The sequence below is a fragment of the Zosterops lateralis genome (assembly GCF_965231275.1).
Source record: "Zosterops lateralis genome assembly, chromosome: 3".
Taxonomy (NCBI): Eukaryota; Metazoa; Chordata; class Aves; order Passeriformes; family Zosteropidae; genus Zosterops; species Zosterops lateralis.
Window position 1 is genome coordinate 72,474,132 of NC_139764.1, and position 72,089 is coordinate 72,546,220.

Below are 72,089 nucleotides of genomic sequence, written 5' to 3' on the forward strand. Positions count from 1 at the left end.
TGAAGCCAAAATTAAAACCTGACTCCAGTACATCTTAAGGCTTTGACACATTTCAAAAATGTTTCATTAACATCACTAAGCTATTGCCAGACCAAAGAAATGCTAATTCCTTTTTCATCTACTAGCTAAGTCTTGCAGTAATTACACAGAGCAAGCAAGTGCTATAACTTCCTCCAGCTGCAAGTAGTGAACACTTCTCAGGAGAGGTGTTGTGAGGAAACTGTCCTTTGAATAGGCTCTAGCTTCAGCTGGGCACATCCAGCCATCACATGTAAATGGAGTCCCACTATCAGTGAATAATCAATAGTCAGAAATCAGGGTTTAGACAAAACATTTCAATAGTGAGACAAAACCTAAATAAAAAAAAAAATATATTAATCACAAGTATATGCCAAGCCTTGGGAAATATCCTTATCCATCCCTATGTTACAGATTTAGCATAGTCCAAAACAGTCTGTAAGCTGGACTCATGCTTAGAAATCTGTTGCTGTTTCTCTATGCCCTCACTCAATATGAGCAACTGATCCCACAGTGTTTTACTTGAAGACATCATCTCCTCCACATCATTTCTGAAGGCATCTATTCACCACGTGGGGAATGCAGAGGAGAGTAGTGACAGGCTTGTAGAATGACCAAATAACTCAGAAGAGAGGTTGCTCCCAGCTTAGCATGCAATGCTCATAAAAACCATTAAACTTGCAACCACAAATGGGTATGAGACAAAAACAAGAACAGATCCTGTTAAAACCCATGCAGGGAACACTCCCCACCTTGCCTTTCAACAAAGCTATATGCACCACGATGACTAGGATATACACCAAGCGGAACGGGCACCAGCTCCAGAGCTGTCAGGCAGCCTCACACTCTGCGTCCCTCCTTTTTTGGTCTGATCAAGCCTATTCTCTGAGGCAATAGGAGGCTGAAGACAAGAGTTTCAGAACAACAGAGGGGGGTGGTTCCTCTTTCTATTGATTTCATCTGAAAAGGGCATGTGTTATTTCAAAGCGAAGTGTGTCCTCAAGGCGGGTTAAGCTGCTCTCCTCCACTGAAACAAAGCAGTGATACAAGTCTATTTGTGACCTGTTAATTATCAGGTTGATAGTAAGAACAGACTGTGGAACGGATCCCACTATTTTAAGCATTATTCTTTGGGGTGCTGAAATTTAAACAGGCTTCTGCTGACAGATTTCCCCCTGGCTAATGAAATAACTTCTTTACTAATCAAAGCCAGGCCTTGGGAAAGGAGGTTTCAGTGATAGCCAGGGTGCAGAGGAAGGCTGACACAGCTCCACCAGGCTACAGGAACAAGTGCAGGTCTCAGGCCGTACCCAGGCCTGGGCAGGCCTCCCTCCCGAGGAGCGCTCCCCCCGCCATGGGGCGGCTCCCCCGGCCTGCACTCGGCCCCTACCTGGGCAAAGCCCCCACGGGGACGCTCCTGACTGCGCCTGGCACCGTGAAATGCAACACGGCACACCAAAACAGACAAAACAGCGTGAAAAGAACATTTCCTCCCCATCGCCCCCCGCAAAACTCAGACTCCCTCTCCTTTAGAGGTGAGGAGGGCTGATTCCGCTGTAGCCAGGTGGAACCACAAACTGAGGGAGGGGTGACAAGCACCGGTGGTGGGCACCGTGCGGGCCCCTCTCGCGGCCCGGTGGGGCTCCCTCGCAGGTGAGGGCGCAGTGAGCGGGGCGGCGGGACAGGGCCGGGACGGCACAGTGAGCGGGCCGCGGGCTGAGGCGGGACAGGGCCGGGACGGCACACTGAACGGGCTGAGGCGGGACAGGGCCGGGACAGCACACTGAGCGGGCCGCGGGCTGAGGCGGGAGGCGCGGAGGGGAGCGCGCTGGTGCCGGGGCTGGCGGGGGGCGGAGGGGAGGGAAAGGGAAGGGAGGGAAGCGGAGCGCCAGGAGGCCGCAGCCGAGCTCCCTGAGAGCCCGCAGCCGAACAAAGCCCCGGGCCGCCGGGAAGCCTCCCCAGGCACTCTGCAGGGGCTCTGAGGGGCGGGAGCGCACCGGCAGCCCCGGCCCTGCCCTCCTCCCCCGAGCCGGGGCCCTGCTGCCTGCCTCCCTCCCCGGCTGCTGCCGACACCGGGCCCCGGGCCCCCGCCCAGAGCAGGGAGAGGAACAGCGCCGTGACGACCCGCAGGGAGAGGGATCTCACGGGAGGGAGCCCTGCGGGGTGGGCTCCGGGCGGCAGCCCCGAGGGGCCCTGAGGAGCCGGGCGCGGGTCTCGGCCCCGCCCCGCCCTGGGGAGCGCGGGGCAGGTGAGGAGGAGCCGCCACCGCCGGCACCGCCCGGCAAAGGGGGGAAACAGCGCACACCGGGGCAGCAGCAGGCACTAGCAAAGCTAGGCAGGGTGTCTGTGAAGGCACAGGGAGGGCAGGAAGCACTTTACGAAGTTTGCGATTTCATCAAAGTTCCAGTCCCGTGTCGTTACCGAACCTCTCATCCCTGGCATTTCAGCTCGGTCCGGGTGTTCCGTGTACCAGGCTCCTTTGGAAATGAAGAAAATAAGAAAAAAATGTCCCTTGGGATAACTGTTACTAGCCATGAAGTAGATTTTTTTTTTTTTTTTTTTTTTTTTTTTTTTTTTTTTTTTGCGTTTCTGTATATTTAGTTTATGTTTTCATTCGCTGCTCCGTGTCGCAGTAAGACAGCTTGACTTCCGATCATTAGCAGGAGTGTTCAATAAGATAAGGGCTAAAAGGTACTGACCTCTGCCTCCCCTGGAAAACTGAATATAAATCATCTCGTTACGTTTATGCCAAAAACAATAAAATGGAAAGGAGTGCGTAGTCAAGAGAAGTGTCTCTCCTCCCTGCAAAGTATCTCTTAACACGGATATATCGCCAAAAATTGTTTGAAAGAGTTGCCTAAAATAACTAACAATCATACTAGTGGTCGATTACTCAAATTTGGCAATGTTACCGTAATTATTTTTAAGAAATCCATTCAGAAACGCTTATATCTGAGAACTGGTATCCAAGGGTCTATTAACTGTTTCCTATGCTAGAGAATCGGCTTTCTCCTTGTCCTGCTGCCCTGAACATCCTAATAACATTAGCAAAAGAGCAGGAATAAAGTACCTAGAGCATGGCTTGAATCTTGAAGGTTAAGATCTAGATCAGTTAAAACATATTAATTACTTCTGAATGGTCTCAAAGAGCATTTGCCGTGTATATTTATGTCAATAAAGCCTTGATGAGGGGCATGGATGAAAATTCACATCACACTCCAATTCACCAGGGTACCCAAGTGCGTGTATCTGAAGTTAGTGGGTTCTGAAGAAACAGTGTCGGTCTCTAAACGCCCGCAGTCCCTGAGGCGCCCCCGGGGCTGGGCGAGGGAACCGCAGCTCAGGGACAGACGTCGGTGCCAGGGCTAATACCAGGCCGAATTTTTTTTTTTTTTTTTTTTTTATATTTTATTTTTATTTTTTTATTATTATTATTTTTATTTTTTTTTTTAAGAAATCGTGAGAGCGACCCTCATCGTTAATTCACCTAATTCACCAACAAAAGCGGTGTTTAAGTAACGGCTTACATTCGAAGAGATTTTTCTCTCTGCACAAGAAATGGCCACCTTATTCTATAGGGGAGATTAATAAACGCATCCAAATGTATAAACTAATAAATACATCAGAGTACGTCCGAATGTGCTGAAAAAAGAAACTGGATCTGATCTGTCCTATAGGGAAATGGTCTGGTAGGGTTTTTCTATTTTTTTTTCCCCCTCTTGGAATTGTACAGTTTCCCCCCCTCCCCCTCTGCACACACATACACACGCTCACGCACACATGCTGCAAGATACTCTGTATAGTGTGTCTGTCTACACAAGTTTTCTACTATAGTTGGAAACCTGTCTGTGAAACTCTTTGTTTTCTCTCGGCCTTTCTTTAGATGCACCATTTTATTATGCACCTTTTAAAATGAAATGGCACTGCAGTACCTGTTTATTCAATTTTCCAGTGTTATCTGTTTTCCAGGAGATTCTCGCCCGAGAATAACCGCATCTGAACTGAGCACGGCTGTCCATCTGCTTCAGGCGGCCGGAGCGCCTCTCTCCCGCCTGGAGGGGCCGGGGCCGCCGTGCGCTGCCGGGCGCGGCCCCTGGGCCCGCAGGTGTCCGCTCGCTGCTCCCGCTCCGGGCATCCCGCAGGAGCGCCTTCGCTGCCTTTATGCAACAGCATCGCGCACTCTTCTTTCAGGGTAGACGGGCTTCACCGGGCTCGGTGACAGCGGGCTCTCGGCTGATACGAAAACCGCGAATTTCGCTACTGCGAGCTGCCTTTGCCGGTACACCTGGAACGGGGCAGTGCCGAGTCTGATCTCCGCTTGCAGAAATCACTTGTGTTGATGAAGGAAAACAAAGTTAATGTCTCTGAAACGGCCAAATTCTCCCATCATTCGGGAACCGCCTCTTGAAATCTGCTGGACGCTCAGTCCCCAGCGTACCCACCCCGCGGTGGCGGTTCGGTGGAGAGGTGACTTTGTCTACGATTGCTGTAACTTCCAGAGCTGAATAACTGCCCTTCGGCCTCTGGTCCTTTCATATCTTGTACTTTATCTACCGTAGCATTTATACATTCAAAATCTACACAGGGGCTGGTCGAGCTCTGGACCTTCGGGCCCGGGCACGGGGAGAGCGGTGCGGACGCTGCCGCCCCCGCGGGCTGCAGGGAGGGAACCGAGTCCCGGTACACCGGGAAAGGGAATCCTCGGTGAGCCGCGGGCTTCCATGGGGCTCTGTGGGCTTGGTAAGGTGGATGCTCATGTTACCCGGTACAAATTAGCAGAAGTGTATCCTACTGATTTATTTATTTTTCCCAGACCAAGAGTGTTATAAAAGACACTCTCTCTGGCTCTTGTTGACAAATAAGTCGTGAGCTACCTGACAGTGTTGGTCCAGTTGTTGCCCATATGTCTAAATACCCTCCTAGAGACGTCAGTGCCGTTTAGGAAGAGAATTACCTCAAATGAAAACCAGAAGGAAGACCTTTTTTTTTTTTTTTTTTTTTTTTTAATCCTTTTCTTATCCCTCAAACCCACGTAACACCTGAGGGCAGTAGGGCAGTAACATACAGGGAAGATTTTTTGTAAATTCAGCATCACCTTCCCCCACAGCGCCGATCGCTTTACAACATGACAAGGTGGGGAGGGGGTGCTTTTTTTTTTTTTTTTTTTTTTTTTTTTTTTTTTTTTTTTTTTTTACCTTCACTAAATGTCTTGCATTCGTGTTTGTTTAACAACGAGTCGCTTCGGTAAACAAGACAATCAAAAGAACATTTGAGACTACGTGGAAACATTTCTCTGATGCTTGTAGACGCCTGGACACCCAGAGGAGTTGTTGAATGCCTCTCTTTCCGTCTATCCTTTATTTACTCAAATGAACTCAGAGAAAGCTTTTAACCGAGGGGAGATTTAAGGTGATAAGCGGCGAACAGGCGCTCTGCACTGCTCGCGTTTCGAACTGCAGCCGGCCGCGGAGCAAAAGGGATGAGGTGCTTTAAAGGCTATTTTTTTTTTTCTGTTTTTCTTCTTTAGAAAACCGAGACCGTTTCTTCTTGCTCGAGATACTCCGACTCTTGCCTGCCAGTGCAATCTCATTTTAAACAGCTATTGTAGCCGAAGCCTCGCACCGAGTGGTTTGGCAATTATGTCAGGCTTTTGAGAGTCCGCTATGGTTTTAGGAAAGACTCTCCAACTCTTCTCCCACCACTCCAGGCGCTCTCTCACTGCTCTATCTACTCTTTAGAGGAGCCAGCAGTTCTAGGAGCAGCGTCATCTTTTTAGGGTTATTTTCCCCAGGGGACAAACGAGATTAGGAATAGTCAAGCTTCCCGAGAAAAAAGAACCCCCACATCCACTTTGAGGGCAGTTTTAAAGAAGCTCTGTCTTCTAATGCAGGAGGATTTGGGTTTGGTTTTGGGTTGGTTTTTTTGTTTGTTTTTTTTGGTGGTTTTTTTTTTTTTTTTTTTTTCCTTCTGGTAGTGCGATCGTTTATTGTTTTGTTTCGATGTTTTTCCAGCGTGTATCAAGAAAATGAATTAGAATATTTCTGCATCCTTCTCCCCCTCCGCCGCGGGACACGATTCACGCTGTCCCGCAGCGCATCAGCCCAGGGGCAAACTGTACATGGTTAGAGTTGGGGATGTCAGGGAGGGGGGGCAGCAGGGGACGTGACCGCAGCTTATTTCTCCCAGGCGCGACCACTTGCTCGGTGGGCTTTGGGTGGGGAAGTGTGCGTGGGTCGGTAAAAACATCCCCACTACTCGCAGTCCTGCGGGACCTCGGCGCTCACCCCCCTGCCCAGCAGAGAGGCGATGCCCAAAATCCAGCCACCTCAACTCGAATAAAGCCCCACCAGGTACGCGGGGGGAAGATGTGTGTGCCCGTGGGTGTCCGTGTGTCCCCACTCCCACCCCGGCCGCGCCTCCAGGTCAGAGGGCGGACACGGGGAAAGAGGGGAGGCGGGAGCAGGGTGGGAACGTGTCCCCGTGACGCCACCGCCCCCTCCGCCACTGGGAGGCCGCGCGGGGTGGCGGCGGCCAACGGGAACCAAGGCGGGACCGTGAGTGGCATTAAGGGAGGGCTCGGCTGGGGGGGAGGGAGGGGGACCGAGGGGGGAGTTGGAGAGAAATGAAGTTGTGCTAAAAGGCTTTTAGCCATCAAGAAGTTATTAGGCATTTCTCAGCCGCAAATTAGGGATTCTTCATTAATACCAACCTCGCCCCCCCACCCCACCCCACCCCTCGTTGTGTGAGACGGAGAGCCCGGGAGCTGATAAAGGGGATGGGGAGGCGGCCAATGTCTGTCTGCCCATCGGTGCGAGGAGCAGTGACAGGCGCAAACTTTTCCCCGTGCCATTAATGAGCCAATTAAAGAGTTGGGCTCCTCACCCCAGGAGAGCTCTCTGCAGGCTGCTGGGCTCAGGGATTCAAGGTAGGTGAAAAGAAGATCACAACCCACTACAATCTGCCAGCCTCAGCGAAGAACCGCAGTCAAATGCGGTGCTAGGTTGTGTGGGTCGCTTCCCCACGGTGGAAAATGAGGAAAAAAAAAAAAAAAAAAAAAGGAAAAAAAAAAAAAAGAGGATAACTTGGTTGGAAAAATGTGATGTTTGGGTGGATTCCGGCTCGGGGCAGGGCTGGGCAGAGCGTGCCTCCCCTGGCTGGGGTGCAGCTGAGGTAGACATCCCCGACCCTAGCCGAGGAATGAGGACAGTAGCCGAGAAGAAATTCAAAAGAATGAAAGAAAGAAAAAAAAAAAAAAAAAAAAAAAAAAAAAAAGGGAAAGAAAAAACAATCAGAAATACTCCTTGACTGGAAATGTATCCCTCCCTGACTGAGGGTCTGGCAGCGCGAAGCGCGGGGAGGTCTGGCCGCCGCGGTGCCGGCCCGAGGGAGCGCGGAGGGGACGGCGCAGCCCCGGCAGCAGCAAAGGCGGTAACTCCGGGAGCGGGGGCTGCTTTCTGCTGCGCTTTCCTTCTGCTCGTGCACTGCACACCTGGGCTGGGAAGTGAGAGGGCTGTGGGAGGAGAGTGCGGGGCAGGCTTCTCCGCGGGCGCGCTAGATGGGAAAATACACTCTTTTTTTTTTTTTTTTCTTTCCCCTCTGGTGGGAGAAAATACTACACCCGCCGGAGGCTGGTTGTTGATTATTATTTCTCGCGGCTCCGCTGCGGCGCCGTGTACTGGCTCTCTCACTCCAGGACTGCTGTTGTCTTCACAGAGAGAGGCTCCGGGAAAGTCACCGAGCGCCCTGGGAGGCAGCCCGCGGCCGTGCCTTTCGGCCCTCGGATTGACAACGGACCACGGGAAAAAACGGGATTACTATGACCCTCTTCCGAGGAGCTATGCTGCCCGCCATGAGTAGGAAAAAAGGCCAGAAATACATCGTTTGGTTGCTGTCTGGTGCATCAATCTTCTAGCTCTTTTTTTTTTTTTTTTTTTTTTTTTTTTTTTTTTTAATTATTTTTAATGCTGTTGCTTGGAGTGCTGAGCTGCATTGGAGAAATGCCTTTCCCATCTAATTGACTCTGCTTTTCAGAGTATATATACTTTTTTTTTTTTTTTTTTTTTTTTTTTTTTTTTTTTTTTTTAAGAACACCTTTACTCTTCAATAGTTGTTTGCATTTACATAACAGAACGGTTTTTTCTGAGAATCACCGCCTGATGCTCCGGAGAGATGAATTGCAGATGAGTTTCTCTTCCACCTTTGGATGAATCTCTGGAGTTTAAACTGTAGCAAGGAAGCGGGAAAAAAACACGATGAAAGAGAAGTCCAAAAATGCTGCCCGGACTAGACGGGAGAAAGAAAACAGTGAATTTTATGAACTGGCTAAATTACTACCCCTGCCCTCCGCTATCACCTCTCAGCTGGACAAAGCATCCATAATCAGACTCACCACCAGCTATTTAAAAATGAGAGTGGTTTTTCCAGAAGGTAGGTGGGAATGTCTATTTGCCTCTATTTTCATTCTGATCCAGGTGTCATTTATCACTTTTACCAAAAAAAAAAAAAAAAAAAAAAAAAAAAAAAAAAAAGGAGGTCAGTCCTTTGGGGTGTGCTCGGAGACAGGGTGCCCTCCGCTGTCACTTTCTTCTGCGGTAAATACTTTTCCTGTAGCTCCTATGACAAGTTTGGTTGGAGACTTAGGTGCTTTTGTCAACACTTGAAGGCACGGAGCTCTGCTGTGTGCTCTGCTAAAGCAAACCGGGGTTTTCTTTTCCCCCAGTCTCCCAGTCAAATGTGCATCTCCTACCAAGCACACGCGAGGCCTAAGAGGGCATGATTCACCCCTATTTATAGTCATTCTGTGAGGGCGAGTTAGTATATGGGTAAATATTTACATAAGTCTATGCAAAGTCCTAAAGGCTTAGTTCAGCTCTCCAGGAAAGGTGCAGTGTGCAGGTACAGGACACGCGTGCAGGCGTGCTCACACCCAGGCTAAATAAATAAGTCGAGCATACTGAATCACATCATCAGTGTGCTGTGGCTCGTTCTGAGGGTCACTAGGGCAGTTTGAGGGCGTTAATCGACCTCGGAAAATTTTAGCAAGAGTTTTGCACTCAGACATATTCAATCCCCCTGACCACCCAGTGCTGCAAAACCAGTGGCCCAGCCTAGACACGATTCTCCTCGACAGGCAACAGTAAACTTCACATTGACTTCCACGGCAGCAACAACCCGCCTGTCTAGCGACACAAAACTTAAGCGTCCTGAATTGTCTTATGCTTTTAAATAGAATTAGGTCTTTGGTCTTCTAGACCGGCTGCCAAGAAAAACAAACAACACAAAGTTGAGAGAGTCAGAATGAAGTTTTTCCGTGTTCTCACTCTATTGATTTTATAAGATGTGTGTGCGGGGGGGAAATTAAAATTTCACGAACCTTATATTTTGATCAACTCGATGGAGTTGTGATCTGTATGAAAAAAAAAGTATCGAAATTTTTTTTCTTCCCTGCCGTAATACAAAATTCGCTGCATCTTTTGTTGAAAAGTAAGTGTACATAAGAAACAACGCAATACAGCTACGTAGCCATGAATTTTCTGTAGCTGTATCTCGACTCGATTCGTCTGTATTTTTTTACAAAGTAAGAGAGTATATATGGCTCTAGTTTTGTCTGATTTAGGGGTTTGAGGGGTTTTTAAATTTTTTTTCCCGGTTAAATTTGTGGACTAGTGGTACTAATTCTACTTTTTAAAATAAATATGCAACGTGGCAGTCATTTGGACGGGAGAGATAATCCCCCTCTCCCACCCTAGGTTATGGATGAACATTTATATCTAAAGTCCACAGCAGTAATTTCCAATCCAGTGCATTTTACAATAATTTCTTGAAACAACTTTCCATATCATCGAGTCGCTTGTAACCAAAGAAGGGGTTAAATGAAACCTTTACAAATAATAATTAAATTCTTCATCAAGCCACTTTCCTCTTCTATTTGCTCTGCCACCTTGAAGATCATTATGCGGGACAGTCCTCTGTTTCAAAAAAGACGGAGTTGTCCTTTATGCTGTCAGCGCATACTTTATAAAACTAAAGCTATTGCAAATCCTGGTGCCCATGATGTTCCTAAAAGGATTATTAGCAATGATTTGTCAACTCCTGCGGTCTCAGTAGGCTACCTTTCTGCGTGATTTCGAGCAGGTCTCGTCAATTACTGGTGCCTATGTAGCGGGTTGTTTGATCAGAAGAAGCATATGGTGTTGCTTGTAGGCTGTGAGTAATCACGGCGAGAGAAGAATAGCTGCTCTCGGTCCCTCGGTGGCAGCGCAGGATGCCTGAATGCCCTGGGGAGCCGTGCGGGGAAGCGCGCCGGGCCCGGGGCCGGGCCGGCCGCAGCAGATGCTGATCTGAGTGCGGGGGAGCGGGGGCGCTGAGCGGGGCTCGGGGGCAGCGCAGCCTTCGCGGCCTCATTAAAGGCAAACTGTGCACTAGAAAGAAAGGCAGGGAGCGGGCTGGGGAGGGCTGGCCCCTCCGAGGCGCTGCCGAGGGAGCCAGAGCCGAGCGGGCCGCGGCCCCACGCGGGAGCGCGCCCCCGCAGCCCCGGGGTCGCGCGTTCCCGGGGGGGTCGCGGCCGGGGCGCGCTGCCAGCGGGGCACCAAGGCCCGAGAGCGGAGCTGGCAACGTGGCGAGGAGCCGGGCGGCTTCCCCGCGGTCCCGCTCGGGCTCCCTCTCCCTCCCACGTACTTCCCAGGAGGCGGGAGCGGGCCCGGCTCGGCCCCGGCCCCGCGGGTTCCCTGCGCTCGCCCGTGCAGCGATTACACACGAGCGGGGCGCACAGAGCGGCTCCCGGCGCTGCCCCTGGGCCCGGCCCTTGGGGAGCCGGGCACGGGTGACTTTCCCCGGGACCCCCGGGGACACCGTGGGCTTCGCGAACGCGGCGGAGCAGCTTGGGCTTCTGTCGCCGGTGTGTTTGTGCTTGTCCGGCTGCGTGTGAGTGTAGGGAGGCAAGGAACAGGGGGACTATCCTGGTTTTCCAGTGCTCCCATCCAGGAAAGAAAAAAAAAAAATCATCGCTTCTCTGGGAAGGGAGAACAGGTAGTAGCAGCAGGGGAAATGACGGATGGAAAGGACAACGGAGAAGGCGGTGTAGGGATGTTGGATGGATGGATGTAATGGGGTTCCTTTCGTTTGTATTTCCCTGGGGAGGAAAGCGATACAAGCATTGGGATGGACCCTAGGAGTTGGTCAAAACACTGGAGATAAGTAGCAGGAGGCTCGGGAGCACGGCAGAATGTCATGTCGTACATCAAAAGAGATCTTGGAGGAGTCAGGGTAGAGAAACGTCTCCGTAAGAGCGAGCTGCACTGCCAGAGTAACTCATATCCCCTCTCCCCGGTACAAGAGCAAATTTCCATCTGCCCAGAGAGCGTTTGCATAGAGTTGGTTGTAAATAATCACGTACAGAAAGATATACACTCCTCATGGCCGCGCACACGGGGGGCTGGGGACAGGGCGGAGAGAATCGGTGTGCGCTTGTCCGCATATTTTTGTGGCTGAAAGGTCCCTATAGAGAAAGAAGGTGGGTAGATTTCGGATTCGTTTTGGAAACAAGAGTTTTCTGGGAGTGAAATGCCAGGAGAGTCGTGCACAAAATAAGCACGTGGGGTTTCCTCCTTAGCCCCAGACATCTAAAGGCAGTGGCACTGGACAAACTTGACCAACCGGGCAGAGATTTTTCTACCAGCTCTCTTTAGTAATGGTTGTGCAATTGCCACAAGTTATTGAAACGCCTCTTCTTTCTACCCCTAATTCCACTTTACTCGGTCTTCAGCAGATTAAAACTGTCAAGGACGAAAAGTGCAAGACGTAGGTTTCTTGCATCGTTTCAGTGCTAAAACACTTCTTTCCAGGAGGAGAAAGCGTCTAAGACCTGTGTTGCTTTTCCGTGATCAGACAGCATTGGAAAGAGTGAATATCTGCTAATGTCCTGAGGACATTAAGGAAGAGTTTTAAGGGTTGTTTGTTTGTTTGTTTGTTTTTTCAAGCAGGATTTCTTAATAAATTAATTCTTGATTTAACGTTCATTATAAATAAATACTAATATTTCAATTTAGCATTAAATCACTAACGCTAAATAATCGTTGTGGGTGCAAAAATAGGTAAAAAAAATCTTCAGGGTGTCAAAGGACTAAAGAATTTTCCGCCAAAACCGATGTGATCACTATTACTGTTGCGGGGTAATTCTTCACTGACCTTCGGCAGTATCCAGAAGAGAAGGGAGAAAAAAAATTAATAAAACCCAAACAAAAAACCCAGGTGGTACAATAAATAATTTTTGTTTGGGTTTTTGTTTTATTTTTTAGTTAGGAATATTTTAAAGGTCCTATTTTCTACCCGCGACCAGAGATGCAAAAGGAGGGTTTGCAGCCTGTCCTAGTGGGAAGGGATGGTTCTGGCGCAGAGAGGCGTTTGCTTTTCGAGACAAAAGCAGAGACTCCGTTTACATAAACTTTCGCGGAATCAGGATGGTTAACATTTCAATATTGAAACCCTTAACCTTGTTTTATTTTAAAGGGGGAAGAGATCAACAGAAAAAAAAAAAAAATCCGTTTCCCACGTGGATAGGTGATTTAATGCTGTTTTTCTTGCTGCAAAGGGAAATGATTGAGCATTAGGTTTCAATGTTTATTTTCTTACAGAAGTTTTTCTCATTTAAGCTGCAGTTTACTCTTCACGCTGAATCTCTGTTTAATTCCAGTTTTGATGTGAACTTAAAATGTGAAGAGCAGAACTAAACTACTAGCCGGATCGTTGAAAAAACCGCTCAGATTTATGATTTAGAAGGAATACTTAATGAGAAGGGGGAAAAAAATCATATTTCCTTTGGAAACGTACGACCGTTTTTACGTTGGAGAATATTTTTCAACTTGTGTATAAACATCGCGTGCGTTGGCGCAAATCCTTCCTTCCCCTATTTCTTCGAAATAAGGGCTACTTGAATTTGAGTCTTCGAGAAAGGAATAAGTAGTTGGTGCTCGAAAATGCCCTGATTTTTTCCCCCTCTCTGCAATTTGGACATGGTTCCGTTTGTTTGCATTTCAAAGCGCGATTCCGCTACCCCGTGTGTGCCAAAATCCTGGTATTTCTTTCTATAGGGGAACAGCCTCGGCATTATTTCCATTACCATTTTCTTAACAGGGATGTTTGTTTAGTCAACGGGGCTTTTCCTCCCTGTTATTATTATTTTTATAAAGAAAGAGGGATGCTAATTTATCTCGGCTTCAAATGAATACGTGTGATTTACCGAGATAATAAATCTTTACAAAACCTTGCTAATGGCATCCGCAGGCAGTGGAAATGAGCAGCTTTTTTTTTTTTTTTTTTTTTTTTTTTTTTTTTTTTTTTTTTTAGCATAGCTTATCCTATTCCATCTGAGCCCTCCGACGGCGACTCAGTTCTTCACAGAAGCCTCAATTGGCCGAGATTTTGAGTTATCATTAACCACTGCCTGTTAAATTAGCTGGGAAGGAAATCAGCTCTGTCTGGCGTTAGGCGATGGTAGAACGGAGCGCTGGCGGCAGACGATTTAATTAAATGGTTAATCGAATCAAGCTAATTCCTCCATACAACATCCAGTTGCCTTTTGGCTTGCCGGTGACTGGGACGTGCAGCTTCTGCTCCCGCCACTCCCGGAACTGTTGTTTGTCATTTTCCCCGGACAGAGAGGGAGAATGACGGCGTGGGAGATGGAGACTGGGGTGTCCTCCCTCCCTCCCTCCCTTCCTCTTCCCAAACACCCCCCGTGCTCCGATTGCCCCTCGGTATTAAGGCGGCGGCCAGGGGCAGTGGGAGGCAGGGAAGGTGCTGCTTGAAGAGCGGCTCACGAAGGTGACATTTTCGTCCTCCCTGTAGAGAGGCTTTGCTGGGCAGGTGGAAGGAAGGCGGTGCCCGTGGCCGGCCTGCCCAGCACGGCAGGTTTGGTTTGCGGGGCCGTGGAGAAGGGGCGAGCCCCCGGCGGAGTGACCGGGGTGTCGCATCCCGCGCCCTCCGTGGGCTCAGCATCCCCTCGGCGCTGGCGGGCGAGGAGCGAGCTGCCGCTCCTCCTTTTTTAATAACCATGGAGCGGCTCTTGAAAGAAAGAAAGAAAACGCAGCGAAACCAAAGCATAAGGAGACGTCCCCGGGCCGCGGCCCCCGGGAGGCGGCGGGGAGATCTGGGCAAGCGGCGGCGGGGCCGCTGCCCGGACAGGGAGTTTTGAGGAACTCCTGGAAGAGAAACGTGGGATGGACCTGCTGAGACCCGGCTTAGGAAGACTCCCTGCGCTTGCCGCCTCGGGCAGGCTCCCAGCCTTGTCCCACAGCAGCGGCCTGCCTCCGGGAGAGCCCCCATCCTCTCCCTCTGCCCGTGCACAGCAACAGGAAACCTTCCGTGCCTACGGGGCTTCTTCTCCAAGCCAGTCTCCCTGGGCCTCGCCCTGCCGTGCGGGGCGGTGCGCCAGACAGGGGCAAGCCCCACGAGGGGCAGCCAAGGGTTCCCGGCCCCGGAGGGAGCTGCCCTCAATGTCTGGCCCCCAAAGCAGCGAGTCTGGAGCTCAGGATGGGCTCTCCACTGAGTGTTTGCAAAAGGGGGCGTCAAGTCGCCCGCTACAGTGAATCCGGATTGCACTGGGGTTTCATGACGGAGAGTCCGCTGGGGAAATCGCCGTAACTGCTCTTAAAAGCCGGCAAATCAGCGCAAAGCAGACAGGGTCCTGCATCTTCTGGCCACCCTACCCCCACCGCCACCCCCGCCCCCTGTGCTATCGCCAGACAAAGGACGGGGTCGAGATGGGCTCTGCGCTGCAGATGCTCACAGAGGGACAAGTAACCCGGAGATCAACCAGGGCCAAGGAGCTGCCCTGGCTTCTCGGAGTCTCATTTCCCTGCGCCTGCCTTCCTCCGTTTTTGCCTAGATCAAATTAGAAACGATTCAGGAACCTCTTCCCCCTTCCGTGGGACATAGGAGCTCCTTGAAATAGTATCGCCACCGGATGGGGACGGTGCCCACCCAGCCCCTGGTTCCATTGGCTGTCGACGTCAAGGCTGGCATCAATCAAAAGATGAGGAGAAGGAAGGACAGGAGCAGGGCAGTGCAGCCCGGACAGGCTGGAGCTCTCAGGGCCGGGGGTGGGCACGGCTGGGTGGGAGAAGGCATTTCCCAGGGGCCCGCCGGTGTACGGAGGCCATGGAACCGATGGACGTGCCTTTTGGTGTGGAAGGCACAGTGGCTTTCCACTGGAGAATTCTGAGAGAAACCATGAGTCAGCAGCACGCTCGCTCCGCGCCATGTAGGTGAAGGCTGTTGGGTAACGATGAGCCATAGGCTGGATTAAATGCTTTTCTTTTCTTCTCCTTTTAATTCTTTTTTTTTTTTTTTTTTTTTTTTTTTTTTTTTTTTTTTTTTTTTTTTTTTTTTCCTTTCCCTTCCCACCTCCCAACAGGAGACACTTTCTCGTGACACACACAGTTTATCTTCTCAGGAAAAAAGGTTCATCGGGTGAAAGAGATTGTTAGACAGGAGGAAGAGTTTGTAAGGCAGGAGCATATAATCTATGTTTTGGCAAGAGCATCAAATTCATTCTGAAATAAAAGCTCGATCCATTTTTTTTTTAAATTTTCTTTTTCTGCTTGAATAACACAGCTGGGTGATGCCTTCAGCTTATGTTAGGCGGTTGCTCATCATTCATTCGTCAAGAACTGACCTAAATAGTGCCTGTGGGATTAGGTCAATTTTAGTGGATCTACCTCGCCTCATTTGGTTACTAATTGGTTTCTTGTTTTATAAATCGAAATCTCATTTTCAGGAAATTGCAAAACCCATGCAGCCAGTCCATGGAGGTAATCCGTGGGTCGGGGGTATTTAAATGGAAATGGTTCTACAATGCATCAAGTATTAAGCAACAGTAAAACTTCCCCTCTATTTCCAAATGAAATGTGAGCTCGCTAACTCCTTAGATCCCTAATAGATACATCCCTTCTAAGGCTACTTATGTAAATATGATAAACCAGACCGCGGTGGGGGAGGGGCCGCAGGGAAGAAAGCAAATTTTATCTGCTAAGGTTAATGTGGCATAACTTGGAAATCTTCCAAAATAGATTATGTTTTGCTTTGTCTTCGGCCACTTTAGCTGGGAAAATCCTTCGCCTAAAAACGATTTAGTTATCCTTCTCCTCACAAAGCTGCTTGTTTCTATTCCAAAGCTATTATGCTGTTGGCTCTCCAAATTACAAGAGAATCTTTAGATCTTGTTTCCAAGCGTAATCCTGGAGCAAAAGGGAGAGCTGATTTCCTTGTTTTGTTTTAAATAGACAATCAAAGGATTTGCAGAATTTTCTGCGGTAGGTCAAGTGCAAGAAATCACAGTTTGCCCCCTCGATAAAAGGAAATTGGATGTTAAAGCGAATAGACGGGGGAGTGAGGGGGGGAGGGAAAATTAGTGGAGGGGACTTTCTCTTATAATCTTTAAAAACAGTATTTAAGGGGCATCAGGAGAGGCCGTCGATTTGGGAGAGGCTGGGATTGGCAACCATTAGAAATAGTCTCCGACTTGAAAGTGCTGAAAACATCTGGGCAGCACAAAGGATCGTCTCATGTGACAGGATTTCAAAAAGCCGGTTCAGGTAGACAAGCGAAAACGTTTAATTATAAACCACGAACAGACAGAGCCCGGCAGCGCGGGCTTTCCACCTGAAACATCCAGAGGAGCTCACCGCGCCGTGAAGAACCGCCTTCCCCAGGGAAGTTAACCTGCAATGCCCGTGAGCTGTTCATTAACCCGCTGGGCTCGGCTTATTCTCCCTTTTCGGAGAAGAATAATTAGAGCCGTAAACTTAGATTAATAAGCAACTTAAATCATAGACGGGCAGTGCAGATTTAGTGTTGAATTAAGAAACCTGCCACTCAGATTTCCCTCCGGGTGGGCGGACGTGGCCAGGAGCCGCCTGAGCGCTGACGGGCCATCCTGGGTCTGTCTATCCATCTATCCCCCAGCAGAGGAACCTCCGAGGAGCTCCGGAAAAGCAAATATACCGTGGCTTTTTCTCTCTTCCCCTGGAAGCTGTGTAAGATTTGCCAGCTCCTTCCTGAATACAGGGGGTGGAGGTGATCCTCCATCCTGGCGCCCGTTAATTGGCGTGTTGGACTTAATGGGAAGGAGCTTATTTCTCACTGGCGACCTGCTGCACCCTGAGGCGGCGGGATGAGGAACGGGCCGGAGAGTGTCTCCTGCCTCTGTAGGGCTACCAAGTAAAGGAGAAAGGAGGAAAGTGTAGGAGTGGTGAAGAGACAAGTTGTTGCGAGGGGGTGGGGGAGGAAGAGGAGAGAAGGAAGCGAAAGGCGGGGACGAGAAGGGCGCAGGGCTCCGGCGGCGGGGGGAGCGCAGGGATGCCCCGCTCGCCCTGTGCGCACCGGCAAACACCGGGGTGAGGCCGGTCAATAGCGAGGGATGCCCGCGGCTGCCTGCTGTCAGCACCTCGTCTGCTTGTCTCGAAATAACTGGAAAACCAGGTCTCGCCTTTCCCCAACCCGCACTGCGGGGGTGAGCGCACCCCGCCGGCTCGAGTCCCCCTGCGACCTGCCATCCCAGCCATCGATCAGGATTTGTAGCTTCCCCGTCCGTTTTACTTTGTCTTACTGCCTGTGCGTGTGGAAGTGAGACTTATTTCATGGTACAAGCTTCAAAGGTTTTAATTTACCCGCTTAAATTATTTCAGCAACAACACCGTGGAAAGGCATCGTTCATGAATAGCTTTACTCTGGTAAAGTAACCTCCACGTGGCTTTTATTACTACTCACTTTGCATAGGAGAAAACAAGACGGGTTTAAAACATTAGACAAATCCGAAAAGACTCATTTCTGGAAGGGGCTCTATGGAGGCACATCACCCCTCCCTGCAGAGGGAACCATCCCGCCCATCGGAGCAGCAGGAGGAAAGATGGAAGGGATAGAGGTGAATCCCGGAGACAGACTCCGTGGGGCAGGAGGGAGGGCAGTCGGTGTGGTTGGGCAGTGATTTGTCTGAGAAATCGTGAGGTTAGGATGCTTTCCCTGAAGTTCAAGGGGGACAGTTCCCAGTAGCCGGAAGCAGCACTGAAAAGCACTTTGACCTGGCATGCTGTTTCACTTAGGTCTTAAAAATTACCTTCACCGTTAACTCAAAATAAGTATTCGTGTATTTTTCTCTCTGAGGAATTAGATGCCGGGGGAAAATGCACAGAAGAGGCTTTTATCTGGAGGCTTTCCAAAGATTGCACGTATATATGTTTTAGTGTATATAAGGAAAAAAATGCTTCCCCCCATCAGGCCCACACGAGTCAATTTTACGTCTCCTGACCTTACTTTTCTTTTTTGTTTGTCTTAAATAACAGGACTTGGAGAAGCTTGGGGCCACTCCAGCCGAACCAGCCCACTGGATAATGTTGGACGGGAACTGGGATCCCACCTTTTGCAGGTACTGCTCTGGAAACGACAGGCATATAGTATTAATCATTAAAGAAATGATTCCCTCTTCTGAGCTTTCTATTGCCACCTTGACTAATTTTTAACTGTTCAAGTGTTTAATAGAAAGGTAGGCAGAAGGGGAACCACTTCAGAAATGTGAACCACTGAGATTCAATGTCATGTGTTTTATTTGGGCTGTGGCTTGGTCCCTCTGGGTCCTTTGCCTCAGAATCATCTAACACTGTGAGGGATTCACAGTGTGTCCCAGGGTGCCAGAGATACAGGAGCACGACTTTTTCATGTATCATGGATGTTCTGAAGCTCAGAGTGCTGTGGCAGAGAGAGGCTCTAGGGACAGGTTAGGGAATGCTGTCCAGGGCAGAAGGGCTCAGCGGGCACGGACATCAGCAGAGACACAAATCTCTGAGGACAGGCCTGAAAACTCACAGTGCTCTGAAATACTAAAGAATATTGGCGATGACCATCACCACGTGTGTCTGGTGGAATCGTGTGGCCTTTAGAGGGCCTACACTGCTCCTGGTACACCCAGAAGTCCCATCTGTGCCTGCTGAAATGTACCTGCCAAGTTGTCTTATTTACACTGTGGAGAGTTTTAGATTCTCTTTGATTCTCTTAAATTCTTCTTTTAAAATACGCAAGCACTAAACCCTCTGTGACATTTGAAACAGGATAGAAGTATTCAGGTTTTCTGAGACTCACATATTAATCACCAGGTAGCCAGGATCTCTTCTTAAATACTTCTAAGGCACTTTGCATTACTTTTGAGCTCGGCCCCTCTGAGAAGTGAGTTGTATCTCAGGGGTCCAGGAGCTTTAGAGGGATTCCTGTCCAAGATTTGCCCACTTCCTTCCAACTTTTTGAATAATCAGAGCCTGAGCATCAACAGGCTCTTGTTTGCTAAAACATAATTTTGTTTGCTAAAATAAATCAGAGGGACAGGTATTTAATGGGTCTGTCTATCTATTGATTTATTTACATTCTCAACCCTTTTCTGTAGACGTTGGACGGTTTCATATTTGTCGTGGCTCCGGATGGCAAGATCATGTACATCTCGGAGACGGCCTCTGTGCACCTGGGCCTGTCGCAGGTAAGGCTGGGGGGCTCTGCTGGCCCCTGTGCTCGCCCGCTCCACCCCCGCCACTGAGAGGAGAGGGTGCGCCGTGCCGGCCATGAGCCCCCTCTTCCTCCTCCTCTCTCACAGGTAGAGCTGACCGGCAACAGCATTTACGAGTACATCCACCCCGCGGACCATGACGAGATGACGGCGGTGCTGACGGCGCACCAGCCTTACCACTCGCACTTCGTGCAGGGTAAAGTACAGCCCCCGCCCCCGCGGCCGCGCAGGGAACCGCGCAGAGCCAGCGGAGCCTGTGGCTCAGTCCACTCTGCCTCTCCCCCTTCCCAGAGTACGAGATCGAGAGATCCTTTTTCCTGAGGATGAAGTGCGTCCTGGCCAAGAGGAACGCGGGCCTCACCTGCGGGGGCTACAAGGTGCGTGCCCGCGGCCAGACTCCCCTTTTCCTAACCCCCTCCCAGCCTTCCCGTGTGCCCGTGCCAGCAAGGCTGTGGGAATGGGGACACAAGAGGGGGTGACACCTCTTCTCGCGGGGGTTTTCCCAGCCCAGGACTCTTTCATGTGGTTCATTTCTCTCAGAGTTTCAGGTTGAAGAGCTCAAACCACAAAACCAAGAAATCGAGCTCCCATTCATATTTGTTTGTGGGCCTTTTATTGTTATGATTATTATTATTTTATTTTACACTTTGAACTGAACCTCGCACCACCACTGAGGTGCCCTGTGACAGCTTTCAGGTGATATAGGGGAACCCTGGGTTAATTTATTTCTTTATTAGGTAATTAGGTGGCTGCAGAGGTAGCTCTCCCAGTCAAGGGTTTTGACCAGGTGCTTCACATGGTTCTGCTGGGGGCTCCTCAGTGAGGAGAGCCCTGAACTCTCTCCTCCCTCCTCGCTGCCACACAATGTGGCGTCAGCCACACAATGCCAAGGGGCGAGCTGGCTCCCGGGATGTTGTGTCACGACGTACCGTAGACCAAGAACACCTGCTGAACGCCAAGAGGAAACTTAATAATAGAGAAGTAAGAGTGGAAGTAGGCAGCAGTCGCCTGCAAGGATACCTTTAGGAGATATACTTAAATCCAAGGTACTTTTTGGCAACCGATTGCGCCTGCTCCATCTATATAAGAGGCGTATCTTGCACGTGAGAAAACCCTTTCTCACACTCTTCACTACAAAGTCCTAACTGGATTGGCAGTTCCGCGTTCTTTCCTCTGGATTGGCAGTTCTTTCCTTTGCAGAATAATAATAAAAGCGCAGTTAGGAGGTGGGCCAAAACCCACTTAAGCCAGTGGGGGAAAAAAAAAAAAAATCATTGACTTGGGCCTTAGATCAACCCTGAACTCTAGTATGGGAAAAAACCCCTTCAACCCCGCTAGAACCGCAGAAAACTCCCAGACGGCGCCGCTTTGCCAGGGCGGAGAGGCAGGTCAGCGGCTCCCGCGGGCCCGGCAGGGCTATGGGCGGGAATTTCCCGGGCCCTCTTTGTGGGGAGGGACGCCTGTCTCAGCACAGCCTTCCCCCTTCCTGGGTGGCCGCCGAGCTTTCCTGTGTCTCCGGCAGGTCATTCACTGCAGCGGGTACCTGAAGATCCGCCAGTACAGCCTGGACATGTCCCCCTTCGACGGCTGCTACCAAAATGTTGGCCTGGTCGCCGTGGGCCACTCTCTGCCGCCCAGCGCCGTGACGGAGATCAAGCTCCACAGCAATATGTTCATGTTCCGTGCCAGCCTAGACATGAAGCTCATATTCTTAGATTCCAGGTAGAGCTGCGGTTATTTCCAAACCTATTCCCCTAGCCCGTCCCTTCTTCTCCAGGCCTCCTCTCCTGTCCTCTCGCCCACTTATATTTGCTGCTTGTGTCTCTTGCAGGGTGGCTGAGCTAACAGGTTACGAGCCTCAGGACTTGATAGAGAAGACCCTTTACCACCACGTCCATGGCTGTGACACCTTTCACCTGCGTTGTGCACATCATTTGTGTAAGGAGACCGTCTTCTTGTTTAAAACCCCGCCCCCATCTTCTCCCCGGGCAAAAGGACTTTGGGGTTGCTGGGATTTACCTCTAGGTCGGAACGTGAAAAGCCACCTGTCTGGAGGGCAGAATAACCAAAATCTTCTTCAGGTTTTAGTGAAACACGGTTAGATAGAGACTGAACTCCGAGCTGGACGCAGCTGGCCAGCGGAGAGGATTTGCAGTGAAAGGCTATTTTTCCATCCTCTTCTTTTGGTTATAGGACAAGAACTGCCCTGGACAAATGTCAGGCTCTCTTGTCTCTTTAAATTTTGGTTAGGAAAACTCTTTTTCTCCTGCTCCAAAAAGCCATGCCAGTGAAATTTAAATACTTTTGTATCATTTCCACCAAGTCTCACAAACCTTATCTGTGTATCTAATTTCCTAATCTAAATACTGCAGTAGTGAGCCCGATTTGGCGAGATGTACTTTATTCTATTTTGATATCACGATGACACTAAGACACGGATAGATAACTAAAAAGGATATTAATTCCCGGTAAGTTTCCTTACAGAGAATCTAACGAGAAGAGAAAAAAACCCAAAGACAGATTTATAGAACAAAATCTCGATGATGATGACACTTCGGGATGGGGGCGTGTGGGGTTCGGTTGCTGTAGCCGATCACACACACACACACACACACACACACACACACCAGCCCTATCAATCTCTCCTATTAGCCTTTGATAACGACCTCAGGTACTGAGATGAGCCCTGCCTGGGGGCTCCACCACCCCTGTCCCCGCCGCCTCTTCTCATGTGCCGCTTAGAGGTTCACAACCCCACAGGGCTCTGGGGGGAGCGTGCGCCCCTTCCCGGGGCTGCTCAAACCAGAGGCGGGAGCCCCGCTGAGGCTCTGCTCGCTTTGTCCCCGCAGTGCTGGTGAAAGGACAAGTGACCACCAAGTACTACCGATTCCTGGCCAAGCACGGCGGCTGGGTGTGGGTGCAGAGCTACGCCACCATCGTGCACAACAGCCGCTCCTCCCGCCCGCACTGCATCGTCAGCGTCAACTACGTGCTCACGTAAGTCAGTCAGCCCGGGGCCGCTCCGAGCCGGGGGGCCGGGGGGACCGAGCGCCGGGCGGGCACCTGCGGGAGCGCCCCGCTCTGCTCTGCCCTGCTCTGCTCTGCCGGGGCCGCGCCTCCCGCCCTTCGCCTCCTCTCCCCGCTCCCCGCGCCGCCGCACTGACCAGGGCAGGCTCGCCAGGTCTGCTAGGAAACACATTGAGCGCTTTCATCCACATGAAGGGTTTCCCGTCTACCTCTTTCTTTCTCTTGCGAGAGAGGAAAAGATTTAGAGGTTTGTCACCCGCATATTTTGCTGCCCCCTCCTTTTTTTTTTTTTTTTTTTTTTTTTTTTTTTAAGTTTAAATGCACCCAGCATTAAATAAAATTTAATGCGGCGTAAAAGAAAAGGCTTCCACGTACGGAGTTATTTATACTCAACAAACAGGACATCTGTTTTTCTTTTCAAAAATCTGGGGTTTGAAGTTCTTAATTTCATCCAGAGTCCCTATCAAAGCTCGGAGATTTCTTTTTTGTTCTTGGAGAGCGATCCTTAGAGTGAACCACAAAGAAAGTTGGTGACCAGAAGGGTCAGTTGAACTTTAAAAAATTAAAATTAAATAGAAAAAAAAATCAGAGTAAGTGCTGAGATACCACATATCTCAATACATCTCCCTGCATTTTGGAATGCCTGGGTTGTGCCCTGAAACGCAGAGGCTGAGAGACTGAGAGAAGTGAAGCTCGGCTGGACTATTTTTAAGTGTTTTCTTGGTAGTTATTAGTATCCCTTCCGGACACGGCAGTAGCTGTTGCCGACAGCACTGATGCTTCATTAGGATAGTAGGATCAGTCAGGCCGGCGGTCCATTGTTGATCCTTGGGACCGTGTATCTGGATGTTCCTCTGCTCCGCTGCCTTTTTTTTTTTTTTTTTTTTTTTTTTTTTTTTTTTTTTTTTTTCCATGGAAACAAATGTAGGTATTGGAAGCCCCCCTCCCTTTCCTAAAACTGTGGTCATGGCAGCATCATGATCTTGCCATCAAGGCTGTGGTGCGTGCACAGGTGGTGAGTGGTTTGGTAGCCCAGTTTAAGAAGTGCTTCCCAAAATGATGTGGCTCGACACGGAGGCCACGGCTCTGGTCATATGTGGAGGGGCTGCTGGTGGAACGGGAAAGGAGCTGCAGGTCACGGCGCCTGCACTCCTTGGGCGTAATCCCTTTGATATGTGAGGTGATAATGGGCAGTCGTGCTCTAAGATGGGTCATCGCGCCTACATGAAAGAATAGACATTTTGGTCAGCACTCTGCTGCAGTGAGTAAACTGTGATTCCCCTTTAAAGAAAATTTATTTTATTTTATTTGGTATGGGGCATAATACTCTGTCATTTTCTCAGTAAGGATGGGTATCAGCAGAGACGTTATCACTTCTGCCCTAGCTATTCTCTGCATTTCTATGTCCATTCCCCTATACCAGTTAAGTCCAAGCACCTGCTGTGGGTCAATGGGGAACCGCAAAGACAGAACTCAGTGCACTGTAACGCTAAGAAACAAGGAACCTGAAAGCAACTAGCATATCGGAGTGGTTTTATCCCTAGAAACGTTACAATTTCTACAATCATTTGAGATTGTTGGTTGTTTCCCTCTGCTTTAATCCCCAAAGCGTGAATGTCAATTACAGAATTCTACCTCAAATGATCCGAGTGGAAATGAAGCACCTTACGGGACCGGCTGACAGCCCAGCTGGGCATCTGGCAGGATCCCTCGCTGGCCATGGCGCGAGCATTTCGGGCTGGCACGGCAAGCAGGGAGTACCCTGGCAGCCTGTGGGGCCGGTCAGAGCTGTGCCCCAGCAGCCCGAGTGGCTGTCCCGTGTGCCTGTGTCCTGCCAGCCCCCGGGGCCGGGGCGGGCCGCTGTTCGCGGGCCACTCGCACCTTGGCGGCCACCGGGCAGCCCCCGAGTGTCCCCGGCTCCGAGCCCCGGCAGGAACCCCCGGCCGTCTGGGCTCTGGGTGCCTCAACACTCTCCTGCCCGCCTCCCAAAACGGCGCTGCAGGAAAGACGATTCCCCCCTCAGGAGAGGTACCCTAACAGGGCGACTCCTCCTCTTCAGCTGATTTATCGTTGGAGGCAGAGTCTTTGTACTTTGATGCATATATATGGATTGTCAGAACCTGCTTGCAGCCAAATTGACATGTAGGAGGACTATAGCTGCTTGAAATCTTTCAAGATTTCCCTTAGAGAATGAAGGTACACCACAGGGCAACTTTATTATGCCTTGGTGTGAGACTTGGTCTCCAAGTCTCTCCTTGCACTCTTTGGATTAATTGCCTCAAGTGTGAAGGATGGTGGGAGGGCAGAGAGGGAGCCAGGCTGGCTAAAGTAGGAATTCTGAAAGTTAGGAGGTTCAGCACTGGTTGCAGCAACTGCCACTGCATAAAACTAGTTTTGATATGCTCAGGTCCTGGAGGTGCCATCGAGCCTGGCTGGCTTTTCATTAGGGCACTGCAGAAGAGATCACATTCTGCTTGCTTCTGCAGCAGGGCTGCCACTCCTGAAACTGCTGCTCTGTCTCCAAGAGATGGGTGTAGCTTCCGCTGAATAATTAGATAATTATTATCATCATCATCATTATTATCATTACTCTTCTCGGACTAGCTGGCCAGTCAGAAAATATACGGGAAGAATAGGGCCTGGGATTTGCCAGGTGACTGTAAGCAGAGAAAGCTCTGGTTTTAAAAAAATGAGATGAAGTCAGCCTCTGAAATGAGTAACTTGAGGTGCAGGACACTGTTAGGGAAAGGCTCATGGGGTTGGCTAGGGGGATGCTGAACTCCTACCTAGAGCAGGCTTAATTGTCTTAATGAGCTGTTCAGAGTCAGCATGTTATCACTCAAATGAGGAAGGCAGGTGGGGAAAATATAGAAGAAAATGTAAGGTTACAGGGACCTGTGGTTTTCCTCTGGTATGAGGTAGGCTCTACTGCAGGAGGGCTGAGCAGAGATCCTGTAGTGCTCAAAATCTGCAAGTGTTTGATATATTTTATGCCATTATAAATCTCATAAAAACTGCTGTTCTTTAAGGATGACATTGGATTTTTCCAGTAAACCAAGAGAGGCTGAGATGAGCAGTATGTGTGTGCCCTCCTATTCTTTTCCCATCTGGCAGCGGGTGTGTGGCAGAGCCCTTGGTGCAGCTCCTGGCAGAGGGACAGGTGTGGATATATCCGTTGCAGCCAGGCCATGTTATAAACTGAGCAGAGAACAACATGATTACAAAAGAGAAATACAAACTGTTCATATTGACTCTTGCATGTTTAAGATGAGGAGAAAGCAAAAAGATGTGCAAATTAGTGCCTTTGTGTTTTGAAATAACAGAATTGCAACCCTACATATTTTGGGTTGCTGGGTAGAACTTGAAAGGTGGTATGTCTCCTGCTGAAAAATCATTTGAATATGAGAATTTTTTGTCTTTTTGGAGGGTAAATCACAAAAGGGGTCTTATGTTTTGGAAGATGTAGTGCAGGGTTTTGACCTGCTGAGTCCCTGAATGTCTCACACAGTAATTCTTCACTCAGGTAAAACCCCAGGGTTTTTCTTGGTTTGGTCATGGGACAAGGAACTTTTTCTAACTATTGAGAGGAACCTGAGTTCTCTGTTTTGGAAAAGAGCAGATACTGAGTGCTGTAAGAGCCAAAATGGTCTGGAGCAGTTTCAGTGCAGGCTGTGCAGGAAGAACAACAATCTCTACCTTGCAGCTTCCCAGCTCCCCTGGGTAAGAGTGATGATGAAAAAGAAAAGAATGAGAAAGAGTTTATGCAAAAAGGACCATGCACACCCCAGTCAGGAAAATTAAAAAGAGGTGACTTTAATTTCCCATAAATCCCAAGTTTTGAGAACATGAATGCTAGGCATGAGAACAAATGTTTGTAATAAGTATACATTCTGAAATAAGTAAGGACGGTGGCAATGGCATTTCAGCAACAGGAGGAAAGGTGATTTTTTGGTGTAATAGCAGTGTATCAAAAATTAATATAAATGACCTTTAAGGACTCAGTCCTTAAAGCACACATATTTGGTCTTCATTGTATTCTGCTTTGGATATGTGAATATAGACACGGAATATTTGTTTCTTCTCTTATTTGTTCTGTACACACAGCCACCATATCATTGATTATTAGCTGTGCATGTTTTTCACATAAATGGACTCGAGTATGAGTCAATTAATAGAGAAGGAAAGTGCTGAAGTTTATATTTAGATTGCAAACAACCTTCCTTTAAATAAATGGATAATGCAAAGTCCAAATCCTTTGATTTTCTGAGCATGAGCAAATATTATAATATTTTTTCCCCAGAGAAAGCTAGAGAAGTTTTCCTGTATACTTTTTGTTGTCCTCTAGCGTTTAAAAGAATAGCAATAGTGGTGTCATATACAGATAACATGGATTAGGTACATAATTGTGACTAATCTCTGTCCTAATGATATAGCATGTATTTGATATGGTTCCAGTTGACCTCTTCATGTTACATTGTGTAACTGGCTGATTAGAAACACAAATTGAATGCAATTTATTTGAAAGATTATTTCACAAATAACTGCCATATTGACAAATGTTTTACCAAACAATGTGATAAAAGCAATTTAGAATAAATTAACCATTAATTGTATATAGACACTTAATCTTTAAGGTGTTATTATTACTGTTCATAGCTTTGCGTACTACCAGATATGAAAGGATGGTATAAGAAAGGTGCTATCTTTATGTGTGATGGCTCAGACTTCAAAAACGTCTTGGCATATGTCCTTCCTGGCATATGTCCTTCCTGGCATATTAAGTGGGCTTTAGGGAATTTTGTGTTTCACATGAAAACACTCTCCCCATATTTGTGGGCAGTTACAGTTATATATTTTCATCACTTTTCATAGAAATCCTCTTTTTGTCCTGTGTCTGGTACATCAGGTGTCACCTCTGTCTCTTCCTTGTTTATGGGAGAATCCACAAACTGTGTTTCCACACCCACAGGCCTCCCTTTCTTCAACATTTCTCTTGAACTGACCAATTAGGCATTGCCCCAGAGTTCTTCCCTTAGTCATAGGTACATACTTGTTCTCTTGCATCAGTGTGTGATGGAATAGGTAGGACAGGGAATACCCTGGGAAAGTTACCCTTCCTCATATCATTAGTGTAATAAGTTGTATGAGTAAGCTTAGTCATCCAACTTAAATATCAGAGATGGCTTAATGACTTTACTTAGATAATGTTTGGGGTTTTTTTCTTAAATAGTTGTAAATAATAACAAATTTGATCTGCTGCTTTTCCTTTGTATTTCTCTGTATTAATGGGAACTTCTGCCACTTGCTTAGTAATGCACAGAACTGGGACCTATTTTTTCTGTTCAACCTGTAATGTGCTTTTTCCTAAGACTGGAAATTCCCATGATTTGATAAGCAATGTAAATATATAAATGAATTGTTTTAATAAATCAAAATGCTTGGGAAGCATGTCTCAAAGAAAAAAAGAAAGGACTCCTCTTGAAGTATTCAGTGCAGTATTCTGTTTGTTCACCATTAGTTTTTATTACAGACTTGTCTCCCTGGAACATTGTTTATATATTTCTTGCAAATAGGAGACAGGCTTTTCCAGGTGTCCACAATACGTTTCTGCAGTTCTTCTTTGTTCATGTAGGGGCTTTCTCAGCTACCATTTGTTTAATTCACTCCAAATTTCTATGCCTGTATTTAAACCAGGTGACTGTAATGGCCAAGGCACTAAAACCGTGGGCCAGAGCTGAGAGTCACTGTTCATATGAAGAGTTTTATTTGCTAGAGTAAGGATTAAAGGATTGCAGCTCAGACCTATGGAAAAAAATCCTCCTAGTTGTTAGTTTAAACGCATGCATGCTGAGAGTCTCACATGGCATGAAATTCAAGGTTGCAAAAAAGTGTCTTTATTTCAAGGAAGAAGAGTGACTTCAAATGCTTTCCACTTCATCATTTTCCCATTCAGTATGTGGCTGCTCCAGGCCTTTGGAAACACCCTCCTCTCAAATACTGACTTACAGATCTTGTAAAATGTTTGTCTAGGACTGAGACACATTCAGCAGGGGCAATAGCTGAAACAATTACTATCTCCAGCTGTCTGCCTCACTTCACTGATGAAAGGTACAGGGCCTGCTCCAGGGACTCTTTTTCCTAAAATGCCATGGTTTATGGTTTAAGGTAAACTGCCACAGATTTTACTTTATGTGGAAGCATTGGACTGTACACTGTAGCACAGCTGTTCTTACTAGAGAGGTTGTTCACACTTTATCCTCATTCTGCCTTTTCACAACATGAATGGCATGACCATGGCTTGTGAACATCATGCCAGCATCTGAGTGCTCCAATGCCTTTTGGGGGTCAGCCTCAGTGGTCCTTCTATGTGCAGAGCAGGAGACACTCTGAACCATGGAGTTTAGGGTTATATTCACTGCTCTATGATAGTTAAGAAAACTGAAGAGGCAGCTGGAAGAGTGTCAGCTGGTTTTAGTACACCACATTTGTATCTTGTCTGTGAACTGTGTTAGTGGCTGTGCAGAAGAGACATGCCAAGCAGTCCACTGCTATCAAAGGATTCCCCTTCATGCTCCCACCCTCTTAATACTCTGCATAAAACCGGATGCAGAACTGGCTCCTGCTCTCGTAACAACAGAAGTATGTTCCTTAAGTAGGCTTACAATTTTACTAGCTCTGCTTCTGTTTCCTTAATCCATTGCATGCTTGCTCTTGTTGCTCTGTGCTGCATCTTAGTACTGCTGCCATTCCCGTGTTGTTTCACTGTAATTATCATGAGGTACACCAGGTGTGATAAGTTACTAAACTGTTTCTGAAGCAAGATCTTCCTGCTACATTATGTTGTTCTTGCTAGTTTTTATTCGTACACAAGTGTGGCATTTTGACACAGCCTAAATTAAGTGTTAACAAATAAATCTCCTTTGTCCATTCAACAGTGGCAAGTATCTGTTTGAAATCTAATTCTCCTTCCCTCACCTCTCTTTTGTACTTTACAGTGTGGGCCAGGCTCCAGCACATATGTTCGTACTCAGTGGGTTACTTCAGAGGCAGCTCCTTTCACTTTGATGACACTATTTATGGAGGCAGGCACTGCTCTGTGTGAACAAGGGTAGAGTGTCTGACCCTTAGGAAGGCTTGGGATGGCTGAAGTCTGGAGTCAATCTCATGATCTTTAACACAGTTAGATGATTTATTCCTGTTGTTGTCTTTTGTTATCATCCACTTAGTGCAATTAAATTGCAGAAGTCCTGATTTACTAAGGCATTTTAGCACATGTCAGGCTCTAAAAGTTCTTAGACATAACTTTCAGTACACGATTATATCCTGGTGAATTCAGTTTTGAAATAAAAAAACCCCATGGCACACGCATGGAAATAAGAATATTCCTTGCCTTTGCCAAATAGAGATGGCTTGAAGGACGCATTTTGTTACTGTGTTGAATTGGGGCCTAATAGAGAGCAGTTGTAGTTTTTCAGCTACAAACCACTGTGTATAAATCTTGGGGACAGCAATGTTGAAAATAACAGCTATTATCTGTAGAAGCTTCAGTGCAGCTATGGAAACTCAAATGTCTGGCTAACTAAAGTTTGGCTACACCCAGAGCATTGTGCAGATATTTTGACATAACCTAGAGTGAAGACCTTTAAACCCATCCAGCATTCAATGCTCTTACATCTGTGCTGACAGTGACGAAGCAAACATGCCCTGAAGGCACACTGTTCCCAAGAAGTCCGTAGCTTTGATTGTCTCTGTACTATGTTTGGCAGCTGGGAGCCTGGGCTGCTGCTATAGGAAACTCTCTGATTTAGGCCCTGAATTGCTAAAATCAATCCAAAGGCATTGCATGCTATTTTTCTCTTGCTGTTTCCAAAGACTGTTTTGTACACAGAACAAAATAATAACTTAATGACTGCTTTGTGAGGCCTATCTCAGTGGAGTATTTGCTCACAAAAAGGCTGGATCTGGGGGCAAATAGCCTGATAGCATCATCCCTGTTGCAGCCAAACTTCTGAATGATGTTTCGCTGCAAGATAATTCTGTTGATCCTAAGCTTCTGGTAGGATAGTTAAACTGTCATTTTTCAAAAGATAATCAGCCTCCTCAGAGCTCTCTGGTGTTTGCAAAACAGCAGTGAGGGTGTGGGTGTGGCTTTACTCCAAAGAAAACTGCCTGTCTGTGTGACTGCAATGGTGTAACATGGGAACATGCAGCTGGGGCTCCCATGGTGCTGTCTAGTGAGTTCAAGAAAGCAGTGGGAGAGAAGGTGCACAGTGCTGTTTGCACTGGTGTGGCACTCTTGTGTTGCTCTGTATGTGCTGCAGCAGTGGCCACCACAAGTATAGCAAATCTCATACAATTCAATATACTGGACTCTGCACAAACAAAATCAAGCCTTCAGTTCCTTCAGCTGCAGATTAGCTGTAGTGTTGGTTGGAGGACAATTGTAGGTTGGCTGTTTAGTTGATCTGCACGAATGCTGTGGACAGTTTTCTGGAAACAATAAGAGTGTCTCTGCTTAGTCAGAGACAGTCCTAAGCATCCAGAAACCCTTGATGAATGTGGATGCAGTGAGAACAGAATGACAAAAGCCAACTAGGGCCCTGACTGTTCTATATATATATATATATATATATATATATATATAGGGCCCTGACTACAGATATAGTCAAAGCTATGACCAAGAGGACAAAGGTACTAGGCAGATTAGGGTTTCTAAAGAAGACCATAGCTAGATATTATTGTGTTTTTATTAGATTATTTTCATTTATTTTTGAGAATTTTTAGATATGCTATTAAGTATTTGACTACCTATAAACACTCAATCCACCGGAGACTTACATGAGCTGGGTTTTCACATGGACATGCATTTCTTGAATTGTGCCACTAACTGAATGTTAACGTAGAGAATTTGTTATCCTAACATTGTCAGAAAGAAAAAATTGCCATTAAAAAAGCCTTCTGGATTTGCTCAGCAGTTGTGCAAGAGATGGTGGTATAACTTATTCTGTGGTCTGGAGAGTCTATGGAATCAAACAGGTTATCCGATATAAATTTAAATGTTTAATGGACCCACTGAGGAGGCAGGCTTAGTGATTATTAGGAAATTATCAAATAAAATGGAGACCTATGTATTACATTATAATCTCATGATATTTTCTTTTCTTGTTATTTGTCTCCTGTTTTATCAGCACAACACTCTGCGTTGTATGTCTGTCAAAGCTGGATGACCAAGCTGAGTCCAATAAGAACAGAAACTTAGACCCAAGTGGCAAGTAATGTGAGTGGGATCTGGCTGCAGTAGAGGATTGGCTGTGGATAGGAAGGAGTTAAAAATCGATCTGATTCTGGTACAAAAAATGAAATGAGGAAATAGGTGTATTAATTAAAAAGAAAAACCCAAAAGCCAAAATTCCAGTGCAAGTCCTTGCTTCTCTTCCTCCCCTTACCTACGCTGAAATTTTAGCAAAAGAAGGGAAAGAAAATTTGAAAAGTGGTTATTAAGTATTATAGCATGGTTTTTCTCTTAATGGCAAGTGGCAGCCCTCAGAGGCAAAGTACCCTCCCTTGGCCAAACCTGAGGAACTCTGGACTAGTGAAACAGAAAGATTTTTGTTGTAGAAAAATATTACTTTTTCTAAAGAATGTAAAAGTCTTACAACAAGAAAGGACTAAACTGATGAAAGAGAAAGGGATGTATTGTAAATGGGACACCCTACCAGATGGAGTGCACGAATCCTTTTGCACTCAACAGGCCTCTTCATTGTGGGGTGAACATGATCAGAAAAAGCAAGATGGAATTGTGGGGAAGTTCATTATGCTGCATGCAGATAGAAAATTTCCCAAACAAGAACAAATAGAATGAACAGTAAATAATTTCTCAAGAGTTTTTTTTTTTCCTTTTTTTTTCCTCAGATAATTTATTCTCAGATCACAGAAGCTTATCCAGAATGTCATCACAGAAAAACTAGCTAATTTTTCAAGTGTTCACCATAGGATCTTAGGAAGTTGTCACAACAAAAGCTTTAATTATGGGGAATACAGAGGAGTTGAAAAAACCTGAAACATTACAAAATTTTACAATAAATTAGTAAAAGTAATGATAGCAACTTTTCAGGACCTCTCTTTACAGTTTTGGAGAAACTGAAGTATGAAACTGCTTAACTGCTGTGGTATAGAGTGTAACATAAGAACAGCAATACAGAATCAGACACATGCTGATAGTGACCATAGGAAATACTTTGGAAAGAGGTTAAAAATAGGACAAGCATGCAGGCCATGCATCTGTGTTTCCCTAGCAGTTTTTCCCAGTCTCCAAGAAATTCAAATGTCTTCCTAGAAAGATGTCAGATCTTTGAATGTATTAGTTGTCCATGTTTCGTGGGGATTTTTTCCTCCGCAAATTCACCTGTTTACTTTCTGACACCATGTTGACTTTTGCTAAGATTAAGTAAATGGGGTAATAAAAGCCTCTTTTTCCTTAATTCATTTCATAGCCTGTTTCTTGCATTAGAAGAAGTGAAAATCTGCTTCCTACTCATGTCTTCATTCTCTGTGCCACTCACAATTTACTGATCTTATTTGTTCTTATTTTGTTCTCCCAGTCACCTCTTTTTCAGCCTGAGGAACTCCTTACTTTTTTCTCATAGAAAGGCTGCTCCTAGCCTATCATCTTTGCTGTCTCGTTCTGTGCTTTTTCAAGTTTTCATATAAGATGACCAGAGTATACAATGTTTGAAGTGTCAGTGCATGAGGGGTTTATGTATGGTATGAGGTATAATCCTTATGTTTATAGTCCTCATTTACTGAATAATTATGCCATGATGTGCATTTTCTTACACACAGGGCACTCTGTGTTGTATCAGTGACCTTTCTGCAATGTGATGCTTCTTATTTTTATGAAACTTCTCAGTTTATGTGGTGAATCATATATATCAGAGGATTCTTCACTAAAATGGAGGTCAAGATTACTAGTTTTAGAAAGAAAAATCTGAAAGTGGGGTTTTAAGACCATACTTAAGCCCTATAGTTAGGGCTTAGTGTTATATATGCCCCTAATAACTCATAGTCTGTATCTACATTATTGTATTTTGTGGCTGCTAAACACCCAGATATAGGACTTTTATCCATTTTTGTGCCAGCTCTTCAGTTACTGTTACAAAACATAGAGCAGTCAATCTTGAAAGCATCTTAGCTGGTTTATCTGGTCTCCCTTGCCATGAGGGGACAGGACTGCTAGAAAGCGCTTATCTCTGAAAAAGTTCTTGGATTGAAAATGACAACATGCAACAACCTTCATAAAAATCAAGAGGAGCTCCTGTTGTTTTTCCTTATTACATCCCTTAATGTGCTGTAGAAATTCTTAGTGCTTGAAAATTGTTAATGTATAATCTCTGCCAAAAAATCATCAGCATCCTCTAAAATCCTTCTGCCCAAGCATATCATATAGCAATGTAATGTGCTATTTCCAATAATTTCTGCTTAGTTAGGTACACAATAACAATGGTATTACATGTATTCAGTCAAGTATTTTTATTCATAGAATACATATCAAATTTATTTTAGCAGTTTAAATAAGTGAGTTTAATGTCTATTTAGTCAAGCATTACTATAGTGAGAACTTCAGTAGATTAGAAATAAATGAATCCAATTAAAGAACACGTCTGTGAAATTTGATATGTGATAGGCATGAATGAGTTGTTTGCACAGCAACTGTAAAGAAATCATTAATGATTAACTATCTAGAAGAGGTTTAATCAAGGATAAATGGTATAAGACATAGTTAAAAACATTTGCATTGAATACATGGAGATTCTGAAATAATAAAAGAATGTTTTGCATCAACAGTGACATGGATACTGTCAGGAAATGTATTTTCTGTTATCTGTGGTGATGAGTCATAAGCTGAGAGTTAGCTTAGTAATGTTAGCTATTGTGCATTGATCTTTCCAACAAAAAGATGAAATTTAACAATTGAGACAGAAAATATTTTTCCAAATATGAGCTATTTACAATAGCATGTAGTTATCTTCAGAGCTAATATTCAGCAAAGTTAAGGTAGTGATACTCAGAAGCAATCAGTGCTGGGCTAAATTTGGCTATCAAAACAAAGTCCCCTTGGCAGCCTTGATGGTAAACTCAGGGAAGTACCAAGTGCTTGCTAAAGTCTCAGGATATGTGATTCATCCAGTGTGGCACCAGCAGCCTGTGAGAGGGTTGAGAATTGATCCAGATCATTTGGCTACTGGATCAGTGTCTGATGGGTGTCACTGGTATTCAAGGTATATTTTTTTAACACATAAAAATATTAAGAATTCTGAGATGTGAAAATCTAGTCTGGATAAGAGCAGTCTGTTGCACTGGTTTTGGTCTGGCTTTCTGCAAAATAGAAATCATTATACAGGCATATGAGAGATCTTAGGTTTATGTGACAGTAAGTCCTAAAGACATGCTGCCTAATTGCACTTGCTGATACACTGGGGTGGCATTGATTTTGATGGGCTAAGAAGTCTAGTAAATAAAGGCAAATACAGGTCTCCTTTTTGGAACCAAAAGTGGTGAGGCATGTAGTTTGGAATGACAAACTCTACCTTCACACTGCTGAAAAATCTGCCTTATCATGCTTGTCTACAAGCCAGGATGTTTTATTTAAATTCAACTGGCAGTGAGTGCCTTCTGAGATGAGAAACCAAACATAAAATATGTAAAATTTCTCTCACAGTAGTTGTCTAGAGGAAATCATCAGACATTTGTGTTAAGTGACCCATGCAGGAAAATTTGTGCTTCAATTTTTCTGAATGTATTGAATAATTGAATTAAACTTCCTGGGTTGGATTGCTTCGTCTTTAAAGGCAAATATGGAAATATGATATCATGTAAGTGAATCTCATAACTGGACAAGCTGTAAACTTTGACTCAACAAGATGTAAACAGCCACTGCTGTTTGTGCTATTTATGGAGATAAATGGGTGCCTGGAACTTAATGAAGGGATCTGATACACAGAACCCCTACTTCTCTGAGTAGACATGTAACTTAGCCATTTGGTGTACTAATAATAAGCAACCACTTGAAAGATTTCTGGAGGGTTTTTTCAGTTGCTTTGGTGAGCTGTAGGACTGGCTTATATGGGACTATTCTCTCAAGAAGTTTTAGAAAGGAGGTTTGCTAAGATTATCCTAATTACTGACAGAAGAACTGAGGCAGGGAGTAACTCTGCGGTTGCGTAACTGAATGTCTGCTTAGTTTCATAACAAGCAGTGAGGTTCAATAGCTTTTTCCTCACTTTGTCCTGAAGTTTGGATTTCTGTACAACCTCAATGAAACCTTATTCTGACTGGTTCTGAAGGATGCTAAAGGGATTGCATATGCTCCTCCTCACAAATTGCGTGAGCAGACCGAGGCCTTTGTAAACATTTCTGAGACACATTGTACATGAACTGAGGACACAGCAGATGAGGAAACTGTCTGTTTTGTTGTGCCATCTGCTGATTTAGGAAGCCATGAAGACAACAAACTGCCAAAATCTGTTCTCTTTTCACTCATCTGCTGAATGATGCTCTGTTAGCATTGCATGAGGTGGAGTGTTGAAATGTTAAAAGTCACAGGCATTGTTTAGAAGTAGAAGAATGATATATTGCAGTGTTGTGGTCAAGACATGCATGAGAAAGTGCCTGATTTTTACCACCTTCATGTCTGATTTTCAGCCAAATTGCAATAACTCAGAAAAATAGACTGAACATTAATGACATTAACACCTTTAGTTTAATTTCACAGTTTCTATTGCTAGACTGGCAGCAAATCTGACAAATATAATTTTTTTGATTTTTAACTAAAAGAAATGAAGAGTGTATATGACCCTATCCATAGATTTTTCAAGCAAAACTAGAGGATATTAAGAACATACATCATGTGTTCACTAGAAATAATGGTGCAATCAATTGTAATTGAACCTTGTTTTCATTGTCATGAACAGTATTTTCTGCTTTGCTTCAGTCAGGTGAATGATTATATCCATGTTGTAGGAATCTGCTGCTCTAAGATCTAATGCTTTTACTCTCAGCTTGTACTTCATGAGTTATGTGTAAGGAATGATGTGGGTGTAGGTTTTCCAGTGTTTGCCAAGTTTTGATGCTCCCATGGTACCTCTTTATCCAATGCTGTAACTCAACATATGAAAACTGAATTCCTGTTAATCCTCTTTAAGGTGTCTAAATTTAGTGTCTTTTGAAAGAGTTAAATGCACAGTAAATGTTTTTCTCTTTGTTGGTTATCTGTGTATTCTCAGTTACTGCACCTGTACCTTATTTTTTCTTTCTGGCATGTAGTGCTATTAATGTAAAAATATGGTTTTCCTTACAGTTTTGCAGCATTTTCCTTGGATTGAGCATTTTCTCTTCTTTTCTGAAGGTCATGTTGCTTATATCTCTGGATATATACGATCTGTATTCTTGAGTCCGGTTGCCCTTCTTAGTACTTTTGGATGAATCTGGATATTTATTCTAATGGGTGTCATTCTTTTACTTCTTCCTCTGGGCACATCCTGTTTACCTGCTCTTTCTGTTCGAGAACATTTTTTAAGGTCTTAAGTTCTCTTCTGTTCCATAGCCAACACTGTCTTTAGGTAGATGGCATTAATATCTTGAAAACTATTTGTGCCTTTAGCAATCTAATGTTAATGTCTAGTCTCACTTCTATAGTGAGCTACAGTAGTCCCGAACATCACCCTATTAACTGAAGAAACACAATTACAATGAAAGCCCAGCTTGTCTGTACTGTTTTAATTTTTCTTGAGCCATTTTGGACTTGTCTTCCCAATGTTATTTCTATGAGTGTTGACTCACCCTTTCCTCATATTTTTTCCTTCAAAAAGTCCATATAAAAAAACCCTCTCATTTTGTTTTCATTTTGATGGTGAGCTCTAACCACATGCTTAGTCACCATATTTGTGCAAACTCTCCTCTTTGCTGAAATTTCAAGTTTTGTGGTGCTCTAATACTACCTTACTGGCTTTTTGGGCGGGCCAGCTGCTAGTGATTCATTATCTCTTCCTCAAGCTTTGATTAGCTAGACTGTTGCTACCTTGTTTCATATAGTACATATTGGACATGGTAGTAGGCAGAAAGTGTATTCTAAAGCTGAATTTTGAGAAGATTCCACATAAGGGTTGCAGATTAACCTGGCATCCAAGTCATGTACAAACAAATTGGCTTCCTCTTCCAAACATTCTGCTCCTTCAGCCCTTGTCTTTGACCATCTTTGGAGCTTGCTATAGCTAGATGTCTTTAGTAAGGAATGTTTTGTACTCAACTTTGTGATGTTTCATTGCAGGGAAATGCAGTTAGTACAGTCATCGATCCTTGGGTTTTCATGGTGTAAATGTAGTATACCTATAAATGCTTTCAAGATTAGGTTCAAGGTTTATAAAGAGCATTGAGAGAGCCAGAGGCATGGCATGGAGTGGAAATACTTCTGGGAGTTAAATCTGAAAAGGAAATGGGAAGCAGCATATTGTAGCAAGGGGATTTTATGCTTTGTCTTCTGAACTAGCTTACAGTGAAGCCTGGTAATCCAGTCTGTAGGTGCCTGATACACTGACCATACCAGCCAGATTCTCATATGGGGAGGAACAATGAGATAGAGGAAAAATAACACAGTTTTTGAACCATGTGCTACCAAAAGCATATGCATTCACGTTCTCTGAGGAGTCAAAGAGGACCTAGAATTTCCATCCAACTGTGGAAAGAATGGCTGTTTCCCATCATGAAAAGGTGGAGGTCTTCAATGTGTTTCTCTTTGCAAAGAAGCATCACTTTGGTCTTGTCTGGATTCAGTTTGATCCATCTGTTCTCCATTTAAGAGCTAATTTCCTGTAGTTATTCTGATGTTTTATAGTGATGATAGTTGCATCAGAAAATGAGATAAATAGTAGATTGTCAGCAACATACTGTTAGCAATTGAACACATGCCATATCACTCTCTCTCTCTCAGCAGTCCCGTGTAGATAGATGTAGATCGTATGGATCCCTGTGGGATCCTGAAGGTAAGGACCTTGGAGGAAGAGGCTCGTATCCACCACCTTTTTTTATAATTATACATGGAACACAAGATGCTGTACTGGTGTGTGGCTGTTACTGTGTAATAGAGGATTCAGGTGTTTGAAAATAAGAATGTGGAGATTATAGCTCCATGTTGGTGAAAGTTTTATAAATTCCTGTAGGAAGTTGTCAGAATTTCCAGCTGTAGTTTGTATATCACTAGGAGTCCTGCTTTCTCTAGTCTTTTGTCTCACAGTGCATATGGATATACTCAAAAATGTTTTCATTTCTTCATGGAATATCTTTTGCATCTGATATTGAGGCCACTGGACCCTTTCTCCATGTTTTCATTCCTTTTTCTTTTTTAACTTCTGGTATTTATCTTGGGCAGTTGCTGATGGTGTTCTGGTATCTCTCTTGGTTGTTCTGAAGGGCAACTCTTCTAGGACAGGGTTGAGATGGTATTGAATCATGACTCAGTGATGAAAAAAGTCTGGTATTTCATCTGCAAAGAGAGCACAGGAGACTTCTTTTTCTAAGGGAAAACTTTGCATCTGGCAGCAAGAACTTCAGGTAGTTTTTTTATTATATTTTTAATGAAGTTACTGTCTAAGCAACTAGCTGTAAATACAAGCTTGTGTTGATTATTCTAAGATATGGTGAGCCCTCACCATAATAATACCAAGGATGTAGAAAAGTAACACAGAATGGCATGCAAGGTTTTAGTAAGTCTGGTCTGAGTCTTTTATTGGGTATTGTTTCCTGGTTCCCATGACCTAGAAACATTGTAGAAAGTGGTCTTTAGATTATTGAATGCTTGGCCCTTACACTTATGATAGCAGACACACAGTGTTGGAATGACAAGGTGGTCTGAAAACCAGGGTGGTATTTCTCCCAGTGGTTTAAATTTTTTTCACTGACACAAGAAAGCAGCAGATGGTCACAGGGTGACAAAAAACAGAGATGGGGACTTAATGGCAGGAGCACAGAGCTGTGGGTTCTCCAGCAAAACCAGAGGTAAAAGGGTTGGTAGGCTCAAAACCAAAATACAACCTCCTCATACCCTCAAGGCTCAGAGAACTTACCTACTTAGTTTTGATTAACTTTAGTGTCTGGTGGTAATATTTTCTCCATCTGACACTGAGAACACAGGACCCTTCCTCTTCTTATAATCAAATAGTCAGGGGGAGTGTGTATATCAGGATGAGACTAATAGTTTTTTCAGGGCTATTGATAGAATCTCATGCATTGTAGCAGTTAAGTATGAAGACTGTTTGACATCTTTTGTGTTTCATATAAGATGGAGATAATTTCCTAGGAATCAGTTATGGAAACAGATGCTTTGCATGTCAATTCAAGGTGTCTGGATGAAAATTTTGAGGGTAACCACAGGAAAGATTAATGTTTTCAAAATATGTGGATGGCCATACCTGTCAAAGAGACCAAAACAAATCCCCATACGCAGACACTTTCACTGCAGACAGGATATTTCAAATGCAGATATTCTAGCAGAGATCTACTTCTATTAAAACCAAGATTTGAAGAAATTACTGCATTAAGAACTAATTTTGCATTACAAAGCACTATTTATACTTGACAAATCTCTGTTTGCTATGGACTGGAAACAGCATAGGCAGTGCAGTGCTAATATCAGGGATTTGCTTTCATGTGTTCTATATACACAGACACATATACATTGTCTGCATTGCCACAAACCCTGAGCCTCTTCAACCAACAAGTTTATGTTTTATCACACAAATAAACGAAAAAGAATATTATAGAACCGTGATGAATTAATCTGTTGGTTATGCAGGTTTATCTGTGGCTGCTGTGAAATAAGATTCATCCTATTTCAGTGATTTATCAAGTGACTTTTTTCAGTGACTTATCAAGTTGATTCTTCTACTCCTGACTTTTATGTGAAAACATTTCAATATACTAAGCTGCAATATGCTTAGGTTGTGATGCAGTCTCTTTCTAAAAAAAGTTAAACTACCATAGCTTACACATCACTATTTGTGTGATTATAGGCCAAGATATTGTTGCTAAAGCTAGGTAAACAATTTATTATAAATATAATTCATTAAGTGTTAATCTTTAGGTTTAGATGAGGGCATGGGATAATGTGTGAAAGAATATGTTGCCTCCTTGACTGCTTAAGAGAAACATTATTCTTCCCTTATCCCTAACTTCTCTATTGATAACACAAAAGACAAAAAAAAAAGAATCCTTCCTCTTTTCCTCCAGGTAGGTAGGTCAGGAAGAAGCTCTTGGTTTGCTCTCTTTTAATAAATCATTGTCAGGATAGGTTCCGTATGACTACATGAAAGCTGGAGAGCTCATTTGTTACTCCCTTGAGTATCAGCAGACATGCAGATGTGTGCAGTCCAATGCATGTGCCCTCATTATGCTTAGTAAGACATTGTGAACAGTGCCAGTTTTCCTTACTTTTATGTATTCTTTCGTTTGAAGAGACTAATGCCAACTTCAAAAACTGACATTATATACAGCTCCACATAGAAAACCTCTATTATTTTGTGAGTGAGGGACAGGCTATTTAAATCACAAGATTTATATTTACTTAGCTGTTCTCTGACTGGTAAACTGGTTTAAGAAACTAAAAATGGATAAATAAACACTAGGACCCATAGAAGAAGAAAAAAAAATTCACAAGATTGCCTGAAACTTCTTAAACAATGAAAAATACAACCTTAGAGATCAAGTGTTTTCCATTAAAATTTATTTTGTCCAGTTTATTTAGTCATCTGTGTAGGCTGCTATGTGCACCCCACATACACACATATGAACACACACATGCATAATACACACATGGTAAGTTTGGAGTTGTGTGGTTAAGAGAGTTTTGAGGAAAATGTATCCTATTTACTGCTTAGCTGTGTGAGCAATGTAGAACTGCAATACAAATCTTAGAAATATCCATCCCATTGGTTTTCATTGCTGAAGAAAGTAGATCAGGATGATAACAGCTGGATACAAAAAGCAATCATATTTTCAGTATAAAAACAGTGCTATTGCTTAGTAAGCTATACTCCATAAATATATTAGGGGGATATTCTGGCTTGCCCTGGATTGTTTTATTCTTTTTTCTTAAAAATATCTTTTGCTTCCACCCCCCACTAAGAAGAAAGGAATGTTTCCCATTAAGACATGAAGTGAGTTTGTTTTTCACTTTTGCCTTTCGTATAGGGATACTGAATATAAAGGACTCCAGCTCTCCCTGGATCAGGTCACTGCTACCAAGCCGGCATTCTCATACGCAAATTCAACTCCGACCATAACGGATAATAGAAAGGGAAGCAAATCTCGCCTCTCGAGCACAAAGTCAAAATCAAGGACATCACCATACCCACAGGTAGCTGTCATTGAAAAACTAAATTAAATATTTTTTATTATCTTGATTTTGACTGTTACTTTACCCAAGAAAACTAGAATGGGCCAAAGAATGTGTTGTTCAAAGGGAATAAAGGACAGCAGGTTATACAAGCTTAGACAGGAATATGTTTCTTTAAACCACTTCTAAAAAGCTGGAAACATTTATGTTTCAGCATGCAAAATAAATCATTATCGACAACAATAGCAGCACAGGGCTCAGATTTAATAAGAAGTGGACAGCAGGACAAGTCAAAATGTTGGTTTTGAAATACTTGGTTTGAGAAGACTGTGAGTTTTGACATTTGAAAAAGCTTGCTTTTTCTTACTTGATCTTGACTAATTCCAACAAATCTAGAAAGCTCATAGATATCTGATAGTAGTTAATCCTGAAATTGTCGTGAAGAGGAGTGAGTTTTGATGAGAGAAAGCAGTCAGCCAACTTGGTGAATTGGAATGAGAAAATTTCTGCTTTTCTATGTGTAAAGCTTTGAAAGGAAGAAAACAGTAGGAGGTGGTCACTGGCATCAGTAGACTTTAATTTCCTAGATTTCATTTTCAACCCTAATGTGTAAGAAACACGTGCCAGCTTGGAGAATGGACCAGACTCGATTGTGTCTGTGAACTGAAACTTACACAATGTATTTACGCTACTGGTTTCTGCAGGCAATTCACAACACTTTTATCCTTACGCTATCAAACTTTTAGCTCAGAAAACATGTTTGTTAAAATAACCATTATGTTTACTAATGATACAAGTCCTACTGCTCCTATGCTTCTACATAAGAGCATATAAATGGATATATAAACCAACTAGATATAAATGAATGCATTCACGATGTAACATTGAAGAGCTATGTATTTTTTAAAAGCCCAATATTTAGTACAATATTTAAAGATCCTCAATATTTAACTGATAATGACCTTAATAACTACAGTTTCTCTGCAAGCACAATGCTTTCTAAACAGGCCTCTAAGAGTGTGCAATGTGATCCCAAATGCCTACATCATTTCCTTGTTTTCTTTCTTTTTCCTCTCAAATGTACCAAGGATAAGAATTTCAGTTAAATGACACCTGCTTTTGGCACAGGAAATATTTAATTGAACACCTAGATATAAATTCCTAATTTAAGAATTTTACTTTTTTTGTCAGAGGTTATTCTAGCTCACCTGTTCATACTTGTTCAAAACATGTTTCTGTCGGTTGTTGGAAAAGCCTTTTTCTTGAATGTACTATGTCAAACAATTATAATCAAACTGTTTAAAATAATTGGGGTTGACACATACAAATAATTCTAAATTCAGTTTTTAGGACTATCTTTGATATATTTTAATTACATTTCATCTTGCCTTATACAGTCCTTTCCAAAGTATTCGTTTGCTAGCAGGTCAATTGTGGCCAAAGACTTGTTACCTTTCCACATCTATCTGATTTCTGAAAGTATGACCTCCTTATTCTCTCTGTCACCAGAAAAAATACTGAATGAGCAGTGCAGCATTGTGACTTTTGGTATATCAGGGATTGTTGTCTGAAAGCCCAGGGTGCTTAGTCTCCACTTTCATTTTGCATCCTCATTACCAGCTGCCTGATATTAAAGTCACATATTTCATCATTCAAAAAGAAGCAGCCATGTTAGTTGCCAGTATCTTGAAAAATGGTCATACCATTCATTGCAGCCCATCACCACACATAATGCTGGCAGCTTGGCTTTGCCTCCCTCTCATCCTTCTCCATCACTGAATAAACTGTTGAAAGACTAAGAGAAGCTGTTGTGAAGAACATGCAGCAGGTGGTACAGCCTGTGTCCCTCAGTCTCCTGTCCATGTAATTTACCAGTCAGTAGAGGAGAATTAGAGTGTGACTTAAAAGTCACAGCTGAACAGCGAGGTCACGGGTTTTGGCTTACACAGGAGCCCGAGCCGTGGTGAGGAAAGGAAGCAGGAAGTTTATTAGTAAAATAATGGCAGTGAACAACATACTTCTTAAAGTCAAGGGCACCTATGAGATTTTAAATGTGCGTAATTTCTTTCCCACTTTTTCCTTCTTTTTTCCTTTGTCCCTTGCCATTTACTTTTCTTCTCTCTTGAAGAGAAAAAGGAAATCATATACTTTATTGGGTGCTGACTGAGAATCCTTCACCTTGCCAGCTGTGTGTCCCTAAGATGAGATGTGAACAGTACAAAAATTATACTAATCGATTTCAGTTGAATTTTTCTACTAGGACAAAAAGTAAATGTTTCAGTCATCTAAGAGGGTGTTGACATTTTTTTCCTCAAATCTTACACAAAAGAAAATATAGAATAATGTGGGTCTTGCAGACTCTTAAGTAAAACTGAGTTCATTAAACTGGAGACATTGGTCAGCATCTGATTAACAATGCATGCAGTTAGTACAGTGGGTCAGTGGGTTCTGTGAAACAGCCTCAGGCAGGGGAAAGGCAAGCAGAGAGGAGAGCAATCCAAAATTCATGTCCCAGCTGCAGAATTTTCTCAGAGAACTTGAAGAGTGCTTTTCTAGTCCTGTACCACCATAGAGGTGCAGAGCTGAAAGAGATGGTGGGGAAAAAAAGCAAAAAACCAAAAAACAAAACAACCAAGCAGATGAAGATTTGATGGGTATTTGGAGAAAAAGAAAATCATGAGCTGGTGAAAAGATGCCTGTAGTCTTCCCGCACAATAAAATCATCTTCATCATCAGTGTGAGGGCTTCCCAAAATCTAGCCCTGCACCTTTGCGTTCCTTAGTCCAGGACCTCATTTATTCCATACATAGACAATAGCAACAAGACTGGAAAAACATTTTAATTATGATCATTTGAACTGCTGTGGAGTTTAATGCCCCATTAATGATTATTGTATTAAAATATTTAAAATATTTTAAAAATTTAAAATATTTAAATTTCCTGTTGTCTGCCTGCAGTGGAAATATTTCATGGGGACATCTGAATAAAGTTTATTGCTTCATATCTCATATTAGTTCTTGGATAAAGATTTTATATATACATATATAAAGCATGAAAACACACTTGCAGGCAAGGATGTACCTAAGAGCTGTTGGATGGAGGCTTTGGTGTGTAATACATAATTTCTTGGAAATAGGTGTATATTATAGGTATATATTAATGGGTAGGTGTATAGATATATATTATTACATCCGATTTCAAAGATATATTGATTTTATATCTTGTCTAGATGGATAATTTGGATTAATTCTGCAATCTCTATTTGGACATATCATCCAATGGGGTAAAGAGAACAGAATCAGGCTGAATTCTAGCCAGCCTGGGTTTTGTTTTGTTTTAATTTCTTCCTATAGCCTAAAGCTTTGGCAACTTCTAGTGTGTTCAAAAGCAAAGCAAACCTCTCTTTTTATAGTAAACATGACTTCTGGTCTGGTGAAGAGTCACCAGCAGTGGGGGTTATTTTAATAGACATGCTGTATTACTTTAATCTAAGCCTTTCACCATCTGTTGTGCCTATAAGAGTGAATGCGAAAAGAGAGTATTTTACATTTCAGGATTACATTAGTAAAATGTAAGATAAAAGTGATTTAAAAGCATGCATATGTTCTTAGTACAATGCAGCTTGCCTTTGTGATGTTTTTTTCCTCATGGTTCAGACACAAATCAAGAGAAAAGCTGCTAATGCTGATGTAGTGAAAGTTTTTCATGGAAAAGAGGACTCTGTGAGGGTTTCACCATATATTTAATGTTTATAATGATAAAAATCTGAGTATGCTGCCAGAAAATTATATGTCTATAATATCTGTTTGAACATCTGGGGTGGTGTGTGGAGCAGGCTGATGTTGCTGTGTATGACAGGATGAGTCCTCAGGCCAGTGAAACACCTGTAAGAATGGAAGGTCAGGCAAAAGGAAATCACACGAGAAATATTAAATTGCCTACTGGCCTAATACACTTCCATGGATGCTCATAAAGTAAGCTTCCTTAGACAGGGAGTTTATATCTTCCTATTTCCTTGTCTCTTTAGCCTTCCTGAAGTTTTTCTTTGAATGAAAACGCATCAGTGATGGCCCACAGACCTTTTCTTTGCTAATCCTGCTGGTGTGCTCTCACTGTGATTGTACGCTGGATAACCACTCTGGAAAACATATCTCATTTTCAGAGGTGGCAATTCAGTTTCCAGGGACCAGCTGGAGGATCATTTAATTTATGTTTTGTTGTTTCTTATGCCAGATGACAATTCGGAAATCACCTGAAAGGATTTCAGATGTTGCCAGTTTGAAGTTCTTTATCAATATCTGCTGATTAAATTTTGTCAAAAACCCAAAAGTAATAAATTGGTTTTGCCTTCTGACTCCAGATAGAACTTAGACAGCAGAAATTAGCAGAAAATAAAATGTTTCTGCTGAGACATGACTGGGGTTGAAAAAAAAAAAACAAAAAACCAAACTGATTTTAATTTGCCATAATTTTCATTAAATCTGATTCAATTTTTTATGGTCTTTCATCACTTGACATATGGGAACCTAATTCTGACTTGAGAGATAGTGTTTCCACTCCCATTTCAGTAAACCAATATCTTTGATCACCCTTTCATTTCTCCCCCCATCAACATGTCACACATGCCCATATTTGAAGTCTCCACCTGTCAACATCAGATTCCCAGAAGAGGCAGTGGTTGGACCGCAGCACTGGAGGCAGCCTGAGGGTGCCAAATAGAGATGTGGCTGCCTTTAAAGGGAATGAAACATATTTTTGCCCTGTGTCTGCTTATGTTGTACCTTAGGAGTAAGTAGTCATATCAAACCTTAGCAGAAAATGTGGGCTGAAACAATTGACTGCATTAATCTAATTCTGTCCATGGCCTAGCAGCTGCCATGGGTCAGATCTCAGATAATCTTCATTTACATCAAGTACAAAGAAGATGAGTCGAGTATTGTTGGTCTTGATACACAGTTTGGTGACATCACACAGTGCATTTCTAAACATATACTAAACATAAACTCTTTGTGATATTTTCCCTTTCTTTAAGAAAAGTGCACAAAGGCCTTTTGTGATTAATTTCAAGATAAAAACAGAAATTGCACCATATTTCAGTTAAATGAAGATATTCCCTTCAAGAGAAGCTATGCTGGACACTGAAGTGTTCTTAGAAAAAGAGAACTAATAGAAGAATATCTAGTAGAGCTACAGGAAATTGAGAGTTTTCAGTTAGAAAGATTCTGTGGCATTTATTATCATAATGAATAGTCCAAAAAAGAAATTTCATTATAATATTATTGGAAATTAATTTTCCTTGTTCTCCTCATGAAAGAAATACATACTAGGTGTTTTGTTTTTAATAAGCAAATACATGAACTCTTGACTTTTCTATATTTGCATTTAGGCTTATGCTATATAATATTTCTGCTTAACTCTTAAAATTAAAAAAATCTGGTTCATACAAGTCAAATCCAAAAAACCATTAAAAATAATTCTAAAATTAAAAACAGATTAAAATGCATTTTCTTTTTTAGTTTTCACTCTAGATAAAATATACTGTTAATCTTGCCAATAATTTCTAACTTTTTTAGTTGGAAACTTAATTTTATCTACACATTTTTGTAAAAAAGCTTACAATAACTCAGCTGTTATTTATGAAGGTGTCATTGTAAATAAGCAGTTTGTAGACATTAGATCTGAAAGGGTAATAGAAGGGACAGATGCTCCAGTTGATCACATAACATTGTGGTGACTGAATAAAGTTCCTAGCTAGTATATGTTGAGTTACTGGCATTTAAAAGAACCCTTTTGTGGCTCTGTAACTATCTAAACTTCATGAAAATTCATGTTTGTCCTTTCATCTCTAAACCTTTGTGATGAGTATCGTGGTACTAACTTTCTGACCTTCTCCATGTCTACTGGTAGGCTTGTTGCCTATGGATATTCTTCTGACAACTAATAACAAAATATAATTGACTTTCTCAAAGGCAAGACCCTTTCTTTGTTTCCTTTAAATAACCTATTGTGTTCACAACCTAAACAGTATTCACAAATATATACTGGAATACTGAAGAAATGCCCAATTAAATGCCAAAAACTCTACTGATGTTGCACAGATGGTTTAAGTTTCTATAAGGCAAACATCTGGTCGGTACTTTCGATTGGTAAGTGCATAAAACCTTGATCCTGGCTGATAATGAGGAGTTTCATAGCAACTTAATCTAATGAAAAAGAAGGTAACCTTATGTTAGGTCTATTAAAAGAAAAGGCAGAGTGGGAATATGGAAGGTGAGTGATGGAATAGGAGAATTCCAAGGTTTCATGCTGTAATACATTGATTTGTGACATGAGTGTGCAGTGCTGAAGAGGTGAGCATGTACAGCTTTGGTCTCATCCCAGTCCATAATCATGGGTGAAATTGATTTAAAAATGTTCCGTGAAGTTTGACAGTTACAATAAATAAAAAGATTTAAAAACGAGATAGCTAAATCCTAGGAGGTTTAATAAACATTCTTTTCCTTTCCCAAAAGGTATCTAAAAGTTTGAAGCATTCATTATTAATATCTAGAAATCTGTGACATTTAACTTAACCCTTACTTCTCTCTAAACAAATGTTCATGCTCCTATTCTGACTAATTTTCCAATTATCTACTAATTGCTTTTCTGTGTTGGGAGGGCCCTGCTTTAGTGAGTGTGAAAAATTATCACTGCCTGCTTTGGTTAGCTTTAGTTACCTTTACTGGCAAATAGCTTTTGGATTTTCCTTGTTCCCATATTGCAATAGAGCTGGGATTTTTACCTTCCTACTTATCTGCCATCACTTTAGAGCTTTACCTTACAGAAATGTTGGTAGTGCAGAATATACAAGAAGCTTTCTTTTCCCTACTAATGAGAGGAAGGAAGTTCAAAGATACAACTCCAAGTAAGAAAAAAAATCAACAAACAAAATATGAGGAAAAGAGAGTGAACCCTTAGAAAAAGACCTTCAAATACATTCGGTTTCAATTTGACATGCGAGAATGCTCCAGGAGCAGTGTTATTTCAGTCCCTTTTGGAAGTGTTTTGCTGAAGTGCATTGGAGCACCTTGGCTGAGCACAAGCACAGCTTTCAAAGCAACAAGAAAAACCTGGACATACTAAAAATATATTGAATTGCAGCATCGATGTTGCTGGGCCTAATATTACACATCATAAAGGAGATGGCTGTTAAGGGCCGACATGGGATGTTTTAGATTTTCATGAGGTCTGTCCTGTCATCTGTGAGCTCATTACAGGGTGTTGTACAGGAAAGGACCAGGAGCCCAATCAGAAGGTGCAGACATGTGGGCACGCTCACAAAAAAAACACGCTATCACATAGATACTCTGCCTTCCCAGCACAGTTACTTGCAGATTTCACCCAGGTGTGGTAATTTCCATGCTGCTTCTCCTGTTTTGCAGTATTCTGGATTTCACACTGAGAGATCTGAGTCTGACCATGAGAGCCAGTGGGGTGGGAGCCCACTGACCGACACGGCTTCTCCCCAGCTGCTGGAGGCTGCGGACAGGCCGAGCTCCCAGCACCACGATGTCTCCTGTGCCTACAGACAGTACTCAGACCGCAGCGCACTCTGCTACAGTTTTGCGCTGGACCACTCCAGGCTGGCCGATGACACACATTTCCACACTCAGGCCTGTGAAGGAGGCAGATGCGAAGCTGGGCGGTATTTCCTTGGCACACCGCAGCCGGGAAGGGAGAGCTGGTGGGGCTCTCGTTCAGCATTGCCTCTGACTAAGTCATCCCCTGAGAGCAGAGAAGCGTATGAGAACAGCATGCCCCACATAACGTCAGTGCACAGGATTCATGGTAAGACATAACAAGGATTTGCAGAAGCGACACCGTCTCAGCTAAAGCAATATGACAGAAACATACAGCTGTTTATGTGAAAGATGGAAAATGAGATGCTTTGGATGTGTGTTCTTGTCTCAGAGATTGCATCTGTGGAGATGAGGAATACTTAAAGTTCCAGTTGAGTTGAGTTTTACAGTCTGGCTTATATGAAGTAAAATATAATTTTGCTGTATTTTCATCAACCTGTGAAATTAAGGTGGAAACATGTGATTGGGGAGGTTTTAAGCATGATCTTAAAAATGTAAACAAAATAATCCACTTGGTAGAAAAGTAATTTTTATTTGACTCAGGATCAAGGCACTTTGGATGGAATGAGTTTAGAAAAAAATTAGAGCTAAATCCAAGCTAGATATTAAAAAAATCTTGAAAGCTGTTGGAGAAATTTTTCTCCAAGTGACTTTTTTCCCTACTGGTTATTACTAGATTCTGTATGATTTGATGTTTATTTAAAGTTGGCTATTGAAATTAACAGTTGTTTTTGGTTTCAGACCTTTATCCTCAATAAAAAGCCAATTCAAATCTCTCCATCCTTTCAGCACCAAGCCTGAAATGTTGTTTAATTTCTGACAGGTTGCAAACTCAGTGCATTAGCACATTTTCAGAGGCTGAAGCTAATTAAAAAAAACACAATGAAAGCCTGATACTGGGTTTGGAAAAGTCCAAAGGTCCTTGATTTTAAAATTATAAGCTGAGTCTTAGAAGACAGTAATTGGCCCTAAAGTCAGAATTCAAGGTTTTAAGGATGGATGCAACATTAAAAAATGTCTATCAAAATAAATGTTGCCTCTAAAGAACTCATAGAAGCAGAAGACATTAGTACTATTCCATTGACCTGCAGAACAAGGCTTTGTAAACAAAAAAGAACTATTCTGTTTTGCTCCAATTTGAGGAAAATTATATTGAGGTTAGAAAAAAATATTAACTAGCAAGTACTAGGAAATACAATCAGAGAAAAAACAAGAAAGGAAAGGAGCAGAAAATTTTGCCAATAAGGACTGTTCTCAACTTTTCCTGTGAGAAACTTTTCCTGCCTCCTTCTTTGTGTCTGTTCTGTACTTCTGCCATATTATGTTTTTCTAGCTTTTTCTTCTCAAAAAAAAAAAAAAAAAAAAAAAAAAAAAAAAAAAAAAGAGAAGCTAGCAAAGTATGATAATTTTCTAGCAAATTTTATGCATGATAATTCTTGATGAGTGTCAAAATACCATACTGAGGTGCAAATGCAAAAGGGTTAGATATTAATTCCATACTTCTATCAAGAATAATTAACTTCAGTTGATAATATAATTTGGTTTTATTTTGTTGTTTGGCTTTGCTGTAATTTCAGGTGCTGCAGATTTGGTGGTTTTTTTATATCAAGTGTTACATTTTTCAGTAAGTCTTCAGTTTGCATATAGCTTTGGGAAAGAAACCTGACTGGCTCTGGCATCTTGGGTCCAGCTCTTAAGAGGACGTGAAGAGTAAATTCATGCCCATGATACTCCACAGTGCAGTACTTCCCCAGCAATGGCAGGATATTTTTATTGTAAAGGTCCATCACTGATTTTTGCAGTGAACTCTGCAGTGCAGTGGTAGTGGTCTGCAACCCAAACAGATCTGTATGCCCTGACCCAATACAGAACAGGGGAAACTTCATGTACTAGTCTGAAAATGGGTTTGCTTTGAGGAGTACAGTCTGCCAACCCAATGTGCTTCATCCCCAAAGAGGATTTTGTGTGTGCCCAGACAAAGGCATCAATAAGTAACCTGTGCAAGTCCTACACATGCCCTCCTTCAGGAATGTATCTCAGCAAATCAAATCCTTTATCATAATGGTGACCGTTTAGGTTTTGAGGCCACTCACTTTCTTCCTTGTGAGGACTGACAGGTATGATTCTGTCCTTTCAGCTACTTGCAAGCTGAACAACTTCTCTGATATGTATATGGTGGGCCTTATTTTTTAAAGAGAGGTAAGAATGCCATCATATTTTCCCATTTCAAAAGCAAATATTTATGTACAGGGTTATGACGTCACTTTTCTACAGTGTCCCTGTCTTGCAGTTATTGGTTCTTGGGCTTTTGAAGAGGAGTTCCTTCATTGCTTGTGGGTATATATTGCTCTGTAACCTGCATAAAGTCTCTACATAACCACAAGCTATTTCTCAATACTTTCTCTGTTTCAGTTTCTGGAAAAGCTGGAAGGTTGTACATTTGTAATTCCCTGAGATTTTTCTTTTTACAATGGTCCAAAATCACTCAGACCTTGTTGATGCAAAGAGGTAGTAAGGGGCCAGGGACCTGAACACTGGCATTGTGGGCACTTTGGCATGCTTTAGGATACCCTGCCTGACCTCTAGCTGCTCTGAAAGAATTGCTTTAGAGTTGTTTCCATACCTCCTGGGCTGATGCAGGTGCTTGGCTACCCAAGAGTATATCAGGTGGCACCAGATACCTGTGTTGAGGTGCTTAGATATCTCTGTATAATTTTAGCTGTGTTGCTTGTTTTGAGTGGAGACACTGGAAACTAGAGTTTGTCACTGAAAAGCAAGGGGTCTTTTTTGGTGACTGTTACGATTCACCTCTGACTTGATTTTCTGTGTGTGAGATAAGGTTCAGATTACATGTTCTTCAAGATCACTTGCCTCCTTAAAGCTCAGTGCTTGCTTAAACCTCCTTTCTCCTTTTCCTAGGAAGAGGACACTGGGATGAGGACAGTGTTGTTAGCTCACCTGATCCTGGCTCTGCCAGCGAGTCAGGCGACCGATACCGTGCTGAGCAGTATCAGAACAGCCCACATGAGCCCAGCAAAATTGAAACTCTAATAAGAGCCACCCAGCAAATGATTAAAGAAGAAGAAAACAGGCTACAGCTGCGGAAAACCACTCCTGACCCACTGGTCTCCATTAATGGCACAGGGAAGAAGCACGCTATCTGTTTTGCAAACTACCCTCAGCAGCAGCTGGCAGTGGACGTCTGCCGTGTCCCAACAGTTGCCAATACACCTCCTTGTGAACACATCCAGCAGCGAGATGGAAAGATTATGAGCCCACATGAAAATGACTATGACAACAGCCCCACAACATTGTCTAGGATAAGTAGCCCCAGTTCTGATCGAATATCAAAATCCAGTTTGGTACTTGCCAAAGACTACCTGCATTCAGACATGTCCCCTCATCAAACCCAAGGAGACCACCCAGCAGCCTCTCCAAATTATTACAGTTCCCACAGGCAGTACTTTGATAAGCATGCTTACACACTAACTGGATATGCCCTGGAGCATCTATATGACACTGAAACAATTAGAAACTATTCATTAGGCTGTAATGGATCCCACTTTGATGTGACTTCTCACTTAAGGATGCAGCAAGATCCAGCACAAGGACACAAGGGAACATCTGTTATAATAACCAATGGAAGCTGACACTTTTTTTTTCTAAAAATATTTGTGCTTTAAAAAATGACCTTTAAAATCTAATTGGAAGATATTATATGTTTTCATGCCCTTGTCCTTACCAGCATTTCCCATACCACAGCGCACTAGAAAGAAGAACCTGATGTTTGAGGGGATAAGTTAGTTAAAACACATTACTTAAAAAAAATTAAAAATGCACTGGCATGCAGGGTTAGAGTAAATGGAGCTAAACTCAAAGTTGGTGCCATGCATGCTGAGAAGGATAGAAGAGGTCCAGGCAGGGAGTGCTTGTGGCAGGCTAACAGAGCAGTTTATCCACACTGTGTAAGAGGTGCTTTTTGGAAACACTGCCAAGGGCAGATCTTCTGAACTGCATAGGTACCAGGCAACAGAACTGCTATGCACGCTTTTCACACAGGAAGTTGGGATGTGTTCCTTCGAAATGCACAACAAAATGTGTACTTCTGGTGATTTGTTTACTCCCCAAAAGCCAAGCATCTTATGCTGCTGTATGGTATAAAGCATCCATAGCTGACCTATATAAAACCAAAAAAAAGGAGAAAGAAGAGAGAACTCCTGGAATCGTTATGTCCTTGTGTACTCACAAACATAGCTATTTACATGTGCTTGATTTGAAAAGAGTCCTTATGATTACTCTGGTCAAATATTTACTCCTAATGTATTAAAAAGAGAGGGGTGTTCTCACTGTAGTTTTGAGAAAAGCAAAGGGCTTGCTTGTCTTGCTGTAGAGATTGGAGATGGTTCTCGAGTTTTTGAAAGGTTGCCCATGGTGGGTAGTGGAGGGAGTGAAATGCAAGAAAATTGCCTGGAGAAGCAGGAAAAATAGACTGGAATTAGGAGTGGTTCAAGATAAACAGTTAATCCTGTAGCTATGTATGCCATTTAGTTATAATTATAAAATAAAGTGGCTGAATAATTAAGAATTAATTTAAAACACAGAAGGAACTCAATAGAATCATAGAAATATTGCTGTAAAATACAAATGCAGTTGCATAAATGTAAAAATACATAAGTCAAGAATAGGTAAAAGCTGTTTGGCAGTTTGTGTAACTTCTGATCTTCTGAATTTTGGAGTAAATTAAGAGAGTATAGAGTATCATAACTACTCTGTCTGAAACACAGTGAACTAATAGGCATGACCTTGATAAAGAAATATGAATTCTCTAATTGATTGCAGCAGAAAATGTAGTGAATAATAGAAAATATTATGGATATCAAAATCATCCATATGTACATAAAAAAGTAGCAGGAAATCAGTGTTCCAAGGAATTAAATTGTATTAAGAATGCTGGTATTATCAGGGCCTGTCCTAGAGTTCTACAAGACATCAAAAGAGACAGAGGAACTTTTTTTTAACTTTTAATAACCTTGTGAACAAAGAGACTGATTGATTGGAAAAGAATAAATGCAAACATATGCTAAAAATGCAAAATAGGGCATTTGTAGTCACAGTTGCTAGACATGTCCTTTTTTGTATAGCATTTATTTTTGTATGGCCCCAAAGTTGACTGCAACACGAGGGATCACTGTTCCCTCTTATGCCAATGCAGAAAGGGGACCTGAGGTGGTTACTAAAATGAGATTAGCTCTAAGACTAGCTTAATTTGTAACATTCAGAAGCTCAACATATGGGACTAAGTCATCAATGGGACTAAATATAAACCAGCATGCTATGGGTGGGTTAAAAATACTGTTTCCAAATAAAACTAATCAGAAGCAAAAGCTAAATAATAACATTATAAACCACGTAAGTAGAGATGTACTTGAAAGCAGAGGAAATTACCTCTCTGAACTTGGAATACTGTGTATAGTCCTGATCACTCCAAAGCAGATTGCAAATCTTGAACTGAGTGGTACCTTACTCCATAAGCAAGCTTTGTTGACTGCAGTGTGCTCACTCCTGGTGAAATGCACGTTGAACACAAGGGAGAACAACACAGTCTGGTCTTTATTATCTAAACCTCGTAATAGAAAAGGTGGAGCAGAGCTCAGCAAAAGATAAAGAGACTGAAAGATCTAATAAAAGCTTTAAATAAACTGGGTCTGTCATCTTTGTAAGGGAAAAGAGTAAGGGGTAATGTCACTGATGTGCACCAAACTCTGCAGAGAGGAGAGATAAATAATGGTCTAAAACTATTTGAACTAGCGGCAGAAATGAGAGACAGGGCATTGAATGATAGCCAAGGCAAAATGAGAGCAAAATGATTTGGCAAGAAGTTTATTTGACTCATTGCCAAATGGATAATGAAGGTCATAAAGAGAAGCAGATAGAGATTTTGTTTGTTTTAAGATAACAACAAGGCAAATAATTGAGGAGAAGAGAAACCTTGACAACTGTTAACTCAGAGGAAGAAATGGACCAAAATGGACTTCTTTCAGCCCAACATTTGTATATATTCCTAAAGCATAGGAATAAGAAAGTATTTTTGATAAATTTAGTTCTGGATACATATTTATTTCACTTGTTCCTATGAATGATATGAATAAACTTGTACTTGGAGTCTCATTTTACAGTATTAAAGTACAATTTGCAAAGCGAATTAGAATAGAGGTACATGGTATCATATTATCCCTACAAGTACACATAGAACCACACCTAAGTGTCAATATTATTTTGTACTACAAAAGAGTCTCCTAAACTGTTTGAATGAATGGGATTTTCTCAGCACTCAAGTTTCTTGGGATCACGAAGCACTCTTGCTATCAAACTTTTAGTTAGAAGGCGACAGAGTTCTGCAGAGCAGCTGCAGTTCCTTGGTTGTGGTCTAATGGCCACAAGTAGTCAGGAAACCACACTCTGGTGACTGTTGCATTTGCATTCTGACAGGCACCTCTGAAAAATACACTTACAAGACCAACAGGCACAGCAGAAGATGCTACATGACTTTACCTAGGAAAAAAAGCCAGTGTCCTATGCAATAAAAGTCCCCCAACCTTATTTACAGTGATCCCAAAACTGTAGTTATTTATCCTATTTTCAATAGTTCTAGTCCACTACTAATGCAAAAAAATGCACTGTAATGAATGGAATAAATCGGTAGAGATGTCTCTACATGCAGCCACGTTGTGCTACAAGCAAAGGCTGATGCTCTCTCTCCTCATGAGATTCCAGCAACTGGCACTCCGTAGCACTTCAATACAGTATGCTGGAGATGGATGTCTTTTGTCAGCTTGTTTGCTATCCTGCTTCTTTAGATAGCCAGGAATTTCTTCTTAATTGACAGAAAGCATTGAGTTTTGCAAACATAGACTCTGCATGCTACATGCTACATGAAAGCAAGTCTGCAATCTTAATTATAGCATATAATATCACTGCAGCTCATATTACATGTGCTTTTCAATATGGTATAAAGCTTACTTTTTCCATTACGTATTTATGTATTTCAAATTTTCATTTAGTATCCTTCAAGGATATAATCTTTTTTTATATTTCTCTGTTTTCCAAATCAGATGGGAAGAAATACCTTGCAAAATTGAAAAATGAAAGGCGTTTGAACCAAATAAGTTTCAAAGGTATCACATTAGCTAAAGGTTATTATTTTAAATAAGGTGTGTATGTTGTGTTTTGGAAAGGAAACAATATAAATTGCTGTATTGCATCATTTCCCTAACATAATACTGGTTAGCTATTAACATGAAATTAATATTTTGCAACTACTGCAAATACAGAGTGACCACAGCTCTTTCAAACCATTTCTTATAGATGTCAGTGGATGGTGCATTATGGTTTTTGTGCATTCCAATCTTAGTATATCTCTTTTGTTTAAAGAAAGTCTTCTAGTCTTTATATAAAATCATACCCCATGGGCATAGGGTTTGTGATTTTGGACAAATTTGCGAAGCAATTCTTAAATTAAAAGAAGAACCTTACTCAGCAATTTGTCCCATTTATTGAAGTGGGAATATTTGTGGAGTAAGGTACTACTTAACATGTGCAAGGGAACGAAAGCTGACTTCTGATAATAAATTTGAGGGTTGTTTTGTGATTCTTTTTTCCTTAAATCTCAAGATGTGAGTATGGAGCTATGGAAGATAATAACTCTAATGGCTGTGTTTCTATAAAAAAAGTTATTTATGTTCTGAAAAATGAGTGCATCTCTCCCAGCTGAAGAGTCCCAAAAGTATTTCTTAAGCTTTAAAAATGGCTTTTGTTGATCTGTCTGCAACACTGCTGTGGGTTACACAGTGAAATTCTGCTCTTTTAAACTCTTTCAATCACTGTTATCTGAATCTCATTTTTTGTCTCTACACATGCAGCATTTATTAATTTATGTCCCTAAGTATGTTAACCCACCATATGTTCATTTATGTGAGCATGCTGAGTGAGTTAGAAAAAATAAAAGGTCGCATAGTATTTTTGGAAAAGGCACAGCCACTCCAGAAAATCAGCCTGGCTGTTCCAAAGGTCAGGTAACCTTTCAGTCATGGAACAAAGCTGTGGCGTACACGTTGGTTTCAGATCTTCTGCATACAAACTTGCATGTAACGGGAATTATAGCACACAGTTCCAGGATTAGAACTAGCTATGTCTATTTTAAGGTGGCTATAGTTAATGTCTGGCAGCAAATGGATTCAGGCCCTGCTCCTTCCTTGAGTTGCAAGTTTACTTAAAGCAGCTAAGAGCCTAAAGGCAATACAGGCTTTGTTATTAGGGACAATGGTGGATGAACATGCTTTCTTGTAGGTATACTGGCTTAACTCCAGATAGCTCCACAGTGTGGGGGAGAAACTATTTTATTTGCATTTAGTATTGATGGTTAAATATTTCAGCTGTGTGCACTGAGAAGCAAAAAAAAAAAAAAAAAAAAAAAAAAAGAAAGAAAAAAAAAAAAAAAGAAACCAACCCAAACCAAAAAACCCCAAACCAACCCCAAAAACAACAACAAAAGAAAAGGCAAATCGACCCCCCCCCCCCGCCAGATTTCTGTAGCTCTTCAGTTTGGTGTTTTGAAAGTCTTCTAGAGTTATAGCTGAGGATGTAGCTGTTATTTTGAGGACCAGAAAAATGGAATAGTCTTCTGTTCAGAACAATAAGAGCGCTAATGTGATTCCGTTTCACATTTCCTTCGGGCATTTATTAATGAAAAAAAAAATGCTGTGAGGTTAAACTTCACTGTGGCATTTAGCTTATGTATACAAGAGTTCTGTAGATAAATCTGGCTCTAAGTTGCTAGGAATATATCCCTTTTTGAAAAGAGTTAATTTATGACTTCATCTTTTAAGCTGTATTTGAAAGGAAAGATCAAATACAAGATGAAAAAAAAGCTTTTTGTCTGGTTGCATTCCCTATTTAACTCCCCTCTCACACAAATTCCTTAATCTTTCTTATTGTTCTAGGATTCCAAATGCCATTTTAAACATTTTTATTTATTGCAATTTGGTCTGCATTTATTATTTTCCTTTTCAGCTACTGATACAATGGGAAGTTTCGAAGTGCAAGAAACAATATCTTTCACATAATACAAAATGTTTGCACCTATACATTCTAAGGAAATAAAGTCTATTAGAAAACGTACACTAGGGCACTGCAACTTTTTCCCAAGGTAAATATTTCAATGCATAATATACACTAATCTAACAAAATAAAGCACTTGAGATATGATGAAGAATTTCATGTTTGCTTTAAACCAATGGTTACATTTATGGACAAAAAGACACAGACTGCCACTGTTTCAAATACCATGCTTTGCAATGTAAAGGGTCTAGTGACATTGTAGCATAACATCTGTAGTTTTCCTTTGGAATGTAATGTAGAAAATATAATTTAGTTATGTCAACAATATCTTGCAAAGTGTTCCCATTTATAATTATTTATATTGTAAATAGCTTTCTGAAGTAAATTTGAAGTTAATGTGCATAAGATGTATTTATTATGTGAAGATTTTTTTTGTTTGTTTAAAATATAGCTACCAATATGCAATTTTTGTCTGTTTTTCTAGATTTTTAAACTAAGGATCATCCTATATAGTATACATTTTCAGGAATGTATTTTATGAGAATATTTCTTAGCATTGGGAGGGGACAGGATAAAGTAATTTCTTTTGATTCCTGTGAATCCTAAATGAATTCCTGAATTAAATCCTGAATCTTGAATGGAGTTTATCAAACTATGAAGAGACTGATAAGATACTGCCACCTCATTCAAGACACCTCAATCTGCTCAAATACTATTCTTTAAGGAAGAACTTAATTAAGATTAATTATCTACCTTGTGAATCATCAACCTTGTTTCTTGAAGCAATCTACTACCTCTGTGCCTCAGCTAAATCAGCTTGTTGACTTGGAGAAAGATGCCCATTGGGTGCTTAAAACAGTGTTGTGACACAGTAGGTGAGAAGTTATGCTAAACTGCACTCAGGCCTGAGAGCTGGCAATGTATGACCTGAGGTTTTTGTGCCTGGATATTTCAATCGACCCAGAGTAACAGGAGCCAATGTGTAGCATCTGAGCTGCTGCAACCCTTGCCTGGTCTGGGGTTTAGGTCCTTGGCTCAAGTTCTGAGTCACAGCTCTCACTTTCTAGGTCAGCTTCTGAGCCATCAAACCCCATCCTCTCAGACACTGTCACTTAGTCTCTTCCCTGCAGGGAACAAATGCAAGATAGATGGTCTCAGACAGTAGTGAGAGACTGGTGCTATGATCAGGTGAGAGAGCAGCTTTCTCTGAAGAGAAAGTGGTTGTTCATATATTTCCCACTCACAAGAGAGAGCAAATACAAAGGTATCAGGGATGTGGTGAACAGAAGGGTCAGCTTTGAGCCTCGGGTAAATTAAATGTATAACATGGAGATGTAGTTTTGTCACCAGCCCTTTGCTCCTGCATGGATGTAGGCTGTTGTTTCTTAGAGGCACTCCTGGGGCTGAGGAATACTCTGCAGCATTGAGTTAAAAGTTTAAACTACACTCATGATGTTGGCATTTCCTATGGGCTAATTTAGGCAGTTCCCCTCTCCTTCGCCTGAATTTTAGTCCTGGTTCTCGTGCAGGTAGGAAATGGTGTCATCTTTTCACCAAACTATTCTGTTTAGCTGTGCAAAATATGCTGAGTGCCTTTCTTTTCCCTTCCTTCCTTCCTTCCTTCCTTCCTTCCTTCCTTCCTTCCTTCCTTCCTTCCTTCCTTCCTTCCTTCCTTCCTTCCTTCCTTCCTTCCTTCCTTCCTTCCTTCCTTCCTTCCTTCCTTCCTTCCTTCCTTCCTTCCTTCCTTCCTTCCTTCCTTCCTTCCTTCCTTCCTTCCTTCCTTCCTTCCTTCCTTCCTTCCTCTCTCTGTCTGTCTTCATAAGTGATGGGTTTCAGAAATGCCCCTTTTTGCCCTACCTGTCTCTCTTTGAAGCCCATGCTGAAAAAGAGACAGAGATCCACATGCAGTCATGAGACTCCATTGTCCTCCACAGGACAACAGTATTCCTAGTTTCTCCATGTTAAGCACTGCAACAAATCTGACTATCATCCTCACCTCTGCGTACTTCAAGTCCTGCCATTTTCATGCCTGCTCCTTCTCTTTTGGTGCCTGAAGGTAGTTATTGCCCACTGTGTCCATTCACTCTTGATTTCCACGCTCATTGGCAAATTGCTCTGCACTGAAGAAATCTGCTTTCATGGTCATTGCAATAAAAGTGTGCAATACCATCAGGAACTTCCTCTATCCACATATGGTGGCCATCAGAGGCTTCAGCATCAGCAATTTCATTTGATACAGCTCCTCTGACTGTCAGAAGGTCACAAACAGCCTGCTGTGTGCCTGTGTGATTAAAAAGGGCTATCCACCACACCACAAAACCTGAAGGGCTACGTGGCTTATGCATGCATTCAGCATCTTGGGCTGTGGTCCCGAGGCCGGGTGCAAGGCTGTGTACACATGGAAACAGCTTGGCCTCACCATTACCAGGAATTCTCTTCCTTGCAGGGACCTCTCTTTGCCACAGTCTGCCATTGCCTTTCTCCCACACTCTGTCGTCTTGTTTTTGTCTTTCACAGGAATAATCTATCCTATTCCCCTTTCCTCCCTTCTGCCCCAAGCCCTGGTCTGTGATCTAGCTTGCTCAGCTATAGCTTCTTCTCTTGATCCTGAAAATTGTGTGTTCCTTCTGATGAGGAAAATGGCTATCTGGCAACAGTTTCCATTACTTGCTTTTCCTTTTCCCTTTCCCTCCTTTATGCAGCTGGTCTCAATGTCATAGTGAGGACCCTGCAATCTTTTTCTCACAGGCATTAGTTCTGCTACAAGAAAGCTACTGGTTGAGGGAATGGAGGTGATGAACTTTTCAGAAAAGCTACAGACAAAAGATGATAGATGCCTTCAGCATACCAAATATGCAAGCTACTTTAGCTGCACTGCAGAACATCGTCACTTCTGGCCTGTAAACAGAACATAAAGATGAAAACTGAGACCAGAGGGCATACATCTGTATTTGAAAATAATAAAAAAAAGCTACAAGCAGATGCATCTGAGAGGGAAACTTAAAAATTGGGTCATTTTCTAAACATGCATTAAATTACATGCAAATAATTAAATGTTCATTATTGCCATTCATCTCATCATTATTTTTCATTTACTCATTATTATCATGAGCTGTCATCAGTTTTGTCATTTTTCTGTCATGTTATCTGTATTTTTCCTTTTTGATTATGCTATTTTTAAATCTATAAATAAAAGTGTTCTATAATAAAAGTACTAATATAAAATGCAGAGCAAAAACTGACCTGGAAAATAGAACACAGAAAGTATCAATCAGCACATTTCAAGCTTTCAACTGACCATAAGCTCCATGATTTTGTACCCAGTGTATTGGGTGGTAAATTTCATATGGAAGCCAATTTTAACATCCAGCCGTATTTCTGGGAATTGTTAGTATGACGTATTTCAAAGTTATATCAAAGCTCTGTTGCAAATAGATAAACTTGTACATTATCAAATGTATTACATTTTTTGGACCTTTTTTTACTTTTTCTGAAAAGGAGATGTGAGAATATGGTGATGAGTTTTAGGTACTTTTTCAAGCTGAATACTTTTGATTTCCCCTCAAGATATATTTCCAGAGACAATTTGATTCACTTTCAAAGGGCAAGCTGGAATCTTTCTATAAATCCTTCTATCTCCCTTGAAGCTTGAGAAAGTTCTGAACTGTCTGTATCCTTGGGATCTGCTAGAGTAGCCTCGAGGCTACACTGATTTCTGCTACCTACCATGATTGCCTGCCTACCTGTTCATCACATAGGAAAAGAGGTGGCCCTCTAGCTTGTAGAGAGTTATCAAGTGCAAGAGAGCTGAAATAGCAGTGAGCTTCACACCACCATTTAAAACCACTTTTTTACACCAGCATTGTCTATTTTATGAGGTAAAGCATGTTAGGCTGCCACCTTTCTTCTGTGCTATTATCTGCACAAGTGGTCAGAAAAGGAAGGAAAAAGGTAACTTTTTCTCCTATATTGTCTAGCAAAAACCCAGTGAAGATGCAAGAGATTATTATCATCACATAGAATAAATGATTGCCCAGTGGAGTCCTGCCTGTATGCAACCAGGAAAGGCAACTTCATTGGGAATGCCCTTTGGCTCTGTCAGAGGGGGTGGCTGGTGACACCACACTGGTATGTACAAGCTAGCCGAAATTCTATGCATGAATGTCAGTGTTTTCTAAATTGGTGATGTGTCCTGTTAAAAGACATTAAAACTGGAGTCTGCTGAACCTTTTGCTCCTTTTCTTATACTGTTGCATCCATTTGGAGCCCAGGATGTGGAGAGCTGAGACTGCAAGCAACTTATGCAGTTCTGACAGAGTTAGATGCATTTATCATTTGAAGCTTCTTGGTTTCGATTCTGACACAAGACATTTCATCAGGTTATGAATTATTTTAACAAAAACAGGACTGTGTTTTGTCTGTCTGGTTTCTCTGTTGGACAGTTGTGTCTTTTTAAAAAGAATACCAGTGAAAGGCATCCTTTGTGTTTTCAATTTGGAGCGCACAGTGAGGTAAAAAATACAGCCGAAGTGTTAAGTCTATTTTCATCAAGGGCAAAACTCTGCATTTTGATGTTATGTTTCTGACTTTTCTCTAATCACCAAGGCAGAGTCTTTCTTCTGTGCTGCTTTCTATTTAACCTCCAAAACAACTGCAAAGTATTAGAATGACTCCAGTACCCTCTTCAGCATGAATGTTTCTTGAGCTCAAGAGAAATGCTCATGGTTTCATTAGGCTGGTTATCTGACCGACTGCTCATAGAAAACAGCTGATTTTTTTTTTTTTTTTTTTTTTTTTTACTGAACAGCTTTGGCTTCCTGTGATCAATCTTCCTGGCTACAGCAGTAAATATGCTAAACTGCAGGTGCCAACAAGCTTTGAGACAGTGTCGGGTTTGAATGTTGACCCATGACTCTGTTTTGTGTGTGACAAAACAGCCTACCTTGTGTACAGCTATTTGGTCTATTCGTTGACTCGGGTTTTTAACTTAATATCTGCTTATTTACTTACGGAATTAGATCCAGTGTGGGAGAGATGCAAAACAGCCAGTGGTTTAGGAGTTTAGTAAATAATCTCAGCGTTGTTCAATTTTGCTCTAGGTCAGATTGCTGCACGGAGTAATTCCATATGGCAACCTGATTTGAGCTTACTCAAAGCAAACCTTAAAATGGATTTTGGCAAAATTCAGCTAGCCATCAGGAACCCATTCTCAGTTTCTGCTGAGGATTTCCTGATAGCTTTCTTAATTTAAAAAAAGCATCAACAAAAAAACAACAAATGAGAAAAAAACTTTGAAACATTTTTACTCTCTGAAATACTCGTTCCCCTCTTCCTGAACATTAACCATCAAAAAGCCCTTTAGGCTGCTCTAATTTATGCCTAGAGCTATAGGAGTTAGGAGGTGCAGGCATGGCTTAAGTGACTTTGGGTCCCCACGGGCACTTTGCTCCGTGCCATTGGCGGTGCAGTGCAGCGGGCGCAGCCTCCCACGAGGGAGAAGCACAATGGGGCAGACTTTCTGCCCTTCTGCTCTGATTTCTGTGCCCTGGTGCCTGGTCCCTCTGCAGCCTGTGCCACTGGAATGTGTGGGCTAGCAAAGCCTCTGCTGCTCTGTTAAGGATAAGGGGAAAGCATGGGGATTTGAGCAGTGAGAGGGCCTCCAGTGGGGTGCCTCCAGTGTTCAAAAGCCAGCGGTAAAATCCTGGCATTAATGAAGTCGTTGACAGAAATACTTTGGTCCCACTGAAGCATGGCCAAAAATGTAAAAACATTTTGAAAACAACACTTGAGGCAGCTCAGTGTACCTCCCTCAATAGAGCAACTGAAAGCATAAGTAAACAGAAAGATTTACTTGTGTTGGGAACAAATATAATTAAAAAAAAAATGTGGGTAGGGAAACAAGTACACACAAAAAAATCCTCTCCTGTAATTTATCTGAACGATGTCAAATGTGAACAAAACCCTGAGATAAAACTTGAGCTAGAGAGTAGAAATTCTGTCAGGACTATTTCGAAGTGGGGCTCTTAGGAAAAGCTGCTGATTGAAATCAATACAGCGAGACCCAGAATCCGAAAAGACCTTTCTGAGATCTGAGAGGGTCACTGAGCAGAACTGTCAGTTGATGGTATTGAGGCCGCAATTGCCTCCACCAAGTTGCTTCAGTGTTTGCTTTAGTGACTTCTTGTAGCCAGTGGCTGAGCATACATTTAACTTCCCACCTGAGATCACCCTGCTGGGGGAGGGAGTTTTTTAAAGACTTCTATAGCTTAAACAACTCCCTCACCAGCCACATCAGCACGTCACATTTTCTGTCTACTAATCAATAATGTTTGATTAATGTACTGAATCAGATTAATTGAAGTTATTATTTATGGACACAATTTAAAAAGGACTGAAGTTCTCTGTTTTCTGCTTCTGCATTTTAAAAACATTTATTCATTTGAATTTTTAACAAATTATGATTTATCACAGGAAACATTTTTAAACAGACTTAATATACTTTTCAAACAATTTTGATTTTAGTTTATTTACTTATTATGTAAGACTTGACTACGTACTGGCTTTACAGGGATAGGCAAAATACAGGTACTCCATAACATTACAAATTACTGTGAGCATGTCCTGGTAGTTTATCAGAAGGTGATGGAAACCTTCAAAAATAGAGAGACTGCATTTCCACTTTTTTCATGTCACTGTTTGTCCTGCACCAGAATGGCACTCTTACAGAAATACTATCCAAAAGTCAAGAGTTATGCCTAAAGGAATTAGCTTTATTTTGTTTACAGGATATGTGTACAATGGCTGTTTTAAAGTACTGTTTTTAATGCTCACTTAAAAACATGCTACTTTATGAACATGTGAATAATTAATTCAAATTCAATTACAGTGTATTTGTATTTCAAGAAGGTGCAGAGGAGAGAGAATTCAGGTAGAGTTTTCCCAGCCCAATATTTCCATTTTAATTACTATCTATTTTTAGAACTCAGCTCTTCAGCAATTCACTTCAGTTCACTGAGGCAAGTGAAACTGTACTGACTTGTTCAAGTGAAAAACCTCCAAATCTCTCTTTCTAGTTGTCATATTTTCCTGAGAGAATGAAGCTCATGCAGCCACATATGAATCTAAATTCCCAAAATCTTTATATAAATAGGATGCTGCAGAGAAGCAAGACACCATCGTGTGCCACCACTCAAGTAAAACGAGACAAAAGTCTTTCTTTTTCACAACATCAGAACATGGAACCTTAGACGCAAGACACCAGATCTTAGAGAGTGAAATTCAGTGGGTTATCTTCTCACAGAACTCCTTATTTTATTGTATTTAAAGTTGCCTCATTACTATCCATTCAAATCTATTTGGTAGATCACTTTATGTGCCTTGGAAATGCTAGATGGTCTACTGCATCAGGAGATAAACTAAGATTAAAACATTTCCTATTACAAGTGGATTCCAATCTGTAAAGTGATTTAATTTTTTAAAAATAATAATAATAATCTGATTTAGGAATGCTTTCTTGAATATGAATAAAATTAGAGGAAAAAAAGAGTGTATTTTCAAGTAGTGTCCTTGCTTTTACTGTAATATTTCAATTCATCAGATTTTTTTACTATGTACTGGAAATTATTTGGGGAGATAGTGAAGACTGCTATGGCAGTGTATACATTGTCATAAACAGTAAACAGCTAGTTTTAAAATCCCGATATAACTGATAAAAGGATACACTTTGTGATATGAGACATTGCTACAATGAACACATAAATTCCTTGAGGTGAAGAAGGACAAGGAGATAGCATGCAAATTTAGTGGCACGATGCAGTTGCAATATGGATTACACTTATCTTTTTATTTGCCACAGACATGAAATTTATGTGTAACAGAATGGAGATGCACTATAAATTACACAGCAGTGAGTGTGCTAGAGAAAAAAAAGACTTTGCCAGTATGTAATTTCAATTAAACAGTGCAAAATAAACAGACAAGTGTAGAGGTCCAACTACATCTGGGTGTAAATGTGCTATACCTACAGGTTTTTCAAACACACTTCCAATTCACTGTTACTGTCAGTCAGATAGAGGCAATAATATAAAAATAACAAGCACCTGAGATGACCCAAGGTTTTTCAATGTTTACATGAATGCATCTACATTTAGATCTTTAGTGTCTCTCCCACTGTACCACATTCCACATGCCCCTTTTAGGAGCTTCCTCTTCTGGTGAATGGAGAATGCTTTGCCAGTTGTACACCTCCACTCCCTGGAAAGTGGTTACCTATTGCTGAACTACTGCAGCTGAGAAGGATCTAATCACTGTCTTGGTTAGTTTTACTCCCAAAACCTGGGACAATCTAAGGAAATGTCTTGATTTTCCCATAGATTTTAATTGACTTTGTTTCCAACCTTGTAGGAAAATCCAAATAAAGGAGATTTCAGAGGGCAGACAAAAGAAAAATTACTGAGGCAAGAGACATTCAGGTTCTTACAAGGATAATAAAGAGGCCCACAGAACTACAGAATACATTTCTGTCTGGAAACTGATGGATGTGTGTAGAAGGAACACAGACACAAGACCATGAAATGAAATTGGCAGAAACAGGGTTACTTAAGCTTCCTCTAACTTAAAAAGAAAGATTCAGAGGACTTACTAGCAACTAGTATGCTTTTATTTATCCACATTGTTTGATTTTCTATCTTTTGCATGACAAAGATACTTTTAACACTATAACAAATCTGCTCACATCTACATACCTCACTTCAAAAATGTTTCAGCAAATCCAGCAGTGGTTTTCTGTGAGTAACCAGTGGCACACCAGATCTTCAGTGAAGAGAAAAGAATAGATATAGGATTTTTAAAAATGTCTTTTTCTTATGTCTGGGATGAAACAAAAGGAGAAGTATCTGTGAGTCTCATCGCCTAGGAAACAGAAGCGAAATAATAATTTCTCTTTCCATCAGAGTCTATGCTTCAGATTCTGACATCATTTACACCTTCATTAAGATGAGGTTATTCTCAAATAATCCAGAAAGACAGATGTTTTGGGGTTGCTTATGTTTCTATATCATTTTCCATGCAATGGTAAGAGAAGACATACCATCAATAGTTTTCTGGTGTTTTTTTTTTCCAATGCCCTGATGGCTAGCAGTCAGTGGAATGAGACATACAAATGGATTTCCAGATATTGTTAACCTTGACAGGGCACCAAGTATGCGGTTAAAGACCAGTTTTGAAGTCTTTGTGCTTGATTCCCACCCTAGCCACTCCAGCATGAGATAGGATGTTGCCTTCACTGCAGTCAGAGGCTGTCCACCTTTGTACACGAAGGCAACTAATGGACTAATTGAGGCAAATGAAGAAGGTATTCTTTGATTACAGTGGTATAAAAGAGAAAGCGACGGCAAAATGAGCCTGTTTTACAACAATATACATTGTGCTCATTGATTCATAGATACTGCAATAAATCAAATAGCAGGTGGTTTTAATTGATGAAATTATCCTTACTAATTTTTAAGCTGTCACAGACAGGTCTAAGGCAATTTATTGTGATCTGGCTGGAGTGGATTGGTTTCTTTCTTAGAAATGTTCAAAACAAGCAGTCTTCAGTTTCAAGTAGAAACATCTTCTTGGCCTTGCCTGAGCATGCAGGGCTTGAAAAAAGCAAGCCAAAAATTTATAAAATATTCCAGAAAAATCAGGTCACATCTTCCCCAAACCTTCCTTAACATCTTTTTTAACAATACCAACAGTAACGTGTGCAGGTTTTGACAAGTGTGCCAGTAACAGTGGAAAAAAAATAAAATCAATGCCTATCTCAGGCACAGAGCCATTGCTCATGAACAGATTGATGTGTTCACACAAAATTGCTCTGAGAATGCTAGACATGTTGGGGTCAAATTGGCAAGATAGGTAGCAACTCTGTTCTTGCAGCAGCCTCTGAAAGAGAGGCAGAAGTCTATTCTATCTTGCAAACACATTCTTTTACAATGTGTTACTTCATCTCTTTTGTTGCACAAGAGGAAAGTGAGAGACAGAGAATCAAGGATAACACTAATGGTAGTCCATATGGAATACATAAACAACGTTGTTCTAGAATAAGATGGGTCTTTAAAAGGGGTGGGCGTCTTATTGTACTTGGGCCAGACATTACCTAACTCCTCAGGTGAACAAGGAGAATAGGTGAGAATAAGGAGCAGACGATGGGAGTATGTGATTCAGCTCAGAGCAAGGTTTTCTGGAAGATATAAATTGCAGCTTTGACCCCTTTAAAGGTCTGAGTTCCACTGTATTGAAATAATATACTCCTGCTCACTGGGAGCTGAACATTCCACAAGAAGACTACTGAAGTTTGGAAATTGGATTAAAAATTTGGTCTGTTCACAAACCACTTAAGAAATCCTGTCATTTATGTGAGGACATGGGGTCCCTAAGGAAGTGACTGAGAACATCCTTGAGTACAAAATGCCCTTTCTTTGACAGAGGGGAACCAGTTACAACAACAAAGGCTCAGGACTGTCTTAAAAAAACTGCGAGCTGCCACTTTTACAGTGCTCATTTTGGACAGCACTGTACTTGGCAAGTCACTCTGCTGGAAGTAGTCATGGCCCTTAGTGTTAGAATGTGAGCCAGCCTAGCCCATGGGCCAGCTGTCTGTGGCAAGAAAGCTACAGGAGTTAGATATTTCTCTTCATACTCTGTCTAACTGGCCAAAGTTTTAGCTGCATAGGGAAGAATGATAGTATCTGTCTCCCACAGCATATGTGAAGATTTCAGGTTTTGGCCTTACTGTATTTGACCTCATTTAGGACAAGAATGCTTTTATCTAAATCAAAGCCAATTTCTAGTATTAGTCTGAACTTGTGAAGACCCCCAGTGAACAAAAATATCACAGGAATTAGGCAATATGTTGAGAATGCATTTTGAAGTTTTAAGCATGTGCTTAAGTGCTTTTCTGGCTCTACTTTAATGAAAGATGGAAATGTAATGTGGAAATATAACCGAGAAATTCTGTTTCATTAAACTTGGCATGAATCCCAGTGATGAACAAAACTCAAAATGAAGTACTGCTCTGAGATTAAAAAGTAGTTTCTCTTTGTATAAATTCTCTCCATTTCACTCCTGCCTGATCTGAGCTCATGGAGAGAACACCACAGCAATCCTGCTTGCTACATTTCTAATGTAACATAAAATATAATATATTACAATAAAATATACTATAATAATTATTGCCTAGTGGTTTGCATGCTAGAACAACAGCACAAACAATGGCTGAGGAATGAAAGCATAAGAGGAGATTTCTGATTGTCTGATTTCCTTGAAAAGAGTATAGACACAGAAACAGGTAACAATAAATGGTTAATACAGAAGAAAAAAAAGCATTTTTACTTTCATTTAATCTTTGATGTAATTCCATAACTTGTTTAGTAGCAGCAATAAAATGGAAGCAAGTTGAGGGAGAGACCTTCATCTGATGCAAAACATGGTAATTATGTTAACTTCTACATGATTGTTTGAGGGGCAAGGCACAAATACCCAACTTGATTTGTCTCCAGAGGGTTTTCTAGCGGGGGGCCTGTGTCTTTTTGCAGCTTTAAACAGGTAACCAGGGGAAAACAGTCACTCAGCCATCTCACCCAAGGCCAGTGAGAGGAGTCAGAGCTGGGTGCCCTTTCTGCCCTTAAAGAGGCAGAGAAAGCCTGAAGTAAAAGGCAATCAAATGCCTGGGGAAATAGTAAGGGATTTTAGGAGGAACAGTGTTCCGTTGTTTATTGCAGGATCTCCTGGGTTACAGAAGAGGAGTCTGGGTTTTGTCTCTCTGCACAAGGGGAAGTGACAACTTGGGAGGAGGTAATTGTGCTGAGACTTGGTGACCCCCCCTCCCGGGAGTACCTTTGTGCTCATCACACATCCTTGCTTTGGGGATGATGTTTTTTAGCAGTATTTGTGAGAACAGTGCTACCACTAGCAAGGCAGGCTGAGCTGTGTGTATTGCAGTCTGCTGCACTGGGTCTGAGCTCAGTGGATCATTGTGTGTGTTGACAGGCGACTTAGACAGTCCTCCTCTTCTGTAATTCCTAGAGCTATAGATTTTGACTATAAGCCAAAAGCTAAATGGATCCAAACTGATGGAGAATAGGTCAGTCAGTTGCTGATACATGTGATGGTCTGGATGCAATCTGGATGGTGAGGATGGGGTGGGGGGGGGAAACAATGTTTATCTCCAAGCTCTGTTCCTCATGTGAAGCCATTGGCTATTACTGTTGTGAGATGTGACAATATAGTCCAGCCTTTACCATTAGTCATGAAAAAAGCATGTCCTAATAACAATTTGCCACACTTCTTCATTTCTTAATTTAATACAAGATAGACAGCAGCATCTTTTTATTGAAAATATAGCACAGTTAAGGATACTGTAGCATAGAAACATAAATCGGCAAATTCGTCTCTGAATACAATCAGTTCTTTTTTAACATGCACCCATGAAAATTCACTACATTATAATGAGGAAATGCATGAAAGAAAATTGGGCTATGAAGTTGATATATTCTGAAATTTTTCCTATTGTGACTTTTAGTGGACTTTTTAATAGCACAGCAGGAGATCTGAGCTATGCTGAGCAATTGCCAAACAGCGCGGTAAACTAGCAAGTGTATTTTCTGTATGTTGTCTCCAGTTTAGTGGAACTTCGGAGGGCAACAACCCACTAGTAGATCACAACTCATTTTGGCAGGCCATTTTGTGTGCATTATTGACCTTTACTTGCTGTCCATAAATCCTTGACAATGCTGACACAGAAACGCACCAAGTGACCTTTCAAAAAAATGTTGGAAATAATCCGTTGCAGCTGCAGGCCGAGGACACTGACCATACTCAAGTATAAATCTCTCCATCAGCACCATGGACTGCTGGCAAGAGCGTCATACATACTCCCCAAACTGATTCTCCACAACAACAGGCCTGATATCCCCTATGAAAAAGAAAATTCTTACTAGTTAGAAGCAACAGGAGAAAAACCCAATTTTAAAGCTGGCTAAGTGAGAAAAATTTAGGACAGCATTGGTATGACCTTCTCCCAGAGGTGGCTGGCAACTAGAGCATCCTCCTTTGACAGCTCTCTGTGTAAAATGTTCTTAGCACCAGCAGGGTCTTGTTGACCTTATCCTCCAGCCCAGAACAAACTGTACATTTCCTGTTTTTTAACAGGCATCCTTTCATGTTTAAAGCACAAGGCCTTCCTTACAAAAGTATTTGAGCATTGTATACTCTCCATTTGCAGGGTGCAATATTTGTTTTATCCTTTCTTCTCTAGGAAAAAAAACTCACATCAACTTGGGAATGGAATCCTCTGCTGTGATGAACTCACAACTACTTTCAGCTGTGCAGAGAT

General features: G+C 42.2%; 1 protein-coding gene across 4 annotated transcripts; it reads left to right on the top strand.

Moving 5' to 3' along the window:
• The first annotated feature begins 6,625 nt into the window (after window positions 1-6,625).
• Window positions 6,626-58,095, top strand: SIM1 (SIM bHLH transcription factor 1). 4 transcript variants are annotated; one of them, XM_083857007.1, is made up of 12 exons: window positions 6,626-6,943; window positions 7,732-8,445; window positions 18,357-18,439; window positions 19,448-19,537; window positions 19,652-19,760; window positions 19,856-19,941; window positions 21,087-21,286; window positions 21,396-21,502; window positions 22,414-22,561; window positions 41,831-41,996; window positions 49,397-49,802; window positions 52,514-58,095. In XM_083857007.1, exons 2-12 carry the CDS (start codon window positions 8,271-8,273, stop codon window positions 53,242-53,244), a joined length of 2,301 nt encoding a protein of 766 aa, XP_083713133.1. In that variant the 5' UTR covers window positions 6,626-6,943; window positions 7,732-8,270; the 3' UTR covers window positions 53,245-58,095. The 4 variants fall into 4 exon arrangements, with proteins under 4 accessions (XP_083713133.1, XP_083713135.1, XP_083713136.1 ...); XM_083857009.1 differs by lacking the exons at window positions 6,626-6,943; window positions 7,732-8,445 and adding exons at window positions 16,856-17,051; window positions 17,703-17,747; XM_083857010.1 differs by lacking the exons at window positions 6,626-6,943; window positions 7,732-8,445 and adding an exon at window positions 16,856-17,051.
• Window positions 58,096-72,089: the final 13,994 nt, after the last annotated feature.

Bases quoted from the DNA above. Each gene is read 5' to 3' on its own strand.
- SIM1 (XM_083857007.1), top strand. From the start codon at position 8,271: ATGAAAGAGAAGTCCAAAAATGCTGCCCGGACTAGACGGGAGAAAGAA. The intron at 8,446-18,356 runs GTAGGTGGGAAT...CTTAAATAACAG, and splicing joins GAGAGTGGTTTTTCCAGAAG to GACTTGGAGAAGCTTGGGGC. The intron at 19,538-19,651 runs GTAAGGCTGGGG...CCTCTCTCACAG, and splicing joins TGCACCTGGGCCTGTCGCAG to GTAGAGCTGACCGGCAACAG.